Source organism: Poecilia latipinna, unplaced genomic scaffold (genome assembly GCF_001443285.1).
Source record: "Poecilia latipinna isolate Pla-1442-1.1 unplaced genomic scaffold, P_latipinna-1.0 Scaffold784, whole genome shotgun sequence".
Classification (NCBI taxonomy): domain Eukaryota; kingdom Metazoa; phylum Chordata; class Actinopteri; order Cyprinodontiformes; family Poeciliidae; genus Poecilia; species Poecilia latipinna.
Genome location: NW_015113400.1, coordinates 29414 through 86359, shown reverse-complemented (window position 1 = coordinate 86359; position 56946 = coordinate 29414). Strand labels below are relative to the sequence as shown.

Sequence of the window (56946 nt, the reverse complement as noted above, 5' to 3'; positions counted from 1 at the left end):
CTCGTCCCAACCCTCAACTTTTTTTGAACTGTTTCTGGGACAGCCCTGGTGAACCCAGCTGAATTTTTTTTTTTTTTTTTTTTTTTTTTCAAAATTGCTGTGTTTCCATTAAGAGGATTTGTGCAGCTCTATGGGTAATGGAAACACTGCTAATGTTTGAAATTGGTGGTGAGCAGATTGCAGTTTCCTCACAGAGTGTCTTTGTGAGGTTGGGCCTTTAAAAGACCTGATTACAATTTTGGCCGATACCGAATTTGTTCTCTGAAAAGTCCTTAAATATAGCGACCAAGTCACTGAGTCGGTAACAGTGGGGTAACTGTTGCTAACTGCACAGGTGCAGATGTGACCTGGTGGGTTATAAGATCAGTTTCACTTGTAAATGTTAGTCGATTGCCAATCTCCTTAGGGAAATCGGTTAACCCAATTTGAAACGAACACAAACAATGCTGCTGTTTGATATTTCCAAGGTATTCACCATGGTTGTAATTTTACAGATGTTCACATGTATTTATATATCATCAAACTGCAGAGACCTTTGTGAATTTTCCCCGCGTCTCTGTGTGAATATGAACATGAATATCGGAGTAATGAAGGGTTACTGTACCGGTACATCCTGCTTGTTGACAAGAATGAGGAGTGGAACGCCTTCTAACGCCTCACTGCAGATCATTTTCTCTGGAAAACAATCCTGATACAATTCATGTAGGTCTAAACGGTTATTTATCTTTTCACTACAATAAAGTGATTTGACTTTTTGCCATAAAATCAAAACAGAACTTACCAAAGGCTTCCTTTGACTCTGAAAGGCGCTCTTCATCAGTTGAATCAATCACATAGATGACTCCGTGAGACTCTGCGTAGTACTACAGCACGAAAGAAAAGGTAGTTTTTCCAACAACAGAATGTTTTACAGGCAGTTCTGTACGAGCAAAAAACTCAAATCAACACACTGGATCCTGGGTTCACTACATCCTAACCTTTGGCTGTTTATTGGGATCAAATTTGAAAACAGTTTTAAAAAGTACTTAACAATTCAAACATTTCTTTTCCCTGAAATATTCTACCGAAACATTTACTGTAGATGTACAATAGAAACGCTCTCATGGAACAAACAGCACAGAAAATAGTAACAATACCGTTCCCAACAATACTGTCAGTTTTGATTTTTTTTTACTGTAATTTATTGTGACAACGTTAAATCAAAATTCTTATTTTTCATGATATGATAAATGCCAACCCCTAACAGAGAATTCATATTGCTGGTGCTTCATTTGTAGCATACTTTGTCCCAGAGAGACTGCAGCTCCTCCTGACCGCCCAGATCCCAGAACATTAGGCGAGCCTTGCCGACGTCGATGGTACCAACTGCGAAGAGAAGAGAAAGATCCGTGAGAAATACTCCGACACAGGAGAACAATTTCAAGCAGCTTCTGTTTGTAACTACAGAAGTCTGGATAACAGGCACACGTATCTGAATTAGGACAAACAAATCTGCATGGTTTCAGGAACCTTCGAAACACGATTTAAATATCAACTTACTGTTTAACCCAACTGTTGTTGTGACTTTGGACAGATTCATCCCCTTGTAGTTTTTACTGAACTTAGTCTTGGTCTGTTCCAGAAAGGTCTGCAGACAGAGAGAGAGCAAGAATTGGTTCTCTGGATCATAACGGACATACAAGCTGCAGCTCTACAGCAGATCTGACAGGTTTCTGACCAAACTAATCAGAACAATGCTGAAGATGTGTAAAATAACTGCAACTATGACAAAAAGTTTGTCTTGCTTCGTGACGAGGATGGTAAACAAGGTAAACGAGTGGCTTCTTGTGGTTACCAAATCTCCAAAACAGCTTTTAGATGCTATCTGTATAGCAATCAGATCTTTTGGAGCAACATCGCTAAAAATTCTTCATTATTAAGTGAAATCCAACTACTAAGCACTGTGGAGGATGTGTGATGTTGTGAGTTTGTATCCGTTCCGAGGGACATGGAACCTGTTCTGGGTCCCTGAAACAAATAAGTTTTAGTGTGAGATGAGTGAAGAGAAGCTAAAAACCTGATGAAGCTGATGGCTAAAACTGGTACTACAGTGTTTAAAGTCCAGTTTCTGTACAAACATCAATGGCCGAAATGCCACTCAGAAAAGAAGAAGCAATTTTTCCAACAGCGACATAAGAGGCAGCTTACAGTTTGCAAATGCAGTTCAGAACAGACACCTCCATTTTCGGAGGAATGGGCCAAAAGATTCCTGCAAACTGTTGTGAAAAACTTGTGGAAGGAAATCCAAAACGGTTGATCACATTAAATAAATCCACCAAATGCTAAGAAATTAATACAACTATAAATAAATATGTTCTGTTTAATACAGAGTTAGAAGACTTGGTTTTAATTGAAGCTCCACCAAAATAAACCAAAATAGGATCTTCTCTTTGCACTTTTTACAACTACACAATGACATTAGAGGAAGAAAAACAAGAAGTAAACGTCAGGAAGACGCCACTGACGGCAGACAACATACCGTCTTTCCTGCATTATCCAGACCCAGGATCAACACGCAGTATTCGTCCTTCTGAAACATGTACTTGTATAATCCAGACAGCAGAGTGTACATTTTGGATCAGCTGATAGAGGTACTGATGCGCAACTCCTGCTAACTCCTGCTGTTAGCTTGTTTTAGCTAAATACCCGTGAGTCTGTCACGGTAATACGTTTCACTTAGACGTCATTATATACAGAAAACAGCTAGCTGTGCTAAAAGAGCCCGATAACCGAAAAAGGGTCTAATAAATATTGGAAAACAAATACGCAGTGTTACACGACGACAATACTCTTCTTCTTCGTCGTCTTTTTTCTTCTTCTTCGTCTAGACAGTGCAAAAGCCGATATGTGAATTCTCGCCACCCACTGGTCTGGAGTGAGGGATGTGGGGGAAAAAAACCCCAAATAAATAAATAAATAAATAAATAGAAGAAAAAAAGAGAGAAAATCTCCGATTCTTTTTGTACACTTGATTTGTAAATATTGTAACTATTCGAAAAAAAAGAAAGAAAAAGATAATAATAATCTATTTGGCTGTACACACTTAGCGAGACCTTCCACAGTTCTTTTTTTAAATATGTTGTGTGTTGCCACAAGGTTAATTTTTCAAATTTCACTCGTGTGTTTAGGGAGGACAAAATTAAAACTTCACAGCGCTCCGAAGTAAAGATGGGGAAAAAAAATCACAGTTTTTGCGTAATTCTTTTACAAGAGCAATTGGTTCTTATAACCTCCACAAACAAACTACGGTTGAAAACCCGTGTGGCTCTGTCGATCTACTTGCGGCGCCTTCCCTTCTCTTCTCTCTCCATCCTTCGTTAACTCTCCAGCGCGGCACACCTCATTTGCATAAATTGCGAAGCGGCCAATTAAGGTACAAAACATACAAACTTCTAATAAAACACTTACCGGTATTTACAATAAAACATTATGAAATTATCCACTTGTAATATAATAATTCTACCAATGTCTGGACTACAAATGCACTTATTGAATTACTAAGTAAACAAATAAGTTTTAAAAGTGACTAAATATTTATACATTAACTTGGTCTCCACATTTTGTTTTATTGTAATGCATATATTGCATTTCAATAAATTGTGTTACATGAGCTATGTATGTTGTTTTGGCTGATTGCAATAGCTTAGTTTGATATTTACATAATTTATAATATGACTTGTTCAGTCCAGTATGTTTTACAGTAAGTTGAGTAATTTCATTAGTTTTTCTTTCCTCATTCATCAATCAATAAAATGTTGAGGATTTAAACGCACCTTCCTTTATCACTACTGTCCCATTACCAAATCTAACAAGTACAGTGCCTATACAAACTACTCACCCCTTAGGTGCTTTGCCCTTTTTGTTTCTTTTACAAATCATTGATAAACAACAAAACTTTTCTGACAATAAATTACACAAAAGCTCCCTTTAATAGGAAATTAAAACTGACTTCTAGAAAAATAACGACGATTAACTAAAAAAAAGTGACTGTGGGAATATTCACCCATTGCACATTCCAAGCAAAACTTTACAAATAAAAGGCAATTCCATCAAGTTGCTTAAAATTGGTAGGAAAACTTAACGTATTATTTTCAAGGTTCATCAGGCTCACTTTGTTAAGAACATGACTGCAATGTGATCAAACAGGCATCCTAATCACCTGATTATATTCCACCCTGATTGTTGTAGGTGCTGCTTGTGACCGACAGGGACACGGCACTTTATATGAGAATAAACATCACTAAATGCATGAAAACATTTGCGGCATGAAAAGGCAAATGTAATCGTGAAGGACTGTGAGGTTCTGCTCTACTCAACATCTTGACACATTTGTCAAATATTAAATGAAACTCCAAAATGACACCAATATGTGTTACTTCTGAGGCTTGTTCAGTAATTTGTCCACTAAACCTTTCCATTAGAATTACTGAGACTAATTAATAAACCCTATGAAAAAGGAGAAAAATGACAGTTATGCTTAGATTCACTGTGAGACACAGAGACAGCTGTGATGAAACAGATATAACTGTAAACTTACCAGCTACATAAACAACGTCATCAGCATAGATCTGGAAACCTGCATCAGGACGCAAATGTGGTAAATCCTTTATTTAAAAACGTAAATGAAGCGGATGTTGTTGTCTGTGGCCATTAGGTGTCAGTACAAAGCTATGACACGATATGACAGGAATGATTGCAGATCTTCAGAGATATGTGATCTGCTAAATAAAGAAATGATATGGAGCCTCTTTGGAGTAATCAAGACTGTTAGAGTTAAAAAAAAATTCTAAGGAGGGGAGCAAATCTTTTTAAAAAGGATTTGCTCCCTTTTAAAAAGGCATGTATCAGTCTGTACTCTGATACAGACTGATATGTGCCTCGGTGACCATTCTGAAGGCTGCCACAGGCATCAACAATCCCTCCAAACACCAACAGACTCTGAGCAGCAGCATGGGTTGAGTTCAACACGAGGCAAAGAAATGTAGGTGTAGAGATCAAAGCACCTTTCTTCAGAACCAAACATTTAAATTTTGTTTCACATTGTCCAAAATATAAATGCACTGAATGGTTAACTTTCTGTCTCTGGGAAACTGTGTGCATCTCAGTGAATTGAACAGAGAAAGTATTTGCACAAGCAAAATCCTGACCTCTGACCCTAAAGGCAGCACATGATTGTTTGAGTCTTCTGCATCTTGACAATTGATTTGGTCACAGTCGTTTCCAGGACACGACTGTACACAAAACATTACACTGGCATAATAAACAAGCGTAAAGAAATGCTAAAGACAGACAAAAATGGTTCCAGTTAGTATTAACTGAAGGCAACTATAAAGAAATCTGCATTTAGACATATTTTAAAAGAACTCAGTGTTTCAATATTGCCATTTTCTGGAAGTTTGTTCCAGATTAGTGGAGTCTGGAAACAGAAAAACTGCTTTTCCATGTTTGGTTCTGATTCTGGAGATGCAGAGTAGACTAAAACCAGAAGACCTGAGTGGTCTGCAAGGTTCATATGACAACAGATAACAGTGCAAGGACTTTAGAGCTGGATGCAGGCAGCAGCATCCTACATCTAGATTGTCTTGTTAGACAGACTGGTGAAGACTGTCTCAGTAATTAATTCAACAAAGAACACTTAGTTTATCTTTAGTTGTTTTGGCACATTCATGCATTGATTTCCTTCAATTTATCTACTCAACACTTGAATGGGTTCATAAACACCTGGTGACACTAAGTAGAGTTGTACATCATCTGCATAACTATGTAACTTATCTTGTGATTTGGTCTAATCTGAGCTAGCAGGACAATGTAGATATTAAACAAATGAAATAATTAAATTAAATAATTGTACTTACCTTTGTTTGTAATATAGTTCTAATAGTTGAAATAGCTTGTGTGGTAAGATATTTTGCTACATCTTTACATAATGTTTGTAAGTTGTTGAAACAGTTGATCTGAATTTTGAGTTTATTTTAATTTTGTTTGTCTTAAGGAATGGTGTTATGTCTTTTTTGTAATGTTTCCAATTAAATTTTATTGCAGTGTTTGGTGTGTGGACCACAGGAAGAATAATCTCTACTACGGCGGAGACTAATGGGCATCGTTAAACATACAAATAACCAAATTAAGCAAGAGGGGCCACAGGACAGAGCCATGGGGAACCCCACATGTGGTTTTTGTCTGCTCTGTTGAAAACTTACCTACTGGCACAAATAAATCCTTGTCCTTTCAGTAAGACTCAAACCAGTCAAGTACTTCACCAGAAAGTGCAACCCAGTTCTCCAGTCACTTCAGTACTTTGGTCTGCAGTGTCAGGAGGTTCCACAGTCTGTATTTATGTGGCAATCATTGAAAATGTTGACCAGAGCAGTCTCATTACTGTGGTGAGCACCGAAACTGGACTGAAAGATGTGTATGTAAATAATGTATCCCATTAATGTACACAACATTTAGTGATAGAGGAGATGGTGCCGAGCTTACCACAAAATGTTATGTATCACAATGCTTCTGGATTGTGACAGTTAATTATTAAAAACACAGTTGTTGTCATCTTGCCAGACTCCTGCAGTCTGATGAGCTGAAGTCTCCACTTACACTGGAAGCATGAGGAAACGGCTGCATTAGCACATGATCACCATTTTGGCTGTAGCTTCGTAACCCTGGACCTTGGTCTGCAAATGAAACTGTTTCCTACCAGGAGTCTTCAGCTCACCAGACCCTTTCTGTGCACTTTGGAAGTTGGTGAAGTTGTGATAGAAACTTTTAAGGGTCCTGCATTCCACAGACACCAGAAGTTGATGAGCTGCTTCACAGCTGGCAAGAAGGGTTAGAAAAAAAATAATGAGTTGAAGGAATGTGCAATTGATTGACAGCTTCCTGGTCATTCAGAAATGTTGCACTTAGTGTACACGACTCCCTCCCTGCTCAGGTTCTGGAATCGAAGAACCCTTGTAAATTAGAGCCCTAACTAACACAGGCATCTTTTTCTGGTCCAGGGCATTTACATTTTACTTAGTCAGAACTTCAAGGTAAAACACTCACAGTGATGCATTGTTAGCAAGAGGTTTCATTGCTTGGAAACAATGCAACATATTAGCTCTTGATGTATTTGGAGGTGTTTAGTTGAGGTATGACAAAGCACAGAGTACTTCCAACGTTTCTGGATTTTTGCACATGTAGCACGAAGGGCAGAAATTCCCAAAGCACTTCAGTGTTCAAAAAACTATAAAGCGACGTTATACTTCAGGGTGTTCAGAATCCATACATAACTTCCCCGTCTTAAAATCATGACTCTTTTCTTACTCTGGTCTAAATGCCCCACAAATGTTTGTGGAAAGTCCCCGCCTTACATAATAATTCTGGTGGACAATAGAAATGTTATGTGAGGAGAAGTGATGAAATGAATTTTCTGTTGTCTCCAAGACACTCCAGTGTCTTGGCACTACAGAGAGTAAAAACCAGTTGGGCTGCATTCTTCCAGCACAGGTGGAAACTGGGCATAATTGCTGTTATGAGATTCAGCAAAAGTACAGTTTCACTGGCTGTTACTGACGCAAGACAACGCAACGGGCAAAAAGGAGAAAATAGGCCCACTTATCCCCACAACATATGGTTCACTGTACCACCAATGGCACCACCACATAAAGCTGCAGTCTTTTCTGACTTCTCAGTTTACTGAACTTCTTATTCAGTAGCAGTATTGTCAAGGTTTCAATGACTTCAACATAACAATAGAAACAGTGGATTCTTTCCGCGCACAATTCTTATTTATGTAAAACACAAAATATTAATTTGCCCAGGAGTTTAAACTTAATTCAATTGCTTTTATTTAATCAACAAAAATAGAACCGCTTTCAGTAACTTTGTGGTTACTCAGTCAACATTCAAGAGAAAACATGATTTTCAAGAATTCTTGCTTTAGAAACTTCATCGGATATTTTAAGGTTAATCGAAAAATAACTTATTCTAGTTTAACCACAAAGTTGCCTCTTTCTTGGCTTCAGACATAAACAGCCACCCATTGTTTAGCAGATACACCAGATCCTGACAAACTGACTTATTTACCTACAGACTCATTAATGATTAGCATGTTAGGTGTTTTAGAGCAAATACTCTTAACAACATATAAATCCAACACTTCTGATGTATTTCCTCTTTAAGTGTTGCTGTCTTAAAAGCATAGTGTCGCTTTACATCAAAAGTACAATGCTTCTTCATTTTTATCCTCAGGATTGAAGAAAAAAAATAAATCAGAAATCATTGTGTATAAATATTCCCAAAAGTTGACATTGTGTTTAATTAAAATGTTATATACTCTAGATATTTACTATCCTCAACAACACAGAAATATTACACTGAGTTTCTGCATTCAGAAACTTGTCCATATCTATAAAATTGCATCTTGTAGTTTCCTTTGTGCCAATTTACTGTGATTTCTTAACTATTCAACAGTAGCAAACCAAATAATGTGGGATCATTTACGACCTGAAGTTCTGCAGATGAACTGTCAGTAAAAGTTGCTGGATAGCAAAAACTGTAAAGTTATGAAGCTGTTTAAACAAACTGGTATGAACTTCATTCCTTTTGCAGCTAATGAAAGCACTTCAAGTAAATTCTTGAAGTGCTGAGCTGAGCAGTTAATGTCTTAATCACAGGTACATATCTGACTGAGTTTGACAAGCTAGCCAGACAAAACCTGAAAGTCAGCTGAACTTTGCAAATTATGATTTAAGTGAGTAAATGTCACCTTTTGCTGCAAAAACACAAAATCTTAGCAAGTATTTTCAATATAGTTTCCAGTGCAAATATCTTAATACACTTGAAATAAGAGAAAACTAACTTATAATTAACTTCTCAGCAAGATATAGGAGCTTGTTTTAAGTAAATAATTCCTTAATATTGATGAAAAAGTTCTATTTCCATTGGCAGATTATTTCACTAAAAACACTGGGAAAATATCTTGTTATAAGACAAATAATCTGCCAATGGAACAAGTAGAACAAATAGTTTTTCATCAATATTAAGGAATAATTGACTTAAAACAAGCTCATATTTCTTGCTGAAATGTTATTTGTAAGTTAGTTTTGTCTTATTCCAAGTGTACTAAGAGGTTTGCACTAAAAACTAAAAGAAAACTGCTAAGATTCTGTGTTTTTGCAGTGTAACAACAGTTAGTGTTGGCCTTACTAAATATGGCTACAATGTTTAAACTACATTTACTTCATAATATTTTTAATCGATTAAAATAGACATATGTTCCCCAGCGGGGCTTACTTTTATCTATTATGGGTGCAGATCCCACAAGGATAAGTGTGTTGCATAAATGGATGGATGGACTGATGCAGAAAACCACTGAGTCAAATATTTAAAACTCTGCAACAAAAAACAAAAAAGGCAGTCATAAGGAGAAACAGGGCGAACTGGAATGGTCAGATCTGATGTCCAAGAATCTGTCATGACTTACAAATCAACAGCATTTTCTAACACAAACAAACAGACTGTTGATGGATGTGTCTATCCACTTCGCCCCACATGTCTGATTTACTATTCAGATGCTGTAAATCAAACTTTTGCCTGTCAATGCATCTAAACTGATTAAAATACTGAACTCATCTCTCTTATCAGGCTTTAAAACAACAGCTATCCAACTACTGCTACAAAAGAACAGTCTGGACAAGTTTCTATTGAAAAATGATGAGCCAATCTCCAACCTTCCATATCATCAAGTGTTGAAAAAGTTTTTCTGGACTTAAATAGCTTCCCAACAATGAGCAAGCACTCTGTTCAATGACATCCATCTGAACACAAGCTGTGGAAGATCCACGTTGTTGGTTTTGTTGGACCTTTGTGCAGCATGGTCACTTGTTGACCATGGACTGGAGAACTGTGTTGGACCCTCTGGCACAGCAGCTGACTGGTTCCAAACTTATGTAAAGAACCAGGACTTCTTTGGGTCAGCAGGTAACTTCTCATCACAGCAGACAAAAAATACATGCAGGGTTCCCCAAGGCTCCATCTTAGGCCCATCAAGAAAAAAAAAATCCTTACCCTAACCCTAGTTCAGATTACAACAAGTAGTAATATTAGTTGCCATAAATATGCAAGATACACAGCTCTACTTTACAATGTCGAATAGTGACAAGCAAGCACTGAGTAGATTCACTGAAGAAATCAATACTTGGATGTACTATAACTTTCTTCAGATGAATAGAAACAAACCTGGAGTGATTATCTTTGGATTTTAAGAGGAATAATCTAGAGTCAGTACGCACCTGCAGCTGTTACAGCTAGAAACTAGCAATCAGGCCCCCAATCTGGGTGCAGTGATGAACATAAAGACAATTATAAAGTCGGCCTTCTGTTGCCGGCCTCTCCTGACTTATCCTCTCTGGACGAACTCTACGTTTTGTGTGTTTGTTGACCAAAGACGCAGCAGATAAGGACCATGAAGGTGTTGAAGCTGCCAGGGCAGATTCATTCTGTTCAAAACAAAAATGTTTTCAGCACAGCAGTTCAGAAACCCAGCTTTCAAACCCAGCTGAAGACTAACGGCGTCTACACGGTTTCTACCCGGCAGGCATAGAAGTATTTCATTTCAATAACATTCAGTGCTTTTTTAAAAATAATATATATATTTTTTATTTATTTTTGACAAATGGAGTCAGTACAGTGCTTTTACAACAGGTGTGATATGATTCTTATTACCTTGTTTCTGGATTAGCTGTAGCAAAAAAAAAAAAAAAAAAAAAAAAATTTTGGATTAGCTGATCCACAAACTATTTTTTTATTTCTGAATAAAGGAAACCATTACTGTGATCTAATTTACATAAAATGGACCAGTTTTTCTGACATGTTTTGACAGGAAACCTTTTATTTTGGCAATAGTTTTAAGACGGTAATAAGCTGATTTAGTATTAGAATGTATGTGATTTTTAATAAAAGCCATAGTGAAAGATCTAAGGACACTGTTCAGACAAGTTTATATTATTCAAAACTTTCTGAGGTCTCAAGCTGTGGTGTTAACCCAAAGAAATCCTCTCCAATCAGTCCTAAAACCTGACTGATTGTGGAGAGCACTATCAAGACTGTTTTTCATCATAAAAGGTACATTTCTTCATAAAACCAAACCTTTTTGATATTTGTGAAAATGATAGATTAAATATAGTCTGCAAGTACTTCATAAAGGTTTGTTTGTTTAAAAGAGATTTCAAGTGGTGTGGAAAAAAGCTCCATTGATGGGATTTATTATTTGCAACATCTTAGGTGCAAAATGGCAAACAAAATAATCAAGTTCAATCAATCAAGTTTAATTGTGTGGCACATTTCAGCATTTCAAAGAGCTTTACATCATAAAAACACAAAAATCGACAATTGAAACATCACATTTTTCCAAGTGCCATCATTACACATCAAAATGTTGGTCAATGTTTAATTTATTATGGTTAAAAAGCAACTGTTAACAGATGGGTTTTCAGTCTAGATTTAAAGGAACTCAGTGTTTTGACTGTTTTGCAGTTTTCTAGAAGTTTGTTCCAGATTTGTGGTGCATAGAAGCTGAATGCTGCTTCTCCTTGTTTGGTTCTGGTTCTGGGGATGCAGAGCAGACCAGAAGAAGACCTGGTGCTAAGCCGTTCAGCGACTTATAAACAGCATTTTAAAGTCTGTTCTCTGAGCTACGGAGAGCAGAATGAGCTTCATGGCATGTTTTTACTGCCTGGTTTAAAATAACAGTGTCGCTCCACAGGCAGAAAACTTGTTGCTATTGTCAGGCATTGCAGGGTGACCTAGATTGATCCACATGATGGCGTGACTGTGAATGTTATCTGCCCGCACATTGCCACGTTAAAATGCATGACCAGTGCAATTATTTAAGTAATTCAGTTCAAACACGCCACGGAAACTGAAACAGAAAAATGAGCCAGTCGTTGTACTCTGCACCTTTTCTTTGGGTTATCGCCGCAGCCTTTAGCACGCAGTAGGGGCTAAACTGAGTGAGAGTTGAGATCTCAAGGATGACTATTCGTTTTTGTGTGAAGGTGTGTGTGCATGATTACATGTAGGCGTTTACACATATATTCTCAAATATGACGTATATTTGTGCTATTTGCAACGATAAGTAACTGCATGTAATCCCAGGTCTTAAGTGAACAAATTAGACAAGAAAACAGTCTCGGTAAGGTTTGCTCATCTCTCTTGCACATCGTCTGGTGAAACTGATAAAAATACCTGCCCACATGTTCATCTTCAATCTGTCATTGTCAGAGTCTCTATTTAAGGTTCTAACTCAGCCTACTTCCTCCTTTCTGTGGATGTATTCCAATGGACAACAAGAAAAACATACCATTAAGTCACAAAGTCCAACTGGATTATTACAAGTGAAAATGACATTTTCTTGATAAAAAAACATGCAAATGATCCGTGATAAAATGCCTGAGATCTTATTTTGTTATGGCACTGTTGTTTGTGGCCTAGCTAAAGGAATCCAGTTAGGCAAAGCAGATCCATTTACAGTAACTGAATCTGTCAGGCAAGAACTTTAATCTAATCTTCAGTGATGATGGTTAAGAGACGAGCTTAGAAAGGAAAACAGGACAGGTGAGTTTTGTTAGTCGAGTTCTCTGGAAAGCGTAGGAGGGATGGAGGTGTGGCCACCCTCAGGTGGAATTCCCCTGAATCTACCTCTCCATCCCCCACTCCTCCACAGGGATATAAACATGTTAACTTCCAACTGAAAGCGCTTTTTTGCCTTGGAGACAGGAACCTTATAAAGAACAAACAGGAACAAAGACCGAAGAGACGACACACAAATTAAAGTGGGATAGTTTTGAATCTTCTTTTTTAACCATACAGTGGCTTTGTGCTGAAAGAGGTAAATGACTCCAAAGAATTATTTAATACAATTCATGTAGAGGAGACGCTCACATTTAAAGTTGCAACAATGTGAAAAATTTTACTTTTGAAAGAAAATGTTCAGAATAACTGATTTGTAACTTCTTGATGTCGCTCAGAGACTCGATGTCGTCGCCGTGCCTCAGCAGCATCTTGACTAACGCCAACCTGACGATGTATCAGACTGGCTTACCCGACATCCCCCCACAGCAGCTCCATGCGCTGCCCACCATTCACACTCTGGAGAACAGAAGTTACAACATGAGAGGTAAGAGGATCGTCTGACGTCGAGGCGGTTTACCTTGTTTGTTTCAGGTCAACCTGGGACCTCCACTTAAACCCAAATGTGGAGAACTAGACTTTTGTTTGAAGTTTGTTTCTGACTGAGTGTGATGCATTGATCTCCCACACATTCAAATTATTACTACTTCCAATCAAATGAGATATTTTGATGAAATATTTATGTTTTACTTTAAATCAAAATCTCCAAGGTGTATGAATAATGTTTGGGCTCCACTGAAATTGACACCAGAAAACTATCAAGAAGTTTAGAAGCTCCTGTTTGTCATCAAAATCTACATCCTGTACAGTGATGGTAATATAGTAGAGTACTATTCTTCTTGTTCATGAGCCACATGATCCTGACTTAAGATAACCAAACCATGAGGTCACTTTGCTTTGACCTAATTGCGCTAATGATTAACCGAACTGTCAATGTTTAACTGAACTCAACGCTTAAAGCAGAGAAATGCTGTGACCTCCTGCTTGGTCAACTAGGCTGGCTATGTTTGTCTGACCTTGACTGATCCCTAAGCGAGGTGTTGTTTCACTCTTGTATTGTTTCGTGGATAAAACACCAGAAAATGTAGATGTGCTCGGAAAAAAAACTCAAAAAGAGGATGTTTCAAGCAGAGTTTTTGTTTGGCTTTGAACTTTACTGGAGACGGGAAATCAAGACAGACTGATTTGATTTAAAAAAAAAAAATATTAGCACTTTTGTCAGAAGAACATCACCTTAATTGCCCGATCAGGTAATAAATGGCTCTCGTTCCTCAGGCCACTGGTACAAACAGATCAGCCCTCACCAATGGACGGCAGAGCATGTTCTAGAGTGGATCAGCGACCATGTGGAGAGAACCAAGTTTGATGCCAGCACCCTGAGTCTGGACTTCTGCTCCATTGACGGCCCAAACCTCTGCCGCATGAACCAGGAAGAGATGACTGCCGTTTTTGGCCCGCAGCTCGGCCCACATCTTTACCAGAGCTTGGAAGAGTACAAGACCAAATATGGTAAACTAAATCTCTAAAATGTATCGTTTTATTTTTCAAATCCACAGATATCAATCTGTCTGTATGCAATCAATCATCAGTCCATCTTCAGAGATGGTAAAAACCTAACAAATTCTTCTTCTTTTTTTCCAGAACTGCAGAGTCTCTCCGGACCAGAACTAAGTGAGACATGTCAACTTCTTGATAACTTCCTGGACAACCTGAGCTTCCCTTTGCTGACCACGCTCAAAATTGGCCATGGTATATTTTGATATTTATTTATGTAGATAGCACAAGTTTATAATGTTAGAGAAAACTTGGAATAACACATCCATCTACCACACAGGTGAAGAAACTGAGATAAAGAGAAACTTTGAATACCGCAATGGCTATGATTTGACCAGATTCACTATGGAGTCCCTGACAACTCTGGACGACACTGATTACATTTCTGACAATCCATCTGACAGTGAATGCAGCTCCTCGGCCAACAGTTAGTATACCGCTATCGTCTTGTCAACGTTTTTTAAAGTTCAGCGTATCAAGACATTTCTTTTCTCAAACGTGTATGATGTGTGTTCAGGTGGCACGTTTAACTTCATGAGCTCACCAGAGTCTGGCAGCAGCGAATCAGACCCTGAGTTCTACCCAGTGTCAAGTGAGTATTCAGGCACGCTTGGTTTAGCATTCTGGTCTTACGGTACAGTCGAGGTTCGGCATGGTAAACGAATTGCTGTGTTGACAGAGGTCCACATCAAAACCGAAGACGGAGACTGTCGCATCAAGAGACCCCGAGGGCGGCCTCCTAAAGTCAACCGTGGACACAGCAGCAGCATATACGACAACCCAAAGAAAAACAAACATGGTATGCTTTCTACATTACGAGTAGTTTTTCTCCTCGGGTCAAGATCGCCTTTACATTTGCGTGTTCATGCTAACACTTTCCACACCTGGAAACAGCGAGCTGATTGTTTCCTTCCTTTGCAGCACCTCGTGGCACCCACCTGTGGGAGTTCATCAGAGACATCCTCATCCACCCCGAGAAGAACCAGGGCCTGATGAAATGGGAGGACCGTCGGGAGGGGGTGTTCAAGTTCCTCAAGTCCGAGGCCGTCGCCCAGATGTGGGGTCAGAAGAAGAAGAACACCAGCATGACCTACGAGAAACTGAGCCGGGCCATGAGGTGAGTTCCTGCTGCACACAGCAAACCCAGAGCTCATTATGAAGGGATTTTTTTTCCTCTGAGCTACCCAATAAAAAAGGAGTCCCTGTTCAATGAGTCTAAAAACCTAAAATGTGTTCATTTTCTCAAATATGAATTTGCATTCGTAAACCACGGAACAAAACCCAGATTTAATTTGTTAAATACGGGTGCACTGGAGGTTTCTTCAAAGGGGTGGCCTGACTGGGCGAGTAAAAGTTTTGGGCTGGCACAGCAAAAAAAACCCAACAAAAAAAAAAAAAAAAAAAGGATGGCTACTACTGTGTTGCATGACTTAACTGTGCACAGATGAAGTTTGTAAAGTAAGGTTTAAATCCTTTGTTTGAACCCTATAAACTAAACTTTATTGGTTTATAGTTATGCATATTGGCAACAATGACTCCTCAGGACCAAAAAGCCAAGATAAGTACATATTTTATGAGAAGCAGATTGCCATAGCACGTCAATTCAGGGAATTATTTTCCATCATCAGAGTATCATCATCACCATTAGAACACTAGTGGTTGCTTTAGAACATTTTCTTCTCGTACTGGCCGTTGGAATCGCTAAGGTGATATGTCTCTACTTGCAGGTATTACTACAAGAGAGAGATTTTGGAGCGGGTCGACGGCAGAAGACTTGTGTACAAGTTCGGAAAGAATTCCAGTGGGTGGAAGACTGAGGAGATTGGCAGCGGTATCGGAGGCGTCAGTCTCTGAGCAGATAGAGATCACGAAGCCGACCAGCGCAGAAGTTTAGGAACCACAAAAGCCTGTTTTTTGCCTGGCTGGGGAAAAAAGTCGTTACTATCTGAAACTTTAAAAGACGAAACTTCCTCTTACGGGAAGGTGTTGAAGAAAATGTAAGCCATTGTGTTTGGCTCCAGTAGGTTTTATGAACCAATATTAATGTTTCATGTGTTTTATATTTTCATCCTCGTTACAGAAACTTTAGACATAGTTCTGCAGATGTTTTTGAGCCTTTGTAAACAAAGTAACAGTTGTTCAATATTCACTGTAGTTTGCATATAGTGTGTGTTTTTTTATTGTAAATTCATGACCTTCTAATCTCTGTGCTTAAAGTTTTTGCTGTGGTACATGGGTATAAATAACTGACGCTGGAAATATCTAATTTTCTTTATTGTTCTGTCATGGTTCCTTTGACATACGAAACTCAATTGTGGCTCTGAATGTGAGATTTGGAAAGCACAAATTAAAGACAGAACAGAAAGAAATAAATGTAGGTGATGTTTTTTGTCACGTCAACATTTACCTTATGTTCTACCTATCTGTATGACTTGTTATAAAGTGTGTAAAGCGTGTTCTCACAATGTTTATTAAAGAATAACAGATGAGTAATCCTACTATGTAGTTTACGGATTTTATGATTAGAGTTTTTTTCACATAAGAAATGTTTCACTCGTCAATCTCTGTATTGGTGGATGTGAGAAATAAACCACATTATTTAAATGCTAATCAGTCAATTTGTTTTTTCTTTTGACCTCATGTAGATTTACCAGATGTTCCTTTCATTATGCCCCTCACATAAACCACACACACATAAAACTCAGACCATGCATATTTATACCTCTAAAAAATATTAGAGGTCTAAATAAATAATTGTTTATTTTCCTTTCATTTTTGGCAGGAAAGAAAAGATAAATTTAAATAGTTGGCAGCATTTATTCATGTGAATTTTAATCTGAATAAGAATACGTTATATTTAAATTCAGCTCCATTCAGTTCAGAGTTACTTTATTAGAACCAAAGGGAAGTTGAATGATGCCATAATTCAGTTCACCCAAATATCTTCTAAGAGCCACTGTGTGCAGGAAGGATCTCCAGCAGCGGTCAGTCTTGCAACCGATTTGAAGAGGCCTCTGACTGAAGACTGAGAAGACTGAGAATGTTACAGCCTCATTACTGCTGTGACATGTTAGTGGTGCGTTCACACCAAATGAGTTTTGAGCGTCAGGCGTCCAACGCGTCCAATGCTCCACATAGACTTTGAATGTAAACCAGATGTGCCTGATGCTCAAAATGCGTTTGGTTTGACCATAACAGCTCAACATCTGGACAGCACAGATGATGTTCCACAGTTACGCCGTCAGCTGTTACTGTGGCGCTGCTAATTGGCTTTTCCTTCTCTTTAAATCTGCCTCTGAGCCATCTCTCCACCTGATAATATCCTTTCCCGTTATGACTGATGGAAGCAATGTTTTGAAATTCATACTGATAGAGTTCAGTCAGAGTTGGGTTCTGCCTCTTTCATGTGTCTGAGCTGTTAGGTGACCCTGAGCCATCTCTGTAGCTCTGCTGGTATAAACTTAGGATGCTGCTACTATGTTTTCAGTTGTTTTTCTGTACACAGAAGCTACACTGCTGTAAAGTCAATGAAGCAACGCAACGTGTTCGTCCAGGAGGAGGGAATGCTGCAAGTCAATGATGTGATGCAATCTGCTGGGTTTCCTTAGAAATATTTTTAACTAATTGAATAATGATCTGAGCTTATTGCACTATTTGATAACGAGGAATGTGTGTGACCGAAATGAAATGAGTTGTTTGCAAAGTGGCTAAAGATGACATGCATTGTGAATTAGCAACATATACGTAAACTGAACCAAACTTATTTTGGGCTTCTCTCCTTAAATTGAACATTTCAATACAAATTTCACTGATTCCTTTCAACAGCTTGATGTGATTTGCAGTAAAACCTTTTTTTAGCCATACAGTATATGCTGGATAATCATTAACTGGCCAAATAAAAATGTCCAATGCGTCACGCAAAATAGTCCTCAGCATGTTAGTAGAATACACGTTAGTGAGAAAGGAGTAATAAAGTTGCCCATAAAAACACCTTTAACATCAGAACCTTGAACGAGCCACAATTTAGATTAGCCGTTCAGAACCACAGTTGATACATACAGGTTGTATTTGCAAATATATAGCTGACCAGTCAGTAATAAATTCTGCAGTAATCTTGTTTAAAAGGAGGAAACTTTTCCTTTTCAGGCTGTTTTCACTGTTTTTCTGTAGGAAGGGAGCAGGATGACTGAAGAGACTCATGTGGGTTTAAATCTGAATTAGTCCATGAACCACACCATTTTTTTTTTCAGTCCATCTCAACGTGGGAAAGCTTAACCATCATTTTTGAAAAGTTATGTGTTAACTCTCATGTCCCTGATGTCACTGAATACCACTGGGCTAAAAAGAAATGTATCTAGTTTAGATTAGATGAAAATTATTATTATTATTATTATTATTATTATTATTATTATTATTATTATTATTATTATTATTATTAATAATAATAATAATAATAATAATAATAATAATATTTTAACAGGCTGTGACCACCTGACTCTGATGAAAATTACATTAAAGTCAAGAGAGTCTCCTTTAAGATAACACAAAACACTGCATTATAAATGTCAAAGTTTGGTCTCTGAATTCAAATTTTCAACACTCTTAAAGATATTACTGTAAGCCTCATCAGGGTCTCTGTGACTACACTAACTACAACAAAATAGTTTTTATTTATTTTATCTTACTGTTGCATGACAACACATTGCAAAAACACATTGGGTGGAGCTTCAGTTTTTGCAGATACGCCTGACCTAGTAGGTGAGTCTAAGCAAAATCTTTGTTCTTCTGACGCTATTGATACGGCAGATTTACAATTTCCCAAAGCTGTACGACCTCCTAACCGCTGCTGGTTTAAATGCATTGTGATGAAATTAAATTAGTCACTTATTTGCTTTCCATAAAACATTTTCTTGCAGTCACAGGACGAGCATGCAGACACCCAGGCCTGCAGTCGAAGTCATGCACCAGAAACCTGCTAGCCGTGGGGTGATGCATCTGACAGCCCTATCACTTCGCTGCCCTTGTTTATCTATAGTGTCATATTGCACCTTTGGGATCACAATATGACTCTCAATAACTTCAATGAGAGCCATATTGTAAAGCCTGAAGGAGATAACCTATTTTGTCCCGGTTAAAATTCACTGTCTGCTGAGATGTAAGCAAAACGGCAAGAATCCAATCAGATCCAACATGTTCTCTGACAAACTCAAAGCAACAATTGATGATCTGCTGATTAAAAAAATCTTAAACGTGAACATTTACGACACTGTTCTCTCTTTACAGCCTTTTCAAACTTTAGAAGTTGACTTATTAGATGTTTTCTAATCATCCACGTTGGATGGGTTAATTATCTAACCACTCTACTTAGCAACTCTGACACACACCGAAAGAGGTGAGAGCAACTTCTCCTCCCACAAAGTCAACATACCTGTCGAGCAGGTAGGCTGGCAAGCTGCCAGGTCTGTGTGTTGCACGTAGCTTACTGGAAACCACTTGATCTGTGCCAGAAAAAATACCGGAGACAGAGGGAGTGGTAGATTATGTTTTTTTTCTTTTCGTTTTTACTGCCGTGATCTCATCACATTGTCACTTGATAAACACATGCAGTCAGTAAGCCAGTCACCCGTGTTATACATTAAACTGACCTCTAACACCCCTCTGCCTGGTAAATCATAAAATCAACCATTACAGAAACCAACATGACTCTATCTGGGAGACGTAGGAGCTGAGATAAAGAGAGAGAGAGAGAAGCAGTAAAAGATCACGTGTCACGTGGCCTGCTTTGATGTTATAACAGGACTTAATGCTTTATGTTTTATACATGGGGGCCAAAGTGTGCATGGACAGGAACTCCATGTGTGAATCATAAAGTAGAAAATATTAAAGTGCTGTAAGAGTACGGACAATGTCACCGGATTTGGGTTGACATAGAGAAGTTGAATAAATAAATAAATGAAAAAAAAAAAAACATGAGAATTTTACTTTGAAAACCTGGATATTGGTGGCTTTTGTAACACTGATTGCTTTTCTGCACCCTTCCTTTAAAGACAAGCAAGCAGATAAAGTGAAACTCAAAGTTGCTGCAAGGCATAAACTCCGATGAACCCGGGAAGAAGGGATGTGGCACGAGGTTTTCTACAAATGATGCCACAAACACAAGTTCTGGTGAAAGCAAGGAACAGAACAGTGGAAAACAACAAAATACGCATCTGTTAACAAACACCGGCAGCGAAGTCAAGCAAATAAAGCACTGTTGAACTAAGATCAGGTGGAACGTGTGTGTGTGTGTGTGTGTGTGTGTGTGTGTGTGTGCGTGTGTATGTGTGTGTGTGACTGAATAAGTTGTTTATTGAAGTGTCTCGAGATGATGTCTGTTGTGAATTGAAGCGATGCAACAAAAACAAAAAATGGAATAGAGCTGAATTAAATTGTAAACAGCGTTACAAAATAACACGATACGAAGTTTGAAACAGAAATCTGGACTTGCAGCTCTTGGTGTTGTTGGGTTGGATGGTCTCGGTCTTTGTCAGGCTGCTTGTGGTGTTGGATGTGGTTACATGGTGCAGGTCTGCTCTCATTGTGTTTAAAGGGTCGGATTCTCTGAAGTCGCTGCTGTACGAAAACATAACCACACTGTCTGCTTCCCTTGGACAACATCTTTATGAAACACAAATAAATATGTTTTTATGCTGATGACAGCATGATTTTTTTTAAAATTTGCTCTAAAAACTAAAACTAAACAAAAATTTTCATTGGCTTTTGACTGTCCATCTTATTCACTCAAGATGTTACTTTATAACATCTTTTATGTCTTCTAGATTTTATATTTTAATGTCTTTGGTCATTTGTGCCTTTTTTTAAGTGTTCATGAATAAAGTTGACTTGGTTTGGATATTACGACCTCTTTTAGGTAATACAAATTTAAATTCAATTCAAAAATACTTTATTGATCCCAAAGGGAAATTAAATTCATGAAAATAAATTCATGATCTTAACTAGATCGTTAGTTGGGTTGAACACATCCATCTGTCTGTCTGCTGCAGAAGCTTAATTAGCCTGTGAAGCTAATCTACATCTGAAACATTGATATTAATATTGATATTGGGACTTAAATTGCTAGTTTTATGTTCTGGAGAGAAGTTACATCATACAGCATCATGTGCTTCAGTTCTAAGTCATTACTATATATACATATATTTAGCATCTTATGACTGAAACCCCTTTATGGTTTTGGTGTATGATGCCAGCAGCAACCATGAACAGATGGAATCATTAAATAACTCATTTCTAAACAATATTTTGGAGTCGGCTCCCTGCTTTTTTCACTCTGACTCACTCCTGTGACTTTTTACCCTTTACCTTTTTTATGACTGTCCAGCTGAATCAGTCTATTTTCCTCTGCTAAAAATCAAATGGCAAAAAGTTAAATATTCATTTTGCTGTCCTAAAGTTTGTAAATTGTCTGCTGTGCTCACTCAGAAAGTGCTGCAGAAACCTGTTTTAAACACAAGTAGAGTGACTGTGTTAATATCTGACTGACAGCCATTCACAGAGCAAATACAGATCAGTTTTAGCCTAAACATGAATGTGACATTTGTAATGTTTAGATGTTATTGGTTGTTTATCTCATTCCTTCACATCCATCACTTTTTCCCCACTGGGTTGTTCACAGTGTGGGCTTGAGTTACAGAGAATCCAAATAAGGAACAGTACATTACGCAAGGAAGGGGGACAAAAAAAGGGATGTGCAGTGAGTGGGCGTGTTGCACGCGATCTACAAAGATTGACTGTGCAGTTGATTGCAGGAGCAGCAGCGGTGCAGATCCGCCATATTTAAATGAGGATCTTGTCTGAGTCACTGGCTGTCATCATGGAAAGTATCGGAGCGAACATGAAAGAAAAACAAAGTAGAACGTCACTATGCTGGCTGGAGGTGTAATAATAATAATAATAATAATAATAATAATAATAATAATAATAATAATAATAATAATAATAATAATAATAACATGGCACAACACAACAGCAAAAACATTTAACGACAAAACTAAAACTGTCTTTTTATAGCATATATATTTGTTGTACTTTACTAGCTCCTTTATGCATAAAAACTTGAGTCGTGACATAAAATTAATAGGTCACAGTTGTTTTACAGATTTTTTTTTTAATTAACTGTAGCAGAAACAGTAGTAATGTGTACAGCACAGACTGAAGAATGGCTTAAAAACTTTCCATTTCGATAAAACTTAATGTTAGAGTGGTTTATTCTGCTATAGGTTTAGATTGCTGGATACACTTGACTACGTTTCCCCACTTCCCTAAAGAAAATCAACTTTTTAACCAATTTGAATATTAAACTGAACTGGACTGTAATCAGTCCAGTTCAAACTGGAATCTGTTTGTATGACTGGACTGACTCTATTTTTTTCTTCTTTCAGGGCATTGAGTTGATATTAGATGTGAATAGGTTTTATATAAGTAAACTGAACTGATTTTTTTTTTTTACGTTGACAAAAAGAAGAAAATGTGCTGCAGGTTTTTGACAGAGGAAAGAGTTTACTCTAAAACAAATGGAGGAATTACAAGATTATCGCAGTCACGCTTCAGATCATATCTCTAACCCTTTTTAAACAATTTTATGCAACTAGAAACACATTTCTGTGTTTCACTTTATGACTGAAAATAGTTTCAGTTCTTTGTTTTATTCAATTCAGCAGGAAAATTCTTTTTTAAATATTTTAATTCAATCGTATAGTTTGATCGTAAATGAGACACGTCTTTCCTGAGACAATAAAACAATATAAGACACTCCTTGACATTGTTTCAGTAAAGGCCCCTTGTCAGCTGCTCACTGCCCCTTTAGGGGGACTGAACCCCTAAAGGTTTTGACCTTTAGGTTTTGATCCTAAAGGTCAAAACCTAAACTCCCCCCCCCTCCCCCCGCTGTTCCACACACCAAGGGAAATGATTCATTCTTTGACATGAAATCAGAGCAATCCAGCGTCCTGACATGGATGTTGATGAACACGTTGAACTGTGATGTATCAACAGCGCCCCTCTGTGGACTGAAACGGTAATAAATGCAATACTGTGAAAAGAACTTGCACTGTAAAAACAAGATCCTACCAAAGATTCCTCCTCCCCCCAATTCACATGCAAATATCTTAGTACACTTGAAATAAGACAAAACTAACTGACAAGTAACTATTCAGCAAAATATATCAGCTGATTTTAAGTAAATAATTCCTTAATATCCATTTAAAAATAATACTAATGCCAGTAATAACAGATTTTGTCGTTTATGACGAGGCATTTTTCCCATGTTGTGTAAAAAATAAAATAAAATTGTCCAGTATTCTGACTTTCTCCCACGGTTTGTACTGTTGGGTTCATTTTTCTCTCTAAATTTCCCTTGGATATGAGTGTCCTGGGTTTGTCCTGTGCATTTCTCACTATGTTGGACTGGTGACCTGTCCAGGGTGGACTCAGGGTGGAGATAGACACCAGTCCTCCCCACCCCTCACAATCCTGCAACATAATTCATATTACACTGGGTTGCATTTATAATTTCAAGTAACACTTCTGCAAATCCAAACTGTACCCTTGTTGAAGTGGCTGTGGGCTCACCCAGGTGTTTTGAACAGCTGAATGGTTGCTAAGCGAGATTAAAGTATTTCTCAAATATGTATGAAAAAAATCAAAGCAACACGCCAGGTATGTTTCTGATGAAGGAATAACATTATAACATGACCAATTTTTGAGCTTTAATAATAATATAATAATAACAATTATGTACTTTTTTTGTTGCCTTTTTTTCGTCACCATGTAAAATATTTTGAAGGTGTTGGGGGGTGGAACAGGGGTTCTCAAATGTCCAATCCCGCCTCCAAACTAAAAGTTCCTGTCTGGAGGAGAAGGGCCTCCTTCTCTGTGCTGTCCTGGCTCCGGACCCCATCATGGGACCCCGCAACGCGCTGATCTGGACATGTCTCTGGCTCACTGCGGGCTTCTGCAGGCCAGACTCCAGTCTGAGTAACTTAACTTTGGTGCCTTATGATTTCCTCTTCGACGCGGCGGTGGAAGCCTACTACAGAGGGGACTGGCTTGCGGTCATCCTGAACATGGAGAAGGCCCTCAGGAACAAAGCTACGGTCCGAAACGTGAAGGTTCAGTGTCGGCTGCGATGTGACAACCAATCCGCTCTCGGCGAGCCTTTACGGGGCTTGGAATTTCCTATCCCCGGGGCCGGTTCGGTGGAGGATTTAAGCTTTTTCCAGAACATTCTGAAGCGGGCAGACTGTGTGAACTCGTGCGAAACCGAGAAACTCGGTTCTCCAACTTTGCATCAAGTCAGCGAGGAAGTGGAGCTGGAGTTTGGGAAGAGGACTCCGTACAACTACCTACAAGTGGCCTATTTCAAGGTAACTTCATGGTCGGACGCTTCATTGTGGGATTTCACGTTTTCATTCAGAGCTAAGACAGGTCTGCCTTGTAAACACCCAGCCCCCTCCTTCGGACGGAGACTTCTCTGCCACGTCTTAAATTGAATTCTGCCTCCACGTAAATCTGACGTTGGGACGTAGAAGTTCAGCATTGTGTAGCTTGAAGAGTCAAAAATAGCGGAAACGATTCAGTTTGTAAAATAACAGTGCGCTTGGTAGGCAGTCGTTTCATTTTTAGCTATTATCAAGGCTTTCTTAGGTTTTTATGAAGTGCAAATATTCTGTTACCCATTTAAAACTCGGTGTTATTAAAAAAACAAAACAAAAAAAAAAACAATACACAATCAGATGTACAATAACACAACACACGTTGTCAGAAATAATATCAGTTTGGCAAAATGCAGAGAAATATGTAAAACAGATAAAACTACATCCCTTATTCATCTTATGCGACCACTGCATCCATCGGTTTGACTGTCTCTCTGTCTGTGTCTATGTTGTAGACATACACAGTTGAAGCCAGAAGTTTACATACAGCTGATCAGATCTCCCAACAGGACTGAGATCAGGTCTCTGTGATGGCTGCGCTACAACACTCACTGGAGTTGCCCACCCCTGCTTTAGATGTTACTTCAATATACAAAATATTAACATGTTTTGTATATTGTATATAAAAGTTGTAACTTCAATATTTCCACATAATGTCCTTTCCTCATGATGCTATTTATTTCATAAAACATCCCCAAACATGATGCTTCACAGTGAGGATATTGCCTGTCACAAGCAACCCAGTCTGTTTAAACTTTAGTTTAATCATGAATCCAAAAAATGAAAGTCTTTGTCCCTGTGTGCTTTTGCAAACTGCAATTGGACTTTTTGACGTTTCTTTTAGAGTAACTGCTTCTTCCTTGCTGAGTGGCTTTTCAGCAAGGAAGCCACAGACTCCAGTCTGAGTAACTTAACTTTGGTGCCTTATGATTTCCTCTTCGACGCGGCGGTGGAAGCCTACTACAGACGGGACTGTAGTAGGCTTCCACCATGTTGGTATGTTTCACTGTGGACTCTGAGACTGTCTGACCAGCTTCAGCCAGCGTCTCCCATTATTCTCTGGCTTTTGTTCTGGGGTCGATTTGCAGATTGACTTGTTTACCTCCGGGACACAGAAGCCGTCTACTTCCTGAGCCGTCTGATGGTTGGACATTCCCATCATGTTAAACATCAGCATGTGAACGTTGTTCCCAAGGATGAACCAGATTTGTGCTGCTAACCTATCAGCAGTTCCCAAAGCAATAGCAATCACCATCTTGGATTTCTCTCATAGACTAGAAACATGGTTACCATTCTGTATGTTAATTTCTGATTTTTGAAGACATTAATAAATAAATGTCTGACATATTCTATCTGTCTAAAACGAGAGACGCTTGGTCTGATTTAACCTCAGACAGTGAGAAAAAAAAAAGTTTATATATGTTTTTTATTCAGTGTATGTAAACTTCTGGTGTTAACTGTACCTGCAGGGTTTTTCTACCACACTTAAATTTCTATGGCAACTATGAAATTTGACATCTTCTGTCTCCTTATCTTCACTCCATCTATTGACTATCTCCTTTGCAAATGTAATCATTTCCATTTCCATAGTTGCCAGTTTGTAGACTTTAATATTTTTGTTTTACTCAGACTGATGCAGGACTTTCACTGTGTTTTTCGTCTGTTTTGTAAATTTATTTCACCAAGAACATCAGGCGAACAGAAGCGATCTGTGTTGTTTCAGATCAATAAGCTGGACAAGGCGGTGGCAGCTGCCCACACCTTCTCCCAGGCCAACCCAGACCACCTGGAGATGAAGCAGAACCTGGAGTACTACAGGATGATGGCAAGAGTGGAGGAGGAGAACTTCAGAGATCTGGAAGCTAAGCCACACATGGTGAGAACTAGACATGCAACAATCCACTTTTTTTTCCCACATCTGATACTTAATTATTATTTAATGACAAATAATTAAACTGAATAGATCTGCCGTTCGATTGGCAGAGTTGGGCAGTAATTAGTTATATTTACTCAATTACATTTACTTGAGTAACATTTTTGAAAGAAATGTACTTTTAGGAGTATTTTTACTATGCTGTGCTTTTTTTCTTGAGTTATTTTATTATGAAGTATCTCTACTTTTACTTGAGTAAAATTTCTGGATTTTCTACCCAGAGAATGGAAAACAAACATGCTTTAACCAAAATGTTACCAAACAGAGACACACAGCTGCAGGTTTTGTTGTTCATTGAGTGAAAATGATTTGTTCTTTTGTTCTTTTTTGTCACGTACATGAATTATTGTCATTTATGTCCTTATTTCCACTTAACTTTATATTTTGGTCCTTCTGGTGATCTAATTTTTAAATAAATGATTGACAATTTGATCAGTTACTCGGTACTTTAGTAGGGTTTTTACCAGATACTTTTTTTTTTTACTCTTGCTTGGGTAATTTATTGGATCGTTACTTTTTACTTTTTATTCTAGTGAAATATTTTGTTCATATTTTTCTTGATTAAAAATATGTTGATGTAGTCCAAAATTAACTTACATCTACTTTTTTTGTGCTCAACTTGCCCAACTTGGTAAATCAGACACATATCTGATAACCGATACCCGATCCGGAATTATTTTCAAAATCGGTAACGTGGCGTCTTTCCTCAGGCTGAGTTTCTGCTGGGGAAGAGCTTCTATAGCGATGACTCTTTTGGTCTGGCAACCAAACACTTTGAGAACGCCCTGGAGGAATACTTCACCGCCTACAAGGAGTGCAGAGCTCTGTGTGAGGGGGGGTACCGCTTCGACGGATACACCTACATGGAGTACAGCGCCGACCTGTTCCAGGCCATGACAGGTGAGGCAGAGGAGGTGAAATACGTTTACACGTTGCATCTTCACGTTTCATGGCGCTCATGCAGATGTGACTGTGTCAGATCACTACATGCAGCTGCTGAACTGCAAGCAGCACTGCTCCATGGAACTGGCCTCCGCTGCTGGCAGAGACGCTCCTTTCGAGGACTTCCTGCCCTCTCACTTCAACTACCTGCAGTTCTCCTACTACAACAGTAAGTCTGTCAGTCTGTCAAAGTGAAATAGGGTCAGACTAGAGCTCACGGCGGTGTACAAATACTCTCCGGCTCATACCTGTTGTGTGTTTCCACATTTTGTCACGTTACAACTGAGGGAGAACATCTGTCGTATCGTTTATTGTGATAAATTCCTTATCATGACGGGATTTTGATTTATCCGTATGATAAATTCCAATTAATGATATTTTAAAAAAACACAACTAAAATTGTCGGTATTGTGGGATTTTTTTTTACTATTTTCCTCCACTGTTTGTCAAATAAGAGCATCAAAGCATATCAATTAGTTTGAAAATATGATTACCGGTAAATGCAGTTACTGTGCACAGTGTAGTGATGCAAAGTCACACGTCTTCATGTGACTGGCTTCTCAATCATGTGTGTTACAATTGGATATGTATTTCTAGAGCAGCATAGAGCCTGAAGTTTTGGAGAACTATTTGGTTTGAATATCTGTAGAATAAAACGAGTCGTCCTGCCGGACAACTTCTGTCAAGCAGAATGGGCAGATATTGCTTTGTTAAAATTCCGTTCTAAAATTATCGTAAAAATATTTATTTAACTTCCAGAAGTTAACCTAGAAGTTAAGACACTCATCAGCATCATGTTTTGCTGAAAACTGTCACATTCAGAAAGCTTGAAATGAGAAAATAAACCTCCCAACCCGGCTCAACCCCAAGGCGACCCGACCTGACTGAAGCAGATAATGCTGTTGCTCCTCCCTCTCTTCCTTTTTGCAGGTGAGAAGTATGAGCAGGCCATAGAGTGTGCTAAGACCTTCCTGTTGTTCCACCCTGAGGACGAGATGATGAACCAGAACCTCAACTATTATTCTGCTGTGCTTGGTGAGGAAAAGGCTGCAGCCATATCAGCCAGACAGGTACTGCCACATTCACAACGCTGGACTTGATCGATTTTATCAGTGTTACCGCCGAAGGACAGGATGACCACCTTTTTAATATCTGCTGACAGAAAACAACACCAGTTAAACTCCCCGTCAAGAGGCAGCTTTGTTTTTGAGAATCGGTTAAGTTTTGGCTTGACGGCTCATTAAAATGTGTCATGTTCTTCAGTCACACAGTGTAAAATATGTATTTTTTTTGCATCAACATTTAGATGTGTTTATCAAAAGAAATAGTCCTGAAATGCTTCTCTTTTTTAATTCCTTATTTTTTTTTCTAAAGTAGACAATCTGAACCTTTGAAAATGTCTTTGTAGATCAGTTTCTTTTACACTGCAAAAATACAAAATCTTAGCAAGTATTTTTGATCTAGTTTCTAGTGCAAATATCTGAATACACTTGAAATAAGAGTAAACTAGCTAACAAGTAACTTCTCAGAAAGATATTCTGATCATTCCTTAATATTGATGAAAAAGTTCTAATTTCATTGGCATATTATTTCACTAAAACCATGGGGAAAATATCTTGTTATAATTGAAATAATTTCACTGGAACAAGTAGTTTTTCATTAATATTAAGGAATTATTGACTCAAAATGAGCCCAAATTTCCTGCTGAAAAGTTATTTTTAAGTTAGTTTTTGTCTTATTTCAAGTGTAAGATATTTTCACTTGAAACTAAACCAAAACTACTTGGTAAGATGTGTTTTTGCAGTACACCTTCTATTTTACCACTATTACTATGAATTTAGGGCGAAAGCGTTTGGCTCTCATCTAACAAGCTAAATATTTTGAACCTCAAAGAATAGTAAAATGACTGATAATTAGTTGACTTTGTGTTTATTAAATGTGTCACAAGCTGGGATTTGGTGTCTGCTCTGTAACCAGGTGGTGAAGCAGTACATCCAGCAGTCCATACTGGAGAAGGAGCTGCTGTACTTTGGATATGAAGCTTTTGGAATCACCTTTGTAGATCCGGTGAGAAAACAAAACCATCCTCGTCCTGTTTTTCCTTGTCGTTATGGAACACTGATAACTGAAAATTCTCCTTTTAACATGCAAATGTTGTTTTCACTGCAAGGACACTTGGACTCCAGAGGATGTGATGCCAATGAAGCTCAGGAACAAACACAAGTAAGATTCACGGCACTTCGGCAAATTGAGCTAAGTTTATTCTTAGCGCAATTTGTTTATTCTTGACACACCTATTATAATACATGTGTTTTCAATTTGCATGTCTTGTGGATGTGAATATCTTACTTTGTTCAGCAGAATATTTAGTACTGCAGAAAGCCCACATGTGTTAGATTTTAACCTGCAGAAACGTGTCACGTAATCTTAATGGGAAGTTTCAGGAAACAAATCAACAATGTGTAAAATTACCTTTACACAAATGTACCAACATCAAACAAACAGCTCATCAGGGATTTGGATACTTTTGTTAAACTGGAATTAATTTTCCCACCACAGCTACGTGTTTGCTGCGAAACCTGCCACATCATGGGGCACTAATGTCCACATCCAACATATAACAATTAGCTGTGATGTAAAACAGTCGTTGAATTAATCTTATTTAGTAATCGATTCATCGTTAACTAGAGTATACACGCTCAAAAAAGGCAATATGCTGAAAGAAAAACACGCTCAGAGCAGCACTGAAGCCAAAAACAAAAACAAGTAATAAAACAAAACAAAGCAAAAAAAAAAAAAAAGTAAATCAATAAAGATTAAAAACAAATACACCATTTACATTTCAGACAAAACACCTTTCTCTGTAAGCATGTTCTACCCAGAACTCCTCAAGTGGGTTAGTTTTAGTTTAACCGGGTTCTGGTCCAGTCGACAATGAATTCAGAATTCATGGAATAGAAATATGCTTTTTTTGTCCCACTCCGGGGAAATCCAGTTGAATTAGCATTTTGATGTATTTATTACATTGTCTAAGAAGGATATAGTGGTTTGTCGCATCCTTCTAAGCTCCAAAACCAAAATTTGACCAAGAAGGGCCGTGGGTGTCTGGGCTTTGAACGCATTTTCCACTTGATTGTTTGAAATATGTAGTGTATTTCCAGCAAAAATATCCCTTACAACATAGATAAAAATAAGTAAATAAGTAACTTTTCAGAAAGATATAGCAGCTTTTAACATCAAACCCATTTTGATGTTAAAGTTAAAAAAGTGGTAAAAAGGAGTCAGTTTACAAAAACTTCCCTTCATCACACTGGACATCTAACAAACAAAAGACATCCACCACCCAGTGTGTTAGGAGGGTCTAAAAATTACCAAAGTAATCTAAACTATTGCAAAAATACAAAAATTAATAACAGATTTCGGTTTCTACCTAACAAAAAAAATCTAAATTGACAAAATTTATTATATTTTAAAAAAAATCAACATAGTTAAAAGAAAAATCTGCAGAATCTGGCAAATTTTCTCATCCAATTGATCGTGAGAACAATTGATAGCTGCAGGCCTACATACAAGCTCCTGCAGTGTGAGTTATGTTAATCTCCATCCACTTCTCTGTCACTTTGGAATAACTCTGCGTATCTCAGAGCCGAGAGAGAGACTGCAGCGAGGATCACGGAGGAGATCGGAAACCTGATGAAGGAGATTGAAACTCTGGTTGAGGAGAAGAAGAAAGATTCTACGGACATGGCCAAGATAATTGCGCCCCAAGAAGGTGACCGTCCAAACGCCAGAGTCCTTTGGGACGCTTCACCCGAGAGCTACAGAAATGTACTGTGACCTGCTTCCTCTAGGGGGTGCCATGCTGTTCGATAACATCAGAGTTACCATGACATCCAAGCAGCTGAACGGCTCTCAGCGGGTGCTGCTGGATGAGGTGATCAGCGACGATGACTGCAGGGAGCTGCAGCGCCTCTCCAACGTGAGTCCAAACAAAAAAGGAGCTTCGTCCTGGATGGCTTTTGTGAGAGAGCGTGTCACGTCAGCGTAACCATCCTACACTCCTCCCCCAGGCTGCCGCTCTGAAAGGCGACGGCTACAGCGGGCACCCATCTCCACACACACCTAGTGAGATGTTCCAGGGGGTCACCGTCCTGAAGGCTATCAAGGTCAGCTTATTTTATTTTGCAGAATAGTGGATAACTGGGTTGTAGAAAATATTCTGTCACCTTCCTGAAAATAATGGCCTAAGTCATTACTGACAAAAGTGATTATGGTTAAAAAGAAAAAAATATGTTCTGTGTGTAGAGAGACAAGCCTGAGTCATTTGGCCCCTTCCATGCTGGCCGTTATATTGTGTTTTTATGTTTCGTAGCTTGGCCAGGAGGGAAAGGTTCCTCTGAAGAGCGCTCGTATGTTCTTCGACCTGAGTGAGAAAGTCCGGAAGGTGTTGGAGTCCTACTTCCGACTGGACACGCCTCTGTACTTCTCCTACTCTCATCTGGTGTGTCGCTCTGCCATCGATGGTGAGCTCAGCCACTAGGGGGTGATCATGCTCTCTGTCTGAGACTTGCACAGCTTATGGAAAACCACTTCCAGTTTGTAGTGATAAGACTAGTTCAGTCGAATGTAAGAGTAAAGTTAGAAAAAGTATTTTATGAACAGTAGTGCAAAGGTGATGTATGTTACTGTAATGTGTTTTTTTGTTTATAAAGCACAAATCTTATTGTTGTCATTAGTTAATAACAGAGTTTATGAACATGACCAAGCCTCAAATTCCAACTACTTCCCAGTAAAACACGAAAGTGAAATTACTTCCACATATAAGATCGTAGCTCCACCATAATCAAAGACAACACTTACTTAAATAATTTGGTGGGGATTGAGTCTAACATAGTGTAAGACTGAGGTTAAGTTAATATTGATGCAGCTAGCACAAATCTGCTGCAGAGCAGAACATTTCCATGGCGCTATTGTTACTATGTGCTCCACCTGGTTTTGTCAGCCTGATGCGCTGTAGGTCAGAGGTCGTCTGACAGTGGAATGGCTAACTTGTCTTTGTGCCGCCGCTTGTTCAGAAAAGCAGGAGGACCGGAAGGACCTGAGCCATCCTGTTCACGTCGACAACTGTGTCCTGGTTTCTGACCTCAATCAGTGTAAAAAAGAACCTCCTGCTTACACTCACAGAGACTACAGGTGAGGTAAAAAAACAAAAACATTCTGAGGAGATCTTTGTGTTTTTTGTTCTCTGCCTAACGTTGCAGTGTCGTTCCTTCAGTGCCATCTTGTATCTAAATGATGACTTTGAGGGAGGAGAGTTCATTTTCACTGAGCTGGATGCCAAAACAGTCACCGTAAGTAGCAGCAGGGGCTGATGGGAAAATGAGTGTCACTAAGTAAGGGGCATTTCTGGAAGATTAGTGTTCTGAACAAAAACTAGTTCTTGATTGAGCTCATCCAAGTTAAAATGAATGAATTCATGTTCATAGTTCACCATCCATCTAGGTATTTTGAACTAAGTTCACAGATCCAACTACAACTAATTGTTTCTGATTTCAAATAGAGTGTGTACATATTAGTGCCACTGCCTGTCCTTTGTTTTATTGTTCCCTGTTGTCTTTGCAAGAGTTGAATTCCTAAAACAACATGTCTTATTCACATATTTTAATATATTCATTCACACAAAAGAAAACTGACCAAAGAGTGTCCATTTTAGCTGCTGTCTTTATTGCGGTCATTCTTAATCCTCTTACTAGCATCAATATGACACAGATGAGATTTGTCAGGAGTTTTCTTTATCCCTTTAAGCTGTTATTGCAAAGTCAAAAACCCACCGTAATTCAGAATAATAGTCAAAAACTGGAAGCTGAAGTTGTCTTGGACATAAAGTACTCATCACACAATTATTTTACAATTATTAAACTATGCAATGAAGAGAAATTGAGGGCGCATGTATGTATTTCATAAGTGGATTAATCCACCACAATGTTCCTCTTTAATCCTAATTCTGGAACTTTTATAATTTTTCACCACAAGAATTTCGGTGACATATGGAAAGCTTTTTTTTTTTTAGCCGTGTTTTCTTTTAATTTACTAATAAATAGCGAGAAACATCCAGGAAATTTGTAACTTAAAAAAAGACTAAAGCACTTTTACTCTACTAGACTTGGTTTTGTGTTTTAAAGAAAGTTTTACTTATTTGTGCTGGGAATAGACTAAAAGTTTTTTTAGACCAAAAAAACTGGGAAAAAAAAAAAAAAAAAAAAAGTTAGGAAACACTCTTTCATTCAATACGATGGAAAAGTTAGCTCTTTGTTTCATATACATATTGCACATTTAATTTACTGATGAACTTTTAAAGAAAAATTTACAACAGAATTATGTTGCTTTTCTAGCCAGAAACAACACATTTTTGGACATCAGTGGACAAATTAGAAAAAAAAAAAACTTCACTGATGTAAATTAAATACATCTCTGTTTTTCTTTCCGTTACTCACACACAGCACGGCTGGAGGGAGGAGTTACAAGCTGCAGCTTCTCCTCACTCCATTTCCTGTCTGTAAACAAATAAAACCCCCTCAGTACCCCGGCTCTGTCCTCCTGAAATTTCCAAAGTTTACCCTAAAAGAAACTGCTTCAATTTTTCGCTTCCCCCCCAAAACTTATCACTTCACCACCAATGTTCTCAATATCTCAAAAATGTGACCTGAACTCATGAATGCGGTGTTCAAAACGTGCTTGTGCACAACACTGAAACAGAGGGTGAGGGATGAAAACAGTGTCCAAAAACGCTTTTTATACCGAGGTCCATTTGTTGGAACTACAAATGTGAAATTCAGTAACTTAATGGCCAGGATAATAGTTTTAAGCAATCCTAGGCAATACCTCTATCTCCAAAACAACACTCTTACAGAGATCACACATGCAGACTTAATGAGAGGCAGTTGTTAACTACGCTAACTATTTAAACTAAACAAAGCGACAATGTGCTTATTACTGCAGAAATCACTAGAGAAAAAGAGAGAAAAAAGAAAGAAAGCAAGAGAAGGAAATAAGAATGGAGCAGAGAAAAAAGTGTAAAGAAAGAAAACACCCTAGAAGTCTGCTTATACACCTGCAGAAAGAGAGAACCGCCCGGCCCAGAAAACAGAGAAACCACTGTGAGAACTCACCGTTCTAATTTATTAGGACTTTACTAGTTTAACACGTTAATTATGATGAATCAATACCATAGATTTTAACATATTAAATATTTTAACATGTTTAACCAATTTTTTTTACACACACAAGTCCAGACCCGGATTTTTTGTATTCGTGCGTTTCTGGTACGCACCGATCACAGACGTCCCCGATGCTAACGTCAGCGTCCGCATCCACATTTCTGAAAAAGTTCCATGAATGATCAGGAGTTATTGAAACACGGGAAAGACGAATGGATAGAATATCACTCTGCTCCAATCTGATGATTAAAAAAATAAATAAGATTAGAAACAATAAATGTATTTGTTGTCAAGCTCATATGTCTGTCCATTCAATAATTTAGCAACAAAAAAGGATTTTGAATTCAAAATGTTTCTTGCTTTGTCAATATATTTTCATTATTTTGCTAGTTACGGGCTCTGCCGTCAAGTTAAATTTAAAAATTTGACTGACTGATGGCCACACTTTTCAGATTTTTGTTAGTACATAAACATGTCCTTTATCTCGCCTCTCATAGTGCGACATTAACATAATGGTTCATCACATACAATCCTAATATTATAAATAGATGTAAAACGATGCACTGTGACGATGTTAAAAGTGCTGAGCACGCGTGTCGCTCACGTGGTAACAGGTGGTAGATTAAACGTTCGTCTTCATGCCCTGCAGGCTGAGGTTCACCCCCGCTGCGGCCGGGTTGTCGGGTTCGGAGCAGGGAAAGAAAACCCTCATGGCGTCCGGGCCGTCACTAAAGGTCAGAGATGTGCAGTGGCTCTGTGGTTCACCTTGGATCCCACTCACGAAGAAAAGGTAACGCATCTAATACTTGTCCGCTGACTTCGCTCAATATGAACAAATAAGAAAGAAAAAACTATGTTTTATTTGGAGGTGTTCTACCTTTTAAATTTCTCTTTTTTTTTTTTTTTTTTTGCCCTTACCAGGAGAGAATCCAGGCTCAGGACATGCTGAACATGTTTTCCACACCTGTAAATGAAGAGTTCAGCCAGAAAGAGTCACAGGACTCCGGTGAGTCTGGGCCGGCTGCTTCACAGGCCGACCAGTTAGCAACGGACAAACGGGAAAAGAAACCGGACACAGCTTCTGCTGGAAAATCAGCTGATTGGCCAGAGGGCACGACTGAGAAGAAAAGGACTACCAAACCTGCTGCTAAGGCCAAAGCTCCGGCCAAAGCAAAAGACAAACCTGGAGACGCAACCAAGGCCGCAGCCGGCACCAAAGCCGCAAAACAGAAAGTGAAGCAGGGCAGTAAAAAAGGTGCAGCTCCTGCCGTTAAAAAGACGATAAAAGGTTCCTCCGAGAAGGACTCAGCATCAGCCTCTGATAATGAAAGTGGAAAAGATGAGCTGTGACGTGTGCAGGTGTGAGTGTGTCAGTGTGGTGTCTACTTTTTTTTTTGTTTTTTACTTCTCAAGATCTTCACTGTGGATGAATGAATAAAAGGAAATGGTGTGTTACAATAATTGGACTTGCTTTAAAATGCATTAATGGGCACCTTTCAAAGTTTAAAAGGTAAAGGAGTGAAGAGCCTCTGACCAACTGCGTCCGTCTGCTGTAGTTCCATTACAAATGTGCGCAAACCTTCGTCTGTTTTTCTGCTAATGTCGAAAAAACACAACTTACCAATTGTGATGTTTTCATGAAATAGGAAATTACATTAAAATCACACTTGAATAAACTTATTCATGCAATAAGTCACTAAAAATTATGGCAGTAGTAACATTTGGCTGTTGATCGTGTGAAAAGAGTGCAATTTTGTGAAATGTATTTATTTTGATACAGCTGAAAAAAACACATCATCCTAGTGCAAATATCGCTTAATCAAAAAACTGGAGGATGAGGTGAAACACATGTAATAACATCCCATCAAATAAAAGGAATACCGTTCTCTGACTCCAGCACACAGCAGTGATGGGGATAAACTACAAATACAGCTCTGGTGTTGAATATGGAAGACCAAACAGTCTTAAGATGCCCTGCTTTGAAGCTGGAGTTTAAACCTTTTTCATTTTCAAATTTTCATCCTGTTGGTTGTGATTTGGGGTACTGCATAAGCCCATTTATAAACTTTACAGCTTTAGTTTAAAAAAATAACAACAAACAGTCCCTGGGCTGCTGTTTCAATGAGTGTTGAGGAGTAACTGTTAATTTCACTGATGGGCAGCTAAATCCCTGATTGGTCACTGAGCTGAGGTTACCTTCAGCCTACATGTACGAAGGTGTGAAAAGTTTCTTACTGTATTTTATCTGCTTTCTGGTGAGTTGGAGAGAAATCACAGTGAAACAAGGTGACCTTTATACAATTAGTCGAATCGAACCAGCTGTGAGGTGAGGCAATTAGTTAAACTTTTTTTTGTTTTTATGCTACGCGTTAAAAATGAAGTGAATTTAAAGTACTGCGTACATTTTCTGCAGGGACTGATCAGATTTCTTTGGGTCAGAAGAAATACTTAGAGCTTTTGTTGAAGTTGCCTCATTGTTCAGGATTTATTAGCACAGCTAGCTTCCACAGGAGGTTTAAAGAGAAGCAGCTTAAAAGTTAAATTACAATTCAAGTTAGCATGTCCAGAGACAGAGGAAGGTCCACTTTTGTCTCATCAGTCAACAGAATATTTTCCCCAAAGTCTTGAGGATCATCACAATATTTACTGGGCAGATGTGAGACTGGACTTCATGTTCTTTTTGGTCATCAGTGGTTTTGACTTTTAACTAGCCGCTGCATTTTTCTCCAGTTGTGGATTATGGCTCTCAATGTGCTATAATCACTGTGGTCTACTGATGTCCCAGAGTCTTGACTTTCCTAGTAAAGGTTTATTAAGTCTGACCAGATGAATTCATCTCAGCTTTCTAAGAAAAAAGTAGATAGTCTCTGATCTAACACAGGGAACACTTACTTTTTTTTTTCTTTTTTTTTTTACATAGAACCAGGAACATGAAAGAGTCTTTATATGCAACTTTTAATGCATATTTAAATGCAAATATGCATTAAAAGTGTCAATTTAGCATTAGTTAGAAAATAACTACATTTTTATCCAACGTTGCATTAAAACTTGCATTAAAAGTGTCAACTTTGCATCAAAAGTGTCATTATTTACCAAACGACAATGACAACAGTCATAAACATTCACGAAGACTCCTTCATGTTCACAACGTGTTATCTTTTGTTTATGATGACAATGTAATGTCAGCTTTTTCTCCAAAATCATCTTTTGAAATCCGAGAACAAGAGAAATCCAAAGGACTGCACAAATCTGACGCCACTCCATTTTTGTCTGCATTTTGTGAAGAAGGAAGTGGCGCTCGGTGTCTTCTTCAGAGGTTTTCATGTCATTTCCTTCGGTGGTTCTTGGTGCACAGTTGAGGGAGGGGTTTGGATCGTTTGACACGGTGCAGTGTGAAAGCGAACCACACCGACCGAAAATGTAACAAACTTTGGTCTCCAAACAGAGTCTACCAGACTATCAGGTGTAAAAACATCCTGCATCTGACAGACGAGACTCATCTGGACGTATATTTTATTTTACTGAACATGACTGTACATTGCTTCCATAAATGATTTTGCTTAGCAGTACAAAACTTATGGTTGGTGAACTACCAAGAAAACATCCACTAATTATTACTTATGCTAACAAACTGAAGATACTTTATGAAAGAGTTCTGCAATGGAAAGTAAAGTGTGTAGGTGTACAGCATACTGGTTCCACTGCTGGCCTTACAGATGAAGTCCATGTCATGATTACGAGTCAGCTTTGGCGTGTGAGCCAAGTGTTCAGTGTAACATTCCTTTAACCCTGTTCAAACACATCGTTGAGTTGGTGTACACACCCACCAACTCAAGCTGTAAGCTCATAGAATAGCATCAAGTCTATCCGTGGTTGTAGACAAAAGCAGATTCTGTCCAGTCCCACTGCAGAGATCTCTGATGAATCTCTTTAAGGTACTTTTTTATTTTAGTACGATTGAGCTCGCAGGCGTCCTCATGAAGGTCAGATGGAGTCGGTTGCCGCGCGCAAGACGACCCTCCCACAGTAATGAATACATGAGCAGGATCCCTCAGCTCCGCAGCAGCGTGCTCACTCGTGTCCCGCTGTCAGTGCTTTCTTTGTGTCATCTTTCTCCCCTTCGTTCGCAAGAGGGAGAGAGGCGCACACAGGCAACTTTGTTTTTTTCTTTTGTGTTTGAGGTTCATGGATTCACCCATTGTTTCTGCAACACAGAGGAGTGGAGCAGAGGGAGGGTGGCCGGTGGCTGGGTGGGTCAGCGTGCGTACAGTAGACAACGGGGATCTACTCCGCGATTGGCACAGCCATCTCTCACTGTCCATGCTGCATTTTGATACGTGTGGTGCAGACTGTTAATCTAAAGTCTAAATTTGATTGTCTTCATTCAGAAAATGTCCTCTGAGTGTCTCAGAGTGTGTCCTTCTTGGCACGGTCACGTGGTGGTTCCTGGAGACAGGACAAGGAGCCCAAACTGTGACTCTGGGCACGGAGGGCCGTCTTTGGTCCTCTGTCTGCTGAAGACACCATCTGGCAAAGAAAGTGTTTCAGTAGCAGGTTTCAATATTAGACTCTCACTAGTCTACGTAAAAAAACAATGTGTCCTTGCTCATTTATTGAGCCATAGAAAAATGGACAACCTGCAAGTTTGCGAAGCATAAAAGTTCAAATAATAGTCAAACTCCATCTCAGTTTCATTGCTGCTACTGCTCTGGGCTCTTGTGTCTAAAACCAATCTTGTGTTTTTTGAAACAAAGGCCTCCTTTGTTTTGGTGGTTGTTCAAATGGATGCCTGTCCAATGACTTCAACTCCTCCATCAACCATCTCCTTATTCTTCTATAGAACTAGGATCACAGCCGTGCCGGTCTGGGCATGGGACCACTGCTGAGAGGGATCTATAGAGCCAGACTGCTGCGGGAACAGGAATAGAAACACTTTTAAGCAAGTCGTGATTGCAGTTAAAACAGGTAACGACTGAGTGCCCTCAGCATGCCATGTGGTTTGATAGTAGAAATCAGATGTGTGTTTTGTCCTTTCACTCTACTAAACGGTCAGTTAACAGTTAAAATTCAACACTTACACCCACTTTATGAAGAGATTGTTTGTCTTTTTACTCAAACCAGATTAATTCTTTCCTTATTTCAATCAGTTATGATTACCAACATTGTTAATGTTTGCTAAGCAGCACTCCGCTGCCAACAGAATGATGTTCACAGCCTTGGAAGCCATGTTCACACTCATGCCAAAGGACAATTACTGAGAAACCAGTTAACCTGACAGTTTTGTTTTTGGCCAGTTTACCTGGAGAGATCATAGGCCAACCCAGTCAAGTGATTGTTTGTTCCCATGGGAAGGTAACTCACCTGCAGAGACTCCTCAGGAACAAGCAATTACTCCCCAAAGCAGGTGGTGGCACCAGCAATAAGATCAATATACCACTGTAGGAAATTCCTAAAAGACAATTGTATTACTAAGAATTAGCAGTTTTGCTTATAAATCTGTGGTCAATATAAAAACTCTTTAGACTGTTTGTTCACACATTTTTCCTTTTTACATTATCTTTATTCTGCAACAGACTAGCGACCTGTCCAGGGTGTAGCCCGCCTCTCGCCTGGAACGTTAGCTGGACATAAGCAACAGCACCTCCCGACCCCACTGAGGGACGAGGGTGTTAGAAAATGGATGGATGGATGGATGGATGGATGGATGGATGGATGGATGGATGAATGGATGGATGATCTTTATTGCTTGTTTGCTTTTTGTCCACAAGGTGGTAATCAGATGACAAGAAAAAATAAAATCACAAATACAAAGTAACCCATCCAAGAATAGGACAAGTATGCATTTATGCGAGCTTGATGCTACCAGAGCTCTGGCTCTGGTCCATCCACACTAGTTGGTTCAGGTGATACTTCAGACCAGCACTACTTCAGTGTTTTACTTTTTTATGTAGAAATAAAAAGTAGTTATCCCCCCTATTCTGTTCCTTCTTTCTTTCTTTCTTTCTTTCTTTCTTTCTTTCTTTCTTTCTTTCTTTCTTTCTTTCTTTCTTTCTTTCTTTCTTTCTTATTTATTTATTTATTTATTTATTTATTTATTTATTTATTTATTTATTTATTTATTTCAAAAGTCATTCTACACAAATGTTACTACCCACCTCTGGCTTGAGGCTGCTGTTACCAGCACCTGATGTATGCAGTCTCACAGTAAAAACCCTGTCAGCTCCCAGCTCCCCTCCCTTTACCTACAGCAACGCCACAAGAGTGCTACAGTTGCTCTCTGTTACTTATGTTGACTGTTTTATCCCTTCAACTCTCTTCTTTGAGGATCAATTCAGTGGTGTGTTCAAAGGAGTTCAAGGAACTGGTTCTAGCCTGGAAACGCAGGTGCAGCTAATTTTGTTTCATCTCCAGGAAGAGGAGAAGGCTTGAAGAAGGTGCCAGAAAGGAACGGATTAAGGCAAAGACAGGAATGAGTGTTGCCTGGGTTATATATGTCTGCACTGGAGAAAGAAAAAAAAAGGTGGGGGGCGGCAAAGAGAAAAAAAAAACAAGTTTAGTAAACTTTGTGGTGATAGGGGCCTTTATGCAGACACCCCAAAATAAAATCCAATGCAGCCTTCACACCTTAGAAGTCACTTAATTGGTAAATAGTCAATATGTGTGTATTACAAATCCAGTCGTTCAGGACTAAAGTTTGGTGCTCAGTTTGTGGAGGTAGAGGATGTTTTGGCTTTACTGATGAGTGATGCAATGCTATCAGTCTCTCCACTCATAGAGAAAGAACATTGCAACATGGACCTCAGCGTCTTGCACAAGAACCCAAGCGTCTAACTCGTGACCTTCAAATCAGCGGACAACAACTCTGTCAGAGTTGATTCAAGTATGTTCAGCAACACTCAACCTTTTATAGCTGTAGTAAATGTATGAGCTGTCACAGCTGATGCTGTCATGAACAATGTTTATTTGTCCACGTGACAATAAAAGGCTTGGTAAATAAGAAGAATATGTCTTACTCATAGTAAAGGCACACTGCAATTTTTAGCAACCAGATATGCAGGTTTGGTTTAGGCTCATTTTGGACTAATTCTGTCTCAAGCAATAAAAGATCTGTATGTTCAATGTGACATAGTGTGGTTTGCTGTACAATGGGGAACAGTGGCAAGCTGTCCAACAAAGGAAAGAGAGAGAGAGAGAAGAGCTTTTAGGGCTAATTAGAGTGATGATAGGGGGCCCAGAGTTAGGGCCCCTATCATCACTGGTCAAGAGTCAAAATGTCAAGAACGTGGCGGATGGAAGAAGAGAAGAAAGAGGAGGAGGTTGGGGTAGGCTATGAAGACCCAGTTCTAAGATGTAAAACCCGAGAGAGGACTAACAGAATGTTCCACAAACCTGAGATTCTTTTTCAGATAGAATCATTAAATTTTTCTTTTTCATTTTCTTTCTCTAACATTTTCAGCGGACACCAACATGTTAAGATATGTCACATACATTTTACAGAGTATTAAAGCCAGTAAAAGCCACACCCAACGTATCCATAAAGAAAATATAAACTGGTGAGCTCATATTTAGACAAAAGAAAATTAAACTTAAGGAGACAAAACATCTCGGTCGCAAGTGTCCAGAAGGGTTATTTGATAATGACGCTGCATTTCCTGCAGTCTCTTCTTAGGTGTCATATGTGTCTATTTTCCCCACATTTTCACCAAGATGTCATCTTTTGATCTACTAATGAAGGACACTCGTTCCATCACATCAATTTCCTTAACAATATTCAGCCGTTTTGGCAAAACAGTTCATCTGGGAACTTCTGAATCATTTCAGGTCATTCGATCTAATACGTAGAGCCGAAGGTTGGCTTTCACCCCCCCTCATTCATTCCAATTACAGTAAGTCTATAGTGGTGTAAACCCACTGGGAGGTCCTATGTCACTGGGAACTCTCGCCTCTTGTTAGCCACTGCATGGCCACGGTCTTTGATCAGCTCAGCTGACTGCTAAGCTCGGCTTAGTGCGACAGGGGTCTGGAAAATGTGGGGAGAGGAAAAGAAAACAGACATAACTGGTAGAAGCCACTATACCCTGTCGAGGAGCTGCACAAGATGGAGCAAAGGGAGAGGAGATATTGGGGAGCTAAAAATGAGTCCGTCTGTGTGAGCTCCTCTCGGTTTGAGACCATTGTTCTGTGAAGGCCCCAGAGGTCGGTTAGAAAACATTAATGAAAAATAGCATCACAAAAGACCAAGAGAAAAAACAAACAGGCCAGGGAGGAAAGTTTTGGCAAGATTGGAAACAGCAGCTGCGTTAGGTATAATTACTTTTTTATGTGACACATATTCCTGCCCTTGTATTTCAATGCGGTTGACCACAGAGAGTAGTTTTAGGAAACAGCAGGATGAAAAGAGTGGAACCTTTTGAGTTTCATTAGACATTTAAAACTCTAATAACACTTTAATCTTTCACAGTCGCTTTACGGCAACACAAAAACAAACCAAGACAAGACAGCCAAACATTAGGCTGCCAAACTAATGTCTGCAATCATTTTGTTTGGGGATACAACAATTGTCTGCTATCTACAACAGGCCACAGTAGCTCTGTTTACTGCCCATAATAAGTCTCTTGGAGGGGGCCTTCAGCTGGACCGGAGGAGCTCTCTTCAAAGCACAGACATTCATTATTCATTTCTGAGGTTAATCTGCATTCATTCATGCAGACACCACCTTCTCATACAAGCTCTTTGTGCAAATCATTAGCAGGAAAACTTGGGTGTGTGGTAATTGCAGCTTACAGCCAGCATGGTTTATAGGATTATTGCAACAAGAACATAAACTATTGTAATTATTGGGATGTGACTTGTAGTGTCTTTCGTATTGCATAAATTGTCTCCATGTAGTATTGAAAATATGTAAATACATATGCTTCACACTCTGGTGATGACAGACTTTGTTTTTGTGATGATCCACTAGTGTTTTGCTTTTCTTTTGTTATTACTTTCCTATCATTTATGTGTTATTAGCTATGTGTCCATCCAATTGTCACGAGACTTTTAGCAAACTTTTAAAAAGTCGCTAATAATAATAATAATAATAATAATAATAATAATAATGAATTAGGTGTGGTTTCATCCCCTCCAGGCTGGAGGCTTGGACAGAGAAATTTTTCAGAGTTTATTGCCTCTGGTAAGATACAGATTGCCTTTTGCCAGCCACTCCAGGCTGACAGTCCTCCAGTCTGGACTGGAGGTTTGAACTTTTACATTTTCCAAGCTTTTCACGACCACCAGTCAGTGGGAGCGTTTCATCATTCCCATCCCTGTTGACAGGCAGTCCAGGCTCAAGGTCCTCCCCTCCAGTCTAAAGGTTTGGACTGGAAAAGTTCACTATGTCAGAACTTATTCAGTAAATTTCCCTTTAGTGCATTAACTCTTTTTCGGAAGAGCCAAAAGCAACCTCAAGTGAGCGAGAAAAAGAAAAGAAAAATTTAGAAAGTTTTTTTTATTTTTTTATTTACCGTTTCCATTCTGATATTTTCCACTTTCTAAGTTTCAGAAAACAATCAAATAAAATAAATTTCAAAAATGAGTTATTGTATAAAAGACACCTGTCAGTACATTCAATCAGACTCCAACTTCTCCACCATGGGCCAGCTGTCAGGGAGCTCTTTGGTCTGTAGCCTAATGTTTGGCTGTCTTGTCTTGTCCTGTATCTTACCAGGCTGGGATGGGCTACAGAATAGTAGTCAAACATCTTGGTGAGAGGACAACTGTTGGTAAAATTATTAGAAAATGAAAGAAACTCAAGATAATTGTCATTTACCTTAGACTGGAGCCCCAAGCAGGATCTGGCCATGGACGGTCAGTGATCATGAGGACGGTGAGGCACCTGGTACCTCTGCTGGAGCCGGCTCATGTACATGCTAAAAAAAAAAGAAAAAAGTTTTATTAAGTAGTTTACCATCTTCCCCCAGATCCAGAATTTTTGCTTTTATGCAGTTGCACAAATAATTCAATTCTCATCATCATAATACTGTATGGTATAATAACACTGTAAAGCAGGTTTGTACTGATGTGACTGGGGATATCTTTATCTTTTGTGTAAATAAAGTTATTTTTCCTATGGTGACATCTTCTAGTCATTTTCTCAATGAAATGTCTTTTTTGTTTGTTTGTTAGTTTTTAATACGAAAATCAACATCAGCTTTATAACTGGATTTTTGGTGCTTTAGTTCCTTTTTGCTGGCTGTTCTGGCAAACAGAAATATTCTTAAAAAGAATGTCATAAGCCTAAAAATGATAAAGCATTGTGCCTGAATAACACTTCGTCAAATGTCTTGTTTAACAGTAAACCTTTTGAGTTTTAGGATTTGGATATAACTTAGAACTTTTCTTTTGTGACCAACTAAATGACTTTAGTCAGAAAGTGACTCATAAATTGGGTGGAAAGACTTGACACTTACTTGCGACTTGGAAAATTAATGACTTGGTTCCACCTCTGAGAATAGCCCACAACTTGTCAGCTTTGTTTTATATCGTAATAGTCTTATACCATTTACATGTCCACAAGGGTTTCTCAGTAGTCATGACAGGCTTAATCTGATGGGCCCATGAGATTTTTATTGTCTGTGCACGGACATGAGAATGTGCTAACCACTTGTGGTGCTTTCCTAATTGCAGGAGATTTGTTTCACCGGGGTATAAACCAAGACGCACAAGAGCAGTGTGAGTGTATCCACAGCAACAGTGTTCTTGATACATATCCCGACAATAGAGTGGATGTCAGATCAAGGTCAGAGAAGTTTCTCAAACCCCTTAACTCTGACATACGAACCATTCACGTAGACAAAGTTGTCTAAACGTAAAATGTCAATCAGTATCATGACAACAAAACAGGCGACTTAGAAAACAATTAGTAAAAGATTTTATCTTATACATTTTTAAATTCAGTTCAGAAAGTACTATGAGTCCCAAATAGTAGTCAGGTTAAGGTTGAAGAGGTGCAGCAGAATCCCAGAGAAACTGCTCTACAAAGGCCTGTCGGGTTCTGGGCCTGGCACCATTTGGATCTGCAGTTGTGTTCCGGTTCAGTCGCTTCTGCTGTTTCATCATCTTCATGCCTTTCTGGAGACAGACAGGTGGGAGGTTCAGGTAAAGGGAGTACCAGATCTCCTGATTTGGCAGAAGACAAACATGTAGAAGCAGAACCTGTGAGGTGTGACAGAGGAGCTGTGGATCAAAGGATATGGTGACTGTCTGGCTTGGGGCAGGAAAGGAGGTTCCTGAGTTTATTAAATTAAACCTGCTAAAGAACGCGATCAGTTCACTGGCCCTGTCCAGACTTTCATCTGCCCTATCCTCTCTCTGGTTGAAGCCTGTGATACCCTTCTTCCTTGATCAAACATTTTTGACATTGTTCTGCCCAGAGCTTGCTCTACAGCATTATGTCTTCTTGATGTCTCAATCTTGACTTTAAGCTGCTTTTATTATGCTCTTCATAAATCTCTGTCTCTAGCTCCATTAGGAATGCATGCAAATCTTTGTTTACTTTCTGCTAATGCTGAAAAAGCACAATTTTGCAATTGCGGTGTTTTCATTAAATAAGGAATGAAATTAAAATCATGCAAGAGTCCATCCATCCATTTTCTGCCGCTTATCCGGGGTCGGGTCGCGGGGGCAGCAGCTTCAGATGGGAGGCCCAGACCTCCCCCTCCCCAGCCACTTCTTCCAGCTCCTCCGGGGGAACCCCAAGGCGTTCCCAGGCCAGCCGAGAACGCAAGAGTGAGCTTGTTAATATGACTTTAAAAATCACGGCAGCAACGGATGTAAACAGTTAAATGAAGTAAATTCATAATTCATCCATAGTGCTAGCACTCATCATCTATCAGCCTTCAGAGGAGATGTTGATGCATTGGAACGACAAGCCGCTTATTCCTGGGAGTAGCTGCATATGTGGCGTTTTGGGGAAATTGTAGTTTTCTCTGGTAAAGCAGCTGACAAACAGTTGAAATGTTGGAGTGCAGAGTGGGGAGTGATCAACACAACCAGATTTTGCCACAGATGCATTGGAGCTAAGTCTTTAAAAATCACAGAAGTGACGAATGTCAACAAGTGACGAGTGTCGTGTTTGCAGCTTAGAAAGGCTGAACTAATGAGCTCACATGCTGTGTTAGCATCAGCTGACCATGGAACATTAACAATAGTCAACATACCACTGGTGAACTCTTGTATGGATGAAAACTCACTGTTAAAATGTCAACATCCAGGTTGTTGACACAACACTTCATGCTAACATGTCCTGGATTACAGCATCTGTTGTGCACAAGCACTGCTAATCTACCTCTTTTGCTTTTGCCACTCTTGTTTAGACCTCTGCTGGTATGGCCAGACAACCAGTCAGAAAGAGTTTGGAGTTGAAGATATGATCCATATCTCAGTGAAACACATAACACTGCACTCTGTGAGGGTCCCTGTTAGCGCTCGGAGTTGATCTCATTTGATTGCCAATGGAATGCTGTCCATTCTGATCAGTGAAAGATGTGGTCTGAACTTCCTCCTCCTCTTTGTTCCTGCTTTGCATCCACAACACCAGCTTTTCAACTCATCTTGGGTGTGAGGCTGTTGCGAGCCGAGGTAGGAGGGAAAGGGATTGGTTGTCACAGTCGATAAAAATAGCAGCCTAGAGGGAGCTGTTACAAAAATGTTTGTGTGTGAATTTCCAAAATAGTTGTCACAGACTAGGTACATTTTTATTTTCGTAGTTTGACACTTGACATCGAGGTGTGAGAACTTTTTGTGTTTTTCACATCATAACGTAACTTTTGATTCTTTCAGTTTTCCTATTCAATAGACTTTAAACAATGGATTTAGAACGAAGCACTTAGCATTTAAAAGTACAAAGGGAGAGTTCTAGTGAGAATAGATTTGTTCTTTGCTAGAAAACTGTTTCTGGACATATTCAGTAGATAAATTGTAGGCAATTTGATTTGTTTTTTACACTATGTTTTGACAATTGGATCGCCTATATCAGATTTTTTTTTCAACTAATATATTAAATTAAACATTGTAAATTGAAAGATTATATTAAAAGTAATCTGGTAGCCTCCTTCCTAAATTATTTTTCACTGAAACATACTTGGGATAACCAACCTCACAGTGGGACAAATGTGCTTCCATCTCCCCTTTAGTGCAGTAGCTCTTCTTCAGAAACACCAAAAACCACTTCCACTGAGTGTAAAAACGTTTTTGCAAACTTGAGGAAGTAATTTTGAAATTTACCATTTCCATCAACTTTTTCTTACTTCAAAATGGACAACCCCTTCCCCACACTTCCTCCAATTGAAGCAAGACTTGTGAAAGTCACACCACCAATGACTCCGCCCCATTGTCATTCCAGCCTGACTTGGTGCACTTGGAACCCAAAGGTAGTGGGTTTTGAAAAAGGGACTGGTACCGCATAGCCTTTACTAGTGGAAAAGCCATTTAACCGAGTAGAGCCAAGTAACGCCTCGCTAAGAAGGGCTGTCAATGCTCCAAACCAACTCAGTCCAAGGTTGGTGGACAAAAGGTGGCTAAGACCTCCATCATGCTACTTGCAGAATTTGAATTGTAAGCAAAATAATTTAAGGCTTAGTCATAATTAAGTAAAATTATCAACATAGACAAAGGAAAATATGGCTGTAGTAAAAAATATTTGAAGGCTCCTGTAGGTTTGCTAGTCCTTAAAGTGTCTGCACTGAATAGCCGTCTACCAATCTTGACTTCCAAACAGTGTTTTTGGTATTTCAATGTTTCACGTTTCATACTTTACCAGTTGTAAGCCTCAACCAGTTGATGCTTCAGATATTTACAGCCCAATGTCTTTTCTGAATCTGAACACAAAAGAAAAACAATGGCAGGTAATTTTATTCAAACTATCAAATTAACGCAAAACCTGGAGTGGATGATTTTTAGCAGAGCTGTTGTTTTAAGAACAACGTCAGCAAGTTGTTATGATTCAAAGTCAGAAGGACCTCACAGCCCCTCTGGAGCACCAGCCACTCTCACGGCTCTCACAGAACTGAGCACTTGTTTTTTTTCCTCTTTCATCTCTCCTTGCTGTCTCAGCCGGCCTCCTCGCCCCGACCACAACCAGCCCAAAGATATCAAGTCTGTCATTTAACAGAAAGCTGCGTTAGCCTTACAAACGTGTGCAAAACTTTGTCGATATTCTGCTGATGTCGAAAAACACAATTTTGCAATTGTGGTGTTTCCGTTAAATAAGAGATGCAGTTAAAATCACACATGAATAAGCTTGTTCACTGCGCTATAAGTCAGTAAAAAAAAACATGCAGCGTCGTCATCCTAATACCACTTCCTGTCGTCTTCTTTGTCTTTTCCACCAGGAGTAATGACTAGTTGTTCTACAAAATACACTAATTTTGATACAGCCAAGAAACAACCTCAGCCAAGCGCAAAAACGTTTTATTGTAAAAGTGAGTTTTTTGGGAGCTGCCATATTTCTATTAAGCAAATTAATTTTGTAATTCCAATTTGCTCGATTACATGGCTAGAGGAAACCCAGCTACACATACACAAGGGCAAACTATCCAGATCTACTCAGGATAAAGAAAGCCGTTTTGTGCCGGTGTGTGTGTAGTGTGTGGGTAACATTGTGGCAAGTTGAGTTCAAGTTCAAGGCTGAAAACATATATGAGTAGAAAGAACACTTTCCTTTTTTTGCACAGGAAGGTGGAAAGAAACTTCATGTTACCCACCTGAGCATCCGTCACGCACTGACGAGGCCGAGTCTGATGCAAGAATCTGCGAGAAGTTACACATGGACATGCCTGTCGTGTAGACAGGCTGCGTGTGTGTGACACAGTGTTACTGGTAGGGGTGAGACATGTCTCTTGCAGACGCGAGGAACGGCCATGTCTCTGAGAACGGCCGTGTGGACAGTCTAATAGGCAGAATGGAATTAGTGTGTTAGTCTGGAGTGAATTTAAGCTAATTTAATGAGCTGAGTCCAAGTAGAGCTGACAGGCCGAGCAGCTGTGGGAAAACGGGTTGCTGTGCCCCCCACCAACGCCCCCTCCCACACACACACACACACACACACACACACACACACACACAAAAGGCAGGAGTTTGACTGTGTTCGCAGCTTGCAAGGGTATACAGTTGGGTGAACTCTTGTTTGCTCCTGTGTGAATCTCTCCCTTGAGTCATCTGGGTTTCTGTGGTGATGAGGGGTGGCATGCTTTGGTGGGCCATAATTTCCTGAGAGCCTGTCTGAATGTGACATGTCCTTTTCAGCAGCTGCTTTGTTTTGGGGCTGATTTACGTGCATTTGTTGCATTTCGCCCCCATCTCCCTCTACACCTCCAGTCTGGGTTGACCAGCTCTTCAGGGATGAATTCATCCGACAACCAATCAAACAGGATCGACTAGAGTTTCTTAGGGAAAGTTAACTCACTAGTTGGGTTGAAAATATAAGACAAAAAAATAAAAACCTCATTTGCATCTGTAGTAGGTTTCTGCCTGATCAACATTTTCTTTTTTACTTTCTCTTTGTCTCTCTTTAAACAGTCTTTGCTTCTTCACCCCCTCCTCCCAGTTGGTCCATCCCTCTTCCCTCCCATAGGCGTTGCTAAAACACGCCAGAATCCAATCATAAGTCAATTCTATTACCCATCCCTTCATGTTCAGCCTGTTGTTTCCACAAGTTCTTTTTTTTTTTTTTTTGCTTTTCACTTTCCTCTGCTCCCTCTCACTTAGCCACTTGAGCTTGCACCAGTTGAAAGGACTTTAGTGGGGGGGGAGAGAGCACGCAAAACGGCAGAAAGAAAGAGAAGGAACAGAAGGAAGCCATGCAAACAGTGAGCCGGCCCAGCGATTTTCCTCAACAAGCCTAATCTCTGACCAGCATAAATTGTTTTTGACTCATCCCTGGAGAGGTGCCCAAAGAAAGCGGATAGGACAGACCTCGAGGAGGAGAGTTTTGTTCATCATTCTGGCTGACAGGCAAAACAAGCTTCCAAGTTGTGGGTACAAGCCAAGAAAGAGTTAACACTGAGATAAAGTGGAGAATCATACAAATGTGAGTTGAAGCAGACAGAAGGGGTGATGCTTAGAGGGACAAGAAAGTGAGGAGAAAAGTCAATCAAGAAGCAGCAGCAACAACACAAAGACTGCCCACAGAGAAAGGAGAAGTCTTGAGAGTAAGCCGCTCCAAGTCAGGTGGAGAGAAAGAAGTAGAAACAAGTAGAAACAGATTTTCAGAGCGAGGATGGCCAACTCGGGTCTTCAGTTGCTGGGGTACTTTCTGGCGTTGGGCGGCTGGATCGGCATCATCTCCACGACTGCTCTGCCCCAGTGGAAGCAGTCGTCTTATGCCGGGGATGCCATCATCACAGCTGTAGGTCTGTACGAAGGGCTTTGGATGAGCTGTGCGTCCCAGAGTACGGGGCAGGTGCAGTGCAAGATCTTTGACTCCATGCTCTCGCTGGACAGTGAGTATGATGTTTAAATTTGATTGGTAAACACGAAAGAGATCCTTGGAGTTATTGCAATGTGTGCACTAATGCCTTTGACCGCTCTTCTTTCGCACATTTTTATGTTGTTTTCTTTCTTACCCACAAGGGTTTGTTGTGTACAGCTCTATGATTATATTGTTAGTATGACGAACTAAAACTAGCAGGGTACGGTTCAGAGCAACTGTGTGGTCATTTTTTTATTGGATGACTTCAATAAAGCCAAACTCTACTAACGTCACCACAAGTGGCATGTCTACGTTTCTTCAGATAGTCTCTGTCACCCAGACTGTTTTCTTTGTTAGATTTAATGTGGCTTTGAACGACTGCTAATCAGCTGCCTCATCGTTTTCCTCTAAACTCTTTTACAAATGTTGTTGAGCTGCAAATCATAACAGTTATTGTAGTTGGCCTATTCATATCCTCACACCCCCTGAGTGATTGATGTCGTCTCGACTCACAGAAGTTCCCAAGCTGTAAATCTCACTTAAAAACACATCATCTTTTAATGAAGTTGCGTTCATGTAACGTGAGAAAAGTGGTGAAAGGCTAAGGAATGTAGGGTTCAGACATAAATTAGCTCCAAATATGAGTCTCTTGTCATCGCCAATCTTTTGAGGAGGACACAGAGACTCTTAATTATGGATTATACGAGTCGATCCATCTTCTAGTCCACTTAAATCATTCACTACAGTTTCTAATGAAATAATTGGGGGGAGTGGGAGAGTCAAAGTGGTGCGCAGTAAAAAAAAACATCTTGTTTTTCGTAGAACTTAACTTTATGGCACTCTCTTGAAAGTGCAAACACTTCGGTGACTTTGCGCATCGGTTGTATCTTCAACACCACGGCACCAAAACTGATCCTTCATCTCCTTTGAACCATTGGAGCAATAAGAACAGTGTATTGTCCTTGTGGATGAATAGCCGCTATTACGAGAAGAAAGGGGCAGTGTTGAGGCAAACACTAAAGATATTCCCAGAATGTGTTTCGTCTTCCCCACACACGTGCATTGTTCCCCGTTGTTCGCTTACACGCCCAGTGACCAAAAACAAACATCAAATTAAACTTTTCAAGCCGTCATTTGTGTTTAACTCTACACTGAAGCGCATGTTCCTCCCTTCACTTCCGTGGACAGGAGCTCAGGAGCTCTGAGGAAGACACAGCAGGTGTGATTTAAACTTTGTTTTGATCTGGCAGTGAGAGCACCATGAGACCTCTGCTGTTCTGGATGCACTTGCAGCAGGAGCAGCATGTGACAGTGGGCATAATTGTTCACCAGACTGTGCTTTGTCTGCTTGAACTGTCAAGCAAACATAATGGAGAGTAACGCTTGGTTTGGTGAGCTTCTTGCTAAAGGTGAAGCTGAAAGCTGAAGGTATGATTAGCCGTTAGTCACGATGGGTTGTGGAAGCTAATAGTCCTGAAAGGACAGCTTGTTACAACTTACATGCAATCACCTGGATTTGTTTTTGAATCTACTCAGATCAGTTTGTTGTTACTTGGAGGCATTGAAAAGACTGGCTGTCCTACTCTTTGAAAAATGTTTTCAAATTATGTTCCTTTTTTGTCTTAATCAACAAACACATAAGTGACAATCATGCTAATCAGGTTTAATTTTGACAATGAATAGTCACAATAAAGAAAATAAATCAATCAATCCACAGTGCCGTCCTAAACAGGAAGCTCTTTCACAAGCACTCCGTCACAAAGCCACAAAGACAAACTCGCTTCTAAACTGGGATCACGTAGCCAGGGCAGGATCGGAGTGAAGCTGTGCATACACTGTGGGAAGGAACGAGCGTGTCGGTGGAATACGAAGTCTTCTCAGTTTGATTCCATTTTCAAAAGTTATAACTTCTGAAGGAACCTTGGCCAGGGTCCAATGATCCGTTCCGTCTCTCCGCATTTCACCAAAACCCATCCAGCGTGTTAATGGCCGGGAATGGTGTTTGCCGTGCACTTGTACAGTGGCAGTCCCACATCTCCACTGACCAGCTGTGTCACACAGACCGCCTGTCATGGCACATCAAGCTGGATTCATTTATTTTCCGTTTGGGATCAATAAAGTATTTTTGAATTTGAAACCTAGCTAGCCCCTACATTAGCAAATCACTGTGACTGCCTCCTTTGGTGGCTCATGCTTTCTCTGTAGAGATGCTTTGTGTGAGAGAGGCTAGAGAAGAATTACTGTGTTTTGATATTTATTACAGAGCCTGTAGAACCAGGCAGAAACCTCTGGACCCTTTGAAAGCAAAATACTGCTAGCCAAAGGAAAAACGACAAAGTTCAAATTAATGCTGCCGCAATAATATAAGCATCATGAGTCTAAGAAGAATTTTTTTATGGAAAATAGCTGGAAGTGTTTACTGGATCAGATGTCTGATATGATATTGTAGTGGACAAAGTACTCGACTCTAGTACTTGAGTAAAAGCATTCATACTCGTGGTCACATCTCACTGAACTACAGGTAAAGGTTGCTTGGTCAAAAGTTTACTCAAGTTAAAATACTGAAGTACTTACTTTTGAAAATACTGAAGTATTCAAAAGTATAAATTATATTTTCTAATATCAGTACATCGCTGTATTGTTTTCTGAATACTTTTACAGAACCTTGTAACTTGGTGAAAACCACTCTGCTACAAAACGTCTACACCACCTGTGAAAAACGTCAGCATAAAGATGCAGTAAAAGATGACAGCTATTTCCAAAAGAACAAAACCTTCTCTCACCTGCCCCTCCAAAATAAGATCCAGGAAATGATTTTTTTCAAAACTACATTTGTCTTTGAAATGTAGAGGAGTGAAAGTCATAAATTCCCCCCAAAATCAATCCTCAAGTGAAAATACTCAAAAAATGTATTTATGTACAGTACTCAAGTAAATATTCTCCGTTACTGTCCACTGCTGGATATTCCAATTAGCTATGAGTGACCTCACAATGAGATCTCACTGCCTGCACACACACATACACACACACGCACCTAAGTGCACACACGCGCTCACACATACCAGCGGGCACATTGGAAGTGTGGCTGGCAGTACCAGTCTTAGTTTAGACAGAGGAGGCTAACCATGAGCCTGCTGCCACCGCCTCGCCCTGTCACAGCCTGTGGCTGGGCAGCGCAAAGGCAATGAGCCTTTAACTTAAAATCAAAGATTAAAACACAGAGTAGATATAAAAAAAAAAAATCAAGACTCTTTTCTGTCTGCAGCTCTGGAGCAATAAATCAGAGATCAAAGTTAATTCATCCTGATGCTGTCGTCGTAAAATGTCCCAGTTCAGCCTCTGCAGCGCCATGAATGGACCTGTGTGTTTTTCTGTCAAATAATGAATGGTGTGTCAGGCCGGTGCTGAAACACGTCCCTCACTTTCTACATGGGGTGTGTTTGAATTTCCATTTTCTTTTCTTCTCTTGTGATGCTGTGTTCAAAGACTGTTAGGGTAACTTTTTCATTTCAGTGACCGCGGTTGCCACACAGTATGTCCGTAAACAGCATCAATGGAGGCCTGAATGAAAACAATCTCGCTTTGTTACCAAGCCACACTAATTTCTCTGTGTGAAACATGGAGAACAGGACCTCCTACAGCTGCTCAGTGCCAGATAAAGAGCTTCATCTGTGTCTGTCCCACCTACAGCAGCTGCATATGTACAGACATTGTGCACTCTGTACGTATGTGTGTGTTCGTGTGTGTGCGTGTGTATGTGTACAGTTCTATGTAATTTTGTTCCTCCCACAAGTTATGTGTGTTGAGGTCAGTGTGGGCAATAGATTAAAATTTTGAAAAAGCAAAGCCACACTGGAATGACGATTTGGACGTCTACAGTCTCACAGCTCCGACAAATAAACAGCTGGAGATAATGATGCTGCGAAAAGTGGGACAGTGGTGGACTAATGAGCCGTCGTAAATGCATGCGGTCTCCCATCAGTCCTTTACGGCATCTGTGTTGTAATTCCTTCGAAATTATCACTTTAATGTCCAGAGTTTTTCTGGGTGTTTTTCCAACTGAAGAACTGAGAAATTATTTGTTTTGAAAACTGTCCACCACTTTCTTTCCTTCTCTTTATCCTTCTGCGTCTTCTCTAAGTATATGTAACACCGACCCCCTGGTACACCGTGGTACTCTCTGCTACTCCATGCTACTTTGTACTACACCGTGCTACACCCTACGTTTCCTGCTCATTTCTTCTCTCTCTTTTATCTAGTCCACATCCAGACATGCCGGGCTCTCATGGTGATATCAGTGCTCCTTGGCTTTATCGGCATTATCGTCAGCGTTGTAGGGATGAAATGCACCAAGGTGGGAGATAACAACCCATCCACCAAGACCCGGATTGCTGTCACCGGGGGAGCTCTCTTCCTGCTTGCAGGTGGGCTTAATTCCAGAAAGGAACACACGGTGTAGCTTCGGTAAAGTGTGTGTTTCACAAGAGATCTCATATTTTTCTAGCCTGAATGTAGGATTCTGTTAGGCAGTTAAGGCCCCTGCTGTAAACAGGAAGTGGTCATTTTAGTTTCTGACCTCAGACATAAATTAAACTCATCCCTGAGGGGAAGATGACCTAAACACAGATCCACTGCGTTCCATTTGTGTTTAGTTGTAGCACCCCTAATTAAAGCAGGGAGACAAATCTCTTGCCTTTTTCCTTCGCAGGTCTCTGCACGCTCGTGTCTGTGTCCTGGTACGCCACTCAAGTGTCCTACCAATTCTTTAACCCAAATACACCGCTCAATGCCAGGTATGTACTTGCTCGGGTTATATCTCATACTCTTGTAAAGTTGCTGTTTGTTGTCTAACAAAATGTATCATCCATGGCATTACATCCTGATTCTGCAGCTGAAGCTAGTTACATTTTCAACTGCCAGGTTGTCCCTCCGTCTCCAACCTCTCTTTAGTATCAATATTGATAATATCATGGTGTGACCATTGATCAAAACAAACAGATGACCCAACATCGGTTTTGGATTATTTGAAGAAAAAAAAAAGTACCAACCACAGGAGCCCATCCTTAAATCTGGAACAGAAATGTCACCTGGCAGATGACCTCAGAAGATGCTACTGGCAGCCATTCACACCTCTCACCAACTCTTCCATATCCCAGGCTACGTTTACACAAGAACGATACCTGGAAACTGACTATATTTTTGGATAATGATGTGGGAAATGTTCCACGGATAGATGAGACCACCAAGACACCTTTAATCAGCTGTAGATGTCATGCAGGTCCACCTGATGGCGCTGTGAATTTGGCATATTGCCAAAGCACTCATGTAGCTTCCACATCATTTAGAAAACTGTAAACAGTCTCTGATGAACCAAACGCTCATGTCACATGTGTATTCTGTAAAAGCAGTAGCATTAAACAGAACAGGCTAAGTACCACACACAATGCTAGCCACCAATGCTTTTGTTGCCATCTGCCTGTGCGTGCTTGGAACAAACCCTGCTGGTGACAGAGACTCCACTGGAGATAACAGACTGGACACTTTGACACAAAAACTCCCTATGCATCAACCACTCTCCTGTCTTCCCCTGCCTGGACTTGAGATCTCTGAGGAAGATGTCAATAGGATCCTTCAACAAATCTCCAACATTTG

At 39.6% G+C, this 56946-nt stretch overlaps 4 protein-coding genes across 6 annotated transcripts in view; 3 read left to right on the top strand and 1 right to left on the bottom strand.

The window, feature by feature from the left end:
- arfrp1 (ADP-ribosylation factor related protein 1) overlaps positions 1–2881 on the bottom strand; it is a 7761-nt gene extending 4880 nt beyond the window's left edge. The window contains exons 1-5 of one of the 2 annotated variants that reach the window (XR_001426704.1): positions 2519–2881; positions 1540–1627; positions 1283–1365; positions 782–863; positions 605–688 (exon numbers count right to left, since the gene is read on the bottom strand). Coding sequence is in view for 1 of the 2 variants with exons in the window: in XM_015046596.1 (XP_014902082.1) it covers positions 605–675; positions 782–863; positions 1283–1365; positions 1540–1627; positions 2519–2611 (417 nt within the window). In the remaining variant the exon portion in view is untranslated. The remainder of the gene's footprint in view (positions 1–604; positions 689–781; positions 864–1282; positions 1366–1539; positions 1628–2518) is intronic. The other variant, XM_015046596.1, reaches the window with a different exon arrangement.
- A 9851-nt stretch (positions 2882–12732) lies between these two features.
- elf3 (E74-like factor 3 (ets domain transcription factor, epithelial-specific)) lies at positions 12733–16880 on the top strand. Its single transcript, XM_015046556.1, has 9 exons — positions 12733–12907; positions 13047–13195; positions 13984–14217; positions 14350–14457; positions 14543–14689; positions 14780–14854; positions 14942–15061; positions 15184–15379; positions 15990–16880. Exons 2-9 carry the CDS (start codon positions 13054–13056, stop codon positions 16114–16116), a joined length of 1149 nt encoding a protein of 382 aa, XP_014902042.1. The 5' UTR covers positions 12733–12907; positions 13047–13053; the 3' UTR covers positions 16117–16880.
- A 7243-nt stretch (positions 16881–24123) lies between these two features.
- p3h1 (prolyl 3-hydroxylase 1) lies at positions 24124–36308 on the top strand. Its single transcript, XM_015046561.1, has 15 exons — positions 24124–24683; positions 26476–26628; positions 27396–27585; positions 27665–27796; positions 28558–28697; positions 29605–29694; positions 29798–29850; positions 31272–31399; positions 31479–31606; positions 31698–31793; positions 32000–32150; positions 32703–32820; positions 32903–32978; positions 35494–35634; positions 35766–36308. The coding sequence occupies exons 1-15, from the start codon at positions 24219–24221 to the stop codon at positions 36192–36194; spliced, it is 2490 nt and encodes an 829-aa protein (XP_014902047.1). The 5' UTR covers positions 24124–24218; the 3' UTR covers positions 36195–36308.
- A 14292-nt stretch (positions 36309–50600) lies between these two features.
- The window catches only part of cldn19 (claudin 19), a 17521-nt gene continuing 11175 nt past the window's right edge, over positions 50601–56946 (top strand). The window contains exons 1-3 of one of the 2 annotated variants that reach the window (XM_015046558.1): positions 50601–51325; positions 55554–55718; positions 56003–56087. In XM_015046558.1, the coding sequence (XP_014902044.1) occupies positions 51103–51325; positions 55554–55718; positions 56003–56087 (473 nt within the window). In that variant the 5' untranslated portion in view covers positions 50601–51102. The remainder of the gene's footprint in view (positions 51326–55553; positions 55719–56002; positions 56088–56946) is intronic. The other variant, XM_015046557.1, reaches the window with a different exon arrangement.

Bases quoted from the DNA above. Each gene is read 5' to 3' on its own strand.
- p3h1 (XM_015046561.1), top strand. From the start codon at position 24,219: ATGGGACCCCGCAACGCGCTGATCTGGACATGTCTCTGGCTCACTGCG. The intron at 27,797-28,557 runs GTAAGTCTGTCA...TCCTTTTTGCAG, and splicing joins GCAGTTCTCCTACTACAACA to GTGAGAAGTATGAGCAGGCC. The intron at 31,607-31,697 runs GTGAGTCCAAAC...CTCCTCCCCCAG, and splicing joins AGCTGCAGCGCCTCTCCAAC to GCTGCCGCTCTGAAAGGCGA.
- elf3 (XM_015046556.1), top strand. From the start codon at position 13,054: ATGTCGTCGCCGTGCCTCAGCAGCATCTTGACTAACGCCAACCTGACG. The intron at 14,690-14,779 runs GTTAGTATACCG...ATGTGTGTTCAG, and splicing joins ATGCAGCTCCTCGGCCAACA to GTGGCACGTTTAACTTCATG. The intron at 15,380-15,989 runs GTGAGTTCCTGC...CTCTACTTGCAG, and splicing joins AAACTGAGCCGGGCCATGAG to GTATTACTACAAGAGAGAGA.